Source organism: Paramormyrops kingsleyae, chromosome 24 (assembly GCF_048594095.1).
Source record: "Paramormyrops kingsleyae isolate MSU_618 chromosome 24, PKINGS_0.4, whole genome shotgun sequence".
NCBI lineage: Eukaryota > Metazoa > Chordata > Actinopteri > Osteoglossiformes > Mormyridae > Paramormyrops > Paramormyrops kingsleyae.
In genome coordinates this window covers 25,270,033-25,342,121 of record NC_132820.1, presented here as the reverse complement: position 1 = coordinate 25,342,121, position 72,089 = coordinate 25,270,033, and the positions used below count along the sequence as shown (strand labels likewise).

Here is a 72,089-nt window from a genome sequence, read left to right as displayed (position 1 = left end):
CCCCCCCCCCCCCCCAGGCGCAGACCGGGAGAGACCCACCCCACCACGCCCGATGAGACCCCAGCTAGCAGCCAAGGACGGGACAACCCCAGACCCCCCGGCAAACGGGGAGCCGGTCCAGCCAGGCGGGGTGACCCCCGCCCCCCGGCCACCCCTGGCCCCCCCCCAGGCGAGGCAGAGGCTCCCCCCACCGCCCCCCCCAAACCACCCCACAGTGTCCGAGGGCCCCGCACCGGAATCGCCAACGGCAGACAACGACCCACCCCCACCAGGCAACGGGCCCGGGCAGACCAAGCCCCCCAGCATGCGGGCGACCACCCGCCTGGGAGCCGGAGCAGCGGCCCCAGCAGATAGAGCCCACGCCCCCAAACCCACGCACCCCAGGCGGAACCCAGAGGCCCCACCCCCCGATCCCCCCCCAGCGCGCCACCCACCCCGGGGGGGCAGAACCTCCCATCCCCCGCTCCGCCCCCAACAGGCCAGGCCAGCGGCCACCCAGAGACACTGACCACGCGCCCTCAGCCAAGAGAAACACCAGAGGACCCCAACAACCCAGCCCCCAACCCGGGACGGTGACGGCAAGGCCCCACCACCCGTGACGACATTACATTAAAAAATTAATTATTGGAGTCCAACTGTCTTCAACTGTCTTCATCGATCAAATGATTTTTCTTACAGGCAGACATCCTCTCCATGGAAACATAATCCAAGAGTAGATTTTTGAACAGATTTATGTTTAAATTCTCTTTTGACTTCAGTTCAGAAGGATTGTTTTCTTAGCAACGGTTAGTACTGTGAGAAGCATGCAAGATTTATTCGTGTCCATATTAGTGTTAGTGAGGTCCCCAAGCAGGCAGAGTGAGGGGGAGGGTGGGATGGGATGCCCTAGGTGTGTAGATGAGTCTTCACAAATCCTTTGCCAGAATTCGTTGACCGGTGTGCAATACCAGAAAGCATGCAGGTAATTATCTGGTGCATCCTTCTTACAAGTTAGGCATATGTCAGTATCTCTGATACCCATCTGGAACATCCTCTGCCCTGTGTAGTGTGTTCTGTGTAAAATTTTGTACTGTAATAGCTGCAGGTTGGAGTTCTGATTCATTCAAAAGGTATTCAAGCAAATTTGCCTCCAGAAGTTAGTGTCTGGATTGATGAGCAAATCCCTTTCCCATTTGTGGGTAGGGAGTGAGAGCGTTGTATCAGATTCTGCTAGATGCACGTAAATCCTAGACAGTAGTTTTTTAGTTGGAGTTATTAAAAAGTTTGCTATTTTTGGTGAAAGCTCCAGATCTAATTGCTTACGGCACCATCTATTATGTATTATTGATTTAAGTTGAAGATATTCTAAGTATTTGTTTTTCTCAATGTTATAAGTTTCTGTAATTTTGTCAAATGATATCATGCAATTGTCTTGGATTATATGTTCGAGGCGCTTGATTCCTTTATTATGCCAAGCCAGGAAGTTTATCACTTTTTTTATTTAACAGGATGTCAGGGTTGTTCCAGATGGGTGTCAGTTTGCATGGGACCAGTGAAATTTGGTTCATTCTATTTGGTTCACTGAGAACTATTTATAAGCTATCATCAGTCCAAGGAGTGACGCCGATGTTTCCGTTCTGCCTTATTTGCTGTAACTGTAGTTCCGCTTTTTGCCAGCAGGCTGCGCACAGACAGCGTTTCTGTGGGCAGCACATTGTATGTTGTTAGATTAGTATTTCATAACAGGACTGCAGGACATTGCGTAAAATCATTTTCTGCAGTAAGTATTGGAGTGTTTATAAAGGATCTTTTTTAAAAAAATAAATAAATAAGTTTCTCACAAACACCTCCATTCATGACTGACTGAAATATCAAGGATGAAAGTGATTAGGATCAGCTCAGAGAGCGCATGCCGAGGTGTTGCTAAAGTAGCAGCAGTCAACTTTAAACCAATGTTAAACAAATACTAGTTAATACTGAAAACAATCAGTCATTAAAATTAAACAGCTTGCTAAGCTGTGTTTCCTTTAACAATATAAATGTTATAGAAAAATGGAAACCCCACGCTCTCCGCGAATATTAATCACCAAGATTTATAAAAACCGCAACTGTACTGAAAAATAACGTTGCTTATGAATGTTGGCAAGTAAAAAAGTATTTGTACTTTGTGATCAAGTGCCATTCTTGGCACATCACACAACGACGAAATGTGTCCTCTGCATTTTAACCCATATGTGACATATTAGTGGGCGGCTATATTATTTAGCTTCATTCTTAAAATAATAATACTAATACCAAAAATAATAATAACAAAACCATATGAAGCCAGGTCTATAAAGCTAAAGTACCATAATGATTTGAAGCTATTATAGAGCGTAATTTGTAAAGAGGGAGACATGAACCTTACAATAAGTGTGTGTATACCAAAGTGGGCAGCTGTCTCTTTAAGACGTTCCTGAGTGCCGAAAGGTAGGGTGGGAGTTTTTTTTCCGGCGGGTTTTTCTAGACGGAGGAAGGCGGGTAAAGAGAGCGGAAAGAAGAGTGAACGGCAACTTAGAGAAATAAACGTATATATCTACATATATGTATATATATTTGTGTAGATATCAACGTTTAGAGCACTGTTTATTTTTTTTGGCCGAAGCATACAATTGCAGCAATTAGTGGATAGAAAGATTTTGGTGCTTTTGCTCTCTTGGATATCCTGGTAGGTCAATTTACCTGTTTGGTTAAATGTTAAGGAAAATATAGATATAGGGATCATTAGTGTGAAGGAAAAACAGTCAGGATATGAATGTGAACCTTTGTTGATTGTGTGGTTGATTATTTTCTTTGCTAATGTATCATTCTTTGTAGTTGTATGTAAAATGCTAAAGCTACCTATAAGGCTACTTGCTAATTGATCGGAATACGTTGACTGTAATATGGTGTTATTCAGTTTAGCCACCCTGTTAGTACCATTGCAGGTTGAAATGTTTATAATGTGCATATTTAAATATATACATGTATATGTGTATATTAATGTTATTCAGGAAATCTGTATAGTATGGCCTAATGTGGATCTGAGATTGCGCTGTATGTTAATGGATGATGGAAAAAAATATAATTTTGTGTGATGTTTAAGTAAGACATCTAACTCTCTGTACTTTGTGTGCAGACTGTTTTTTTTGGATTTGATTCCCTTCCGAATTCAGTATTTTTTCGACCAAGGAAGATCTCTTGTTTCACAGAGTCGCCCCCTCTGCGTTGAACTGCGCAATGTAACAAGTTTTTTGCACCTGGAGATTTTTTTCTTTCCCAGCGCTTTGTGAAGACATCCTCAAGTGTTGCAACGGGGGTTACTATAAATGGCAACGCCCCTGCAAAGGTCGGGAGTGGCATCCACCTCCCCAGTGGACACGGGGATCACGGTGATCAGTGGGCGGCAGTTTGGGAGAAGATTGCAGCCCTCGAAGACGAGGTGGACCGTTTACGGTCCGAGATCTCCCAGCTTGCTGGTGCCCTGACTGACCCAAATATGCCCCGGAGCAATTCGGAGACCACTGGGACTCCTCTTATAGTCCCCACTTCAGCTCCAAGCTGTTTCCCTCCTCCTCCTCCACCGCCTCCTCCTCCTCCGCCTGCTAATATCCAGGGCCCGAAGCAGAAGACGAGTCATCGTCAGGGAAGTGGCGCAGGACCCACCAATGGCCCCAACATGGTGGATGTTCTGGCGGAGCTGCCGCACATTAAACTGCGCCCAGTGCTGAGGTCGCCAGGTGGGACGCCAGTGACGAGGAGGGGACTGACGCAGGGGACGCCCATGCCCTCAGAGGACATTGCTGCCATCTTAGCAGAGGCTCTGAAGAAGAAGTTCAAGCAAAAGATCCACTCTGATGTAGAGGTCGACCGATATATCGGCCGGCCGATATATCGGGCCGATATTTAGCATTTTTTAATGTATCGGCATCGGCCGATATCCGAGTGCACTACGCCGATTTTCAGACAGGCACGTCTGCGGGCAACCCAGTGTTATTGTTGCTGTGGAACACGTGACCCATGCTGCCTTGCGCAGGACCACAGCCAGAAGTTTTGGAAGAGTCCTGGGATAAAACGGTAAGGCTTAAATTCTGATCTTTCAATGACCTGTTTATTTAAGTAGTTTGCTATGAAATGTTCCTTTAAAAGAAATCGCGAATTACGCTATTGGGAACTGGGGTAATGATAATGAGCCTTCAACCAACTGTAGCTTACAGGTAACATTAAGGATCATTGATTCTAATAGAGTTCGTTTTGTGCGCTTATTGGTGGGCTCACAGACGTTTTTTAATCGTTAAAAATCATTTTAATTGTTAACATTTTAATTATTACCATATCAGCCCGATGTTATCAGTTATGTTTTTTTTCTTGTGTCGGAGAGTTTCACTCTGTGAGTGTGTGGGGCGGAGCAGGCAGCTCTCAAATACTGCAGCATGTGTGAGAGTTGCATTACTCTGCCCTGATCACAGACAGCGCCGTCCTCGGAGACACAGAGCTGCTAAGAACAATGCATGGCGGAGAAAAGTGTTTGTTCGAAAGCGTGGTTACCATTTACTTGAGCTGATGCTGACAATGGTCCTTCTGTGCAACTTTTTTTCATTTGAGACCGGAGAGTCAAACAATTTGTCAGACGTCTAGATAAAAAGTGCATGACTTTGCGCAGTTAGTTTCCTCATTAAACATGTCTATCCTTTATACGGGCTTATACGTAGACAACGTCACAATCACTAGGGGCTTATGTTGTCCTTGCATACAAGGCTGTGCAATACGACAGTTATTTTATTTTATTTTCCGGGATCACTAGATTCTGATTGTGAATTTGGCTTTAAGCTATGTTTGTTTTTTGTGTTTTTTTTTTTCTTCAAAATGTATTAGAGTGTAATTGTTTTAATGTGCATGGAATACTGGAATTGTAGAATTAATTGAAGATGAAGGTACTATAATAAAAATTCTAACCTTGCATTTATTCTTCTGTTTTAGTAATTGCTGTCTGATGGCTGAACAAAAATCTAATCCTGTATGGCAGCATTTCACAAAGCCAACACCAGGAAAAGCCAGGTGCAATATCTGCAGCAGACTGGTGAGCTTGGGAGCTGAAGAATGAGTTTGCTGCTAAAGAGATTCTAATGCTGCTATCTTTATTGTTTATAAGTTTAAGTTGTTTATAAGTTGTATTGTGTTTTTGTTATTTAAGTTTATATTTAAATTTACACAAGTCAGTATTCAATAAATGCTAAGTTGAGAAATTTTGTGTTTCGTTTGTTATTATTAATGTGATATTTTATCATGCAAATAGAGGGGAAAACGTCCAATTGTCGGCCAAAAAATATCGGCAGCATATATCGGCCATCGGCTGACCCTGACTCCTAAATATCGTCATCGGCATCGGCTATTGAAAAACCCATATCGGTCGACCTCTACTCTGATGAGTAGGAGCAGCAGGCCTCTGAGCCCTTAAACTTTTTTTACTTAAATTTTTTATACTTATAACATTTTTATACTTATATCATTTTTATACTTATATCATTTTTATACTTATATACTTTATATACTTAAACTTTATATACTTATACTTTGTGTACTGATTCTATATACTTATTAATAAATAATATATTTATATCACTATTATTTTTAAAAGAGTTGCTGATTTTGTAATACTGCTGCAGCATTCTCCACATGCTAATCACTGCCCCACATCGAATTGGCACTTTGATCTGCCACATATCACTTCCCTACCGCCTGTTGAATGTTGCATCGTATGTTGTTAGATATCTCGTAGTAGTAAGTACTTCATTATTAGGCTGCACAATATTGGAAAAGATGTATTTCTGCAATGAGTATTGCAGTATTTATTTACATTTAAAATGCTTAAAACAAACCAATTTCTCACAAACACATCTATTCATGAGTGATTTAAACGGCAAAGATGAAAATGATTAGGATTAGCTCTTATGATTAGCTCTTGCCAAAATAGGGCTTGTAAACTTTTGTGGTAGTCAGAATTAACCCAAACAACTATGACTCTATAATCCTCTATAATCACTCTCACTCTGTCACACTTGAATCAAACTCCAGACCTCGCATGTAATGTGTGGGGGAGGATTAGGTGGACTAATGAAATCGTGGTTCCGGATGAGGTAGTGTTCTCAGAAGAGTGCCGGTCAGAGCACTGGGATCACAGCCAAGGTGGGTTTAAGGTTTTTACTCGCAATTCTGTGGTTACAGCCCAGCAACTAACAATAGGCACCATCCAATCCAATATGTGGGCGTGGTTCTGAAATAAACCAATAAAGGGAATAACGACTGAACATTCTGGAAAAGGTAAGCGAATTATGGTAGTTTCAAATATGTCCACAAGATGGCACTGAAGGATTACCAGTAAACTATAATAAGTTGGAGGTGCTCCTTTAACTTGATTAATAGCAATAACAAATTATAATTACCACATACAAATGCTGACCCACGACAAATTGCTACATCAACGATAACAGGGCATGTAAATCCAACAAGCTGCCATATACGCAATCTAGTAACACTACACCGATACTGCGCATACAGAAAGAAATCAACTACATTAAAAGTATAGAAAACATTACTTACTGAACATCATACACGCACACCCGTAATCACGGACAGAAAATGAACTACCAAACAAGAGGGGCAGATAAGAAAATAACTATGAAATGTCTCTGGAGCGCAGGTGAACTTCTGGAACTCTTGCTCTTTGGAGGCTAAGACCAGGCAAGCAGTGTGCCGTAAAACGATCCAGCGCTGCTGCAGACTGACGTAACTCCCAATTCCGCTTCCGTCTTAACATAATGAGCAAAGTTTTCTTCTTTATTCAGCAATCCAGCAGAGTGTTCCAGCCACACTCGGGTACAATGCGCAATGCACCCCGCACCCAGAAATCAGCAGGTTAATATACTATAAGACGAATTCCCCTATATGGACTTCTAAGTCCCGATTGGTTACCAAACATCTGCAAACCAGGTTTCGACCATACAACAAACATAATACGCCACTATTGGTCTACTTCAAGGATGTTGAGCTTCCAATCCTCGTTAGGCCTAGGCCTCCTATGAGTCCCACACATAAGCCTGTCTATCCAGCCTAGGAAGGAGGGCAAAAACCCTAAACATTAGGGAAATTCCACTCCCAACCCAGCAAAAAGGTGCAACCCCCCCTTCGGTGTCCATGGCTGGCTTGGCTCACAATGCTATCAGTAAGGGAAACCCCAACCCTATATTACCTAAATAAAGACTTCCGCGTAAACATATACAACCCTTATGGATACATAACTTGCTTGTGTGTTCAAATGCTACCATACAACAAACTGCATCTAGCATAGTATAGCAGCTACATTTCAAGGCTTCCTGCAGGTCCCCTTTCTCCCCCCGGCGATGTTCCCTTCAGCCCAGTTCTCCAAGGTCTGTGGCCTGCAAAGCTGGTTCCGTGCAGGTGGCTGTGAGTCAAGGACACACGGCACCATCCCCAAAACAACAAAACCTGAGACACAAGAACAATCCTACAATGCCTCCCAACCCTGGCCTACCATCACTTTAAATTTCCCTTCCACACTTTGAACTAATGTTAAACATATACTACATAATCCTGAAAAGGAGCGGTCACTAAAATTAAACAGCTCGCAGATCTTCACACTGCAAGAAATGCAAAGATGGAGAAAGCGAAGAACAGTGAGAGTACGCCACTGCCTATGGTGTCCTCGTCGACCCTTATGAAATGCCAGCAAACACATGGACAAGGGATCCCGATGCGCTACCTTGGCTTTCTTATGGGGACACTGTCAACCACCTAGTGTCTGTCATTAGAGCGTACACTTTTAAAGAGTTTAAAAACTACAAATCTCTTGAAGCGCACGAACAGTTCACAGCTGGCTGGGCACATTGTCATCGTTAAGGATTTTAGGCATGTTTATTTATATAGCACAATTCAGGCACAAGGCAATTCAAAGTGCTTTACAAAGACAAGGATACAATCAAATTAAAACTTCAAAATCACATTTCAAAGATAAGTGAAAAAGAAATAATAATGAAAATAAATAATTTTATTAATCAATTACAATGAACGCATAGATAATAATAAGAAAAAGCCAAAACAAATAAATAGGTAACTGAAAAGACGTCACATTTTAATGACAGAAAATGACTGGTGCTGCACTAGGAAACTCTGACCATGCAATAATTTATCTAATTCCAGCATACAGACAAAATCTGAAAACTGCTAAACCTGTCATTACTAGAGTGAAACACTGGACATGTGGAGCTGTAGAGCAATTAAAATCATGCTTTGACTCGACAGACTGGAATGTTTTCAAAACTGCTACTAACAGCTTGGATGAATACACGGACACTGTAACATGGCACATAAGCTTCTGCGAGGACTCTCGCATTCCCGAAAAGTCTGTTGTCAGCTATAATAATGACGACCCATGGTTTACAACTGAACTTCATAAAACAAAAGATGTAGCCTACAAGAGTGGTGACAAAAACCTGTTCAAATTCTACTGCGGGTTTGAAAAGCCACATTCGCGCATCATACAGCCCTCACCTTTTCAATGGCCTTCTTCACACCTGGGTACCTTCACACCTGACTTACCTGAACGGAGATGTACGGAGCAGACTCTCATATGCGCGGGGATGCTCTGGAATGCAAGGTCTTTACGCCCCACCGCTAGAAGCTACGCCATCCGACGCCATTTCGTCAACTCTTCCACTTTTGCCTTTTGTTTTTTCCAATCCGGAAAGGAGAAGAAACGTATACCGGTCCTGAAGACCGAAGAGAGACCCGAGTCGATATGGGGCCGCCGCTTAGCGGGTCGCCGTTAGCCGGGCCTCCGTGACGCCCCCGCTCGGAGTAGAATGCCCAGGGGCGTCGCAGCCACCGGCGTCCTCCCTGTCCTCCTGTCCTCTCAAAAAACAGCAATCATTTAAAAAAACATGAGGGAAAATTCAAAAGGCAAAGATGACGTCATGCCTTACCTCAGCACAGCTGCCCACCGCACAAACGACAGCGTGTCACCTTACTTTAAAAAAAAAAAGAAAAACGGCGGGAAATGGGGGCCGCGCACGGACAGGGCCCCTCCCACACAGCACATGCGGCTAATTAGCTGGCCATCCAGAGGCACTCAGTCTATTAGTCACCCATTCAGTCAGTCAGTTCTGCCTTTCAACAACAGGGGGCACTGCAATACCGGGTCGGTGCCTGGAGCAGACCGGGCAAGCTCCCTGTTCCAAAAATCTGTTTAATATGTGGTCCCCTCCATGGGGGACGTATCAAAATGACCTTTTCATACCAAAACAAAATGTAAATCAGCTCAAATACATGAATAATAAATATTATGCTTGTACTACTTACATTAAGACATAATCACAATCTATAAGGCTGAAACATTCCCACACTATGCAAATCATGCCAACACAGTACAATAAGACTTTCAAAGATAATATTAAACAAATAGAACTACCTGCAGAACTATTACCCATAAAACAGGAAAAGGGCAATAAGACCAGCAAATACAATTATACACCATTTAAACCTAATTAAAACTATATGGTCAATAAAACAATTAAAATGTCACCTTATATGCATGCTATTAAAAAGTTAAGACCTTTAACCCTCTGGAGTCGACGGCATCGTCGGCAATGCCGTGTATCTTTCTCGTGTATTTCAGTTCATAACTCGCTGAAATCTTATTATAGAAACATGAAAAAAACGCTGACTAAATCCGTAATCTGCCTTCTTTTCAAAACGTCCATTGTCGGAAGTATTAAACTTTTAAAAATTAGGTTAAATCGGCAAAAGAGTAAACCATGTCACCTTACTTTGTTTTACCTGCATCGGGGGTGTGTAGTACCGCTGTCACCCGAAGATCGCTATTCACATTCTAAATAGCCACATTAGCGCATTCGCATGGTAATTTGATGAACAACGCAACGGTGGAACGCGATCCAGATACATCCCCTTCAGCGCCATAAAAGGGGGGTAGGGACGTGGCCAAGTGACAATGGCTCATTCATACACATGAAAGTTGCTACATATTCAATGAAAGGAGCCAGAAATAGTTACATGAGTTAGATTTTTCTTATTCATTTATCCAAATGAATATTGCAACTACACCATTTAGTCATCTTCATGTAGCCAAGACTTTGGTGATCAGATATCTGGGATCAAGACAAACTGCCAGCATTGCTTCCCAGATAGCAAAATCTTTCTGGCCCGGATGTGGCCCACATCACGCATAATCATCTGGCCCACATACCGCATGGAATGACGGCGATTGAGCGGACCGCTCTCGGTTGCCACATCAGGTTAACATCTGGGCCAGAGCAGGGCCTTATGTTAGCCACGAGTGGCCAGGCTCAAATTACTTTTTGTAGTTTTGTGAACAACATCATTTATTAAACAAACAAATCTGAATTGGCAGAATGAAAAATTAAAAATGAAAATAAACTATTATTTAATTCCTTGGAACAACAACCTGTGGAAAACTGTGAATTTTCAATATTTTCCTTGAGACTTGAATAATGTTAATATTGATGAATAAGTGCTACAGTGATCAACCAAAACAGTGCTCAGTAAAATCTTTACGTGCTATTAAATAAAATCCATACCAAATAAAACACACGGACAGAAAATCAAAGCACACTTACCTAAAACCCGAAGTGTCCTCTGTGTGCTTCAGGAAAATGCATCATGTCAACCCTGTAGGATGGAGTGTCACCACCTAGACGTACCGGGGCAGCTTTCGCCTAGGATCAAGGCAGTTGGATGGATGTCAACTTACCTCTGGGGGTAGGTCGTTTAAGTAGATGGCTGCTTCCTTCAGGGGGCTGGGGGTTTGGGTGAATGTCAGCTTACTTCTGTGACCAGGGTGTTTGGGTGGGAGCGAGCTTACCTCTGGGGTCAGGGGGTTGAGTTGAAAGCAGCTTGCCTCTGGGGTTGGAACATTTGGTTGGATGTGAGCTTACATGAGGGGCCTGCATTTTTGGGTGGACAGCAGCTTGCCTCTGAGATCGTCTGCCGCCGCCCCCCAACTTTCACAGCCAGGACCTCCTCCCTTCCTTAAGGTACAGTAGAATATTTCAGACATCCCAACCTGCAAAAACTCAATTCAGGGAGGTGCCCCCAACCGCCCGACAAGGAGTGAGATGTAACTTCAACAAACTTGATTTCAGTTTAATTTCTTCATTAATTTCCTCTAGTCAGCGCACTAAATTACGAAGGTCAATATTATGTATTATTTTGACAATAATATAAGTAGATTATTTTACCATTTATGCAAATTCCTTAATTATATTCCATTGCTATTTTACAAAAGTCTTCAAGGAGTCTGACAGCATTGGCAACTAACCAAGTGTCTAACTAGTGTAGACCTGAATAATACAGCACATGAAATGACACTTGTTAAACTGACCTCAACATGCATTTTACAGTCGTTTAAACCGTCATGAGCAATGCTGAAATCACTGTTGCTAACAGTACAGCACGCAACACTGTCATTATTTTCATCCTTATTAAACAAGGATACACTTTTGTGTAGTCTGAAGTGAAATACGTTTTATATTTCCGTTTTTTGGGGCACTCTCGCTCTGTCATGATGCTCCACTGAACCGATAACTTCGGTCCTCGAGAGGTTAAATAAAAGCCCGCCCGCATTGAAATCTGATTGGCTTATTTTGCTAAGTAAACCAATCAGGATGCTGTCTATCTAGCACGGGCTACAGGCACAAACGCAGGGATCCACACATATGCACGTTCTCTCTCTTTCTCTCTCTCTCTCATTCCGTCGTACGCGCGCGTCTCTCGAGTGCCCGATGCACACACTACTGTCTCGCATGCATGCTCTTGTTTACTTGCTCTTCTTTCCGGGATATTTTATTCAATTTGCGGGTATCAGGGAGTCGCTGTCAATATGTGGGAAACTCCCGGAACTTCCGGGAGAGTCGGGATGTCTGGATAACTGCTTATTTGTACTATAATGATAGCTGTTAATTTTCAGGGAGCTGTGATGATATTAGAAATTGTGCAGGGTTATATAAGTACTGTGAAGCTGTCGTTATCCAGTTAAATGTTTACAAATATTTATTATTTTATCATATTTTATGTATACTTTCAGCTTATTCACAGGTCTCTCCTACATTCATCTTACCGTCCGTCCATGCCTACTTTAATGTAAAATCAGACAGATTGCTTAACTTGCAGCTGTCCAATTACGCGTACATATTTTATTGTTGCAGATAATTAAGGTAGGTAATACAACGCTGAAGGTTAGATGTATAGTACGATTACATATGTACAACATGTGGTCATTTCAGTCAGACAAACGTTTAAAATGGAAAACGAGCTTTCCGTTTTTACCGGCAATTTCCATAGCACGTCTTAGTCGAAGTACTACACTGCCATCTATTGGACAAGTCAGGTTACTGAATCGTGAAATGTGTCTGTACTAAAATGGATAATATCTTCAGTCATGTTTTCTTTTAGGACCACTACAAGAGGATTATCAGTATGAAAGTTTATCAATACAAATCATTTATTAAACTAAATATTACAGGGCTCTCCCTGAAAATAAGATGCTCTTAGCTTCCAAAGCCAAGGACACATTCTAGTGATTTTCCAGGAGACTGGACCTAACTAACCTGGGGCCTTATGAAAAACAATCAATCAGTTCATGTTGAAGCTCACAAGGTGTGGAGAACAAGAAACACAAGTAAGGGAGAAAGGCAAGGTGCAAAGCATACACAAGCAGTGTAACGACATATCAGTTACAATGTATGATTAAACATACATCATTTCTCACAGTATGAATAGTGGCCCGTTGCTCCTACTATAGCCTCACGCCTCCAGGGTCATGGGTTCAATCTGCACCCCTGCTGTAATAAACAGTGAAGTTATTACAGTAACATGATGTTTATCAGTAAAACAGTACAATACTGTAGAAAAAATGATTTCTGGGCAATATTTATGAGAACCTTGCCGATAAAATACTGTAATGTACTGTAATTCTGTACATGAACTTCAAAAAAATAAACTGTAGAATTTACTCAGATTGAATGATGTAACAATTTGCACTCACTTTTTTGGGTTGACTTTAAACCAGGGGTGGCCAATCTTATCCGCAAAGGGCCGGTGTGTATGCAGGTTTTTTGGATAACCTGTAGGTCAGCTGTTCAAACCCAGGTGTGAGGACTCTTCAGCCAATCAGTCCTCTAATTAATGACCTAATTAGGGAGTTGCAGCAAAAACTTGCATACACACCGGCCCTTTGCGGATAAGATTGGCCACCTCTGCTTTAAACCCATTTTAAGTAAAGTATACCCAATTCTAGGAAATATTTTAAATAAATGAAGCTAAAGTCTACCTACTACCTGTCAGGGTCAGCCCCTGCTGTGGTCCTACCGTGTCCCTTCCCCGTTTGACCAGCAGGCGATGCTGGTCATCTTGTCCTTCATGTTTGTCTTTGAGTTTCCCCTGTGCTGTTGGTCTTGTGGCTCAACACCTTGAGCGTCCGGTTGTCTTTGTACCTTCTGTCCTGTGTTTGAATCCCACCTCCTGTTTTTGTATTTTGCTCCCTAGTGTTTCAGTTGAGTTTGTCTAGTTATTGTATTTGGTGATTTTGTATATGGGTTTTGGTTTTGTTCCTTCTGCCCCTGCTTGTGTCTTTACCTGTTTAAATTCCCTAGTGTTGGTTTCTGTTTCCCTGTGTCCTTGTTTAGTTCCTTTGAGTTTATTAGTTTCACCTGTGCCCTGTTTCCCTGGTCTTTGTTAATTAGTCTCACCTGTCCTGTGTTAGTCTCGTTACCCCTTTAGTATTTTAGTTCCTGCTTCTGTTTAGTTCCTAAGTGGTTCATTGTTTTTGTGTGATTTGTTGTTTGCGATGTTCAATGGTTTTGCTATTTTCAGTGTTTGATGTATATTTGGTTTTTGTGATTTAGTCTTAGTTTATTCCCTTTAGTTTTTGACCCCTCGTGGTCCTTTTTGGTTTGTTTGGTTTTGTAGTTTTTTCTGTTTTATTTAATAAACCCTGTTTGTTTTTCTTTGAGCCGCAAGTGGGTCGTCCACCCTTTTTTGTGCCTGCACCATGCCTCGCTCCCGTGCCCGAGCCGCCCGCAACCTTGACACTATCACAGTACCATCCTATAATATTTACTCAAATCAATTAATATTTCAATATTAATATTAATTAATTTCAATTTTAACAATTAATATTTCAAATCAAAATTTGTACTCACTCGTTTGGGTAAATTGGGGTATTATTTTTTATGAGTAAAATAAACCCAAGTTTATCAAATAACATACCTAATGTATTTAATGGGCCCTTTTCAGCATTAAACGCAAAGTGGTACCAGGTTTGAAACAAGGGTCTTTGCCAGCATGGCCTGATACAGTTTTCTGTCCCTTTGGGAGTAAAGGTCTTTGCTCAAGAGCTCATTAATGTGGCTATTCTGCCAAGACTGGGCTGTTCTGCAGCTGTGGTATATTTCACCCACCGTCATGAAGGAAACTCTCCCAAATACTGACCTTGCAAGATGTTCTCTGTTGAGATAAAAAAAAAATGGAATAGTTGTGATTGCTCATGTAATGCTTTTTACGGGTGATGTATTTGTTAATGTAAGGCCATTTTGATTACCCACACTTGGCCTTGTAGCCTTATATTTGCAGAAAAGAGCCTGAGCAGTGATATTCTTTGCTGTGTGGGTCTTTGAACTGCCCACTCCCCTGTAGACCAATAGTGTTGGATGTATATTTGCATAGCATAACATGGTACTGCCTTTGATTTAGTAGATTTTTAATTCACTGTTATGATGTTGAATAGGACAAGTGCATAAATCCCCAAATATATTGGCTACCACAGCTAAAATGGATCTTGGTGGGATGTGTTGGTTTGTGCTCCATGGAGTGATCTTGGGTGGGAGGCTAAGATTGGATGTAGATAGAATAAAAAACCTCAATGTCTTCTAACATCCCCACCGTAAGAACACATTAAGTCCTGCTCATACTAATTCTGGTATCTAAACCATCAGCTTTTCAGGACTCTTTGGCAATTATACATCTCAAAACACACAAAGCCAACTGATACAGTTTAAACAACCAAAGGAATGCTGAAATAAAACAAGCAATGATTTGTGGTAGAGACTAATATCTGTGGCATTCCATTCTCAATTGTGGTGGGATTCTAAATATTATATAAACATGGATATCCAAAAATTAAGCCTAATTAAAATCAAAATATTAAATGAGCAAAATTATTAAATTTGTTGTTCTATCCCAAGTCTTGATTAAAAAGCACTTCTAACCTGCCGCTGACAGGTTACTGTGAATTATTATTTCTGTTTTTACAATATAGATGTTAAAGCACTTGATTTTATTGGTAACGCAGCGGTAACGTAAAGTTACTTGAAATTGTAACAGTAATCTAATTATCAATTATCAAATGCGTTAAATTACTCCGTTATTAAAAAAGAATCAAATTCCAGTAACACGTTACTATAAGTGACAATGTAAGAGACAATAAAAAGCAAATGTAACCATTATGAAAATATTTCAGATATTTTACTAAAAGGTATATCACAGGGTACAAAAACAAACAGCACTGTTAACATGACAAAATACAAAACAGCATATGAAAGCTCACAGAGAAATGTCCAGTCAGGTGGCAGTCCAGGCTTTTGAGTTGAGTACAGACTTTCACTGTCCAGTTGCCCATGCCTTGACAAGCGACATTCTGTTGGTTTACCAGGAATTAACCCACACGGAACAACTGATCAATACTTCCACACACAGATAAGGGAATAACTTTCTCAAAAAGTTTGTTCTCCTTAACTCTCCGGATACACGTTTCGACATGAACCCGCAAACGGGCGATGGACTGTGTTTGTTCAACATCCTGTTTACTCATCTGAGTTTTCTTTGATAGGACAGCAGGCCGGTAAACCTTGCAGGGTACAAGAGTGTGCACAAGAAACCCCATGTCCACCATAATGCCCATGTCAGCTGTGCAGAACAAGAGATGATGGTGTTTGACAAAAGATTTCTGTACAGTCCAGCATCACTTGTGTGTTTGCATATGGGGAAAACTCTGGTGGTAATTGAGCTTGTATGGCTTCTTTTGGTAGCTACAGACAGATAGAACCAAGCAGGTGGTACCAAAAGTGTGTCCAGGTCGTTATAATTCTGCTGACAGTGGTGCGGTGGATACCAAAATGGTTGGCATGATCGCAGAGAGGCAGAGCCACGGAGAGATGCATTAGGAACAGAAGCAACTCGTCTATGGGCGCAAGTTTCTGTTAGAGATAAGAAAGAAAGTTAACTAAAATTAGCAAAAGTACTGCAAACATACAATTAGTTTTACTGCTTATATAAAAGTATATTTACCACCTAAATGAAATAGTTAAAGATGAAACTTAAATGGGTTGGGGCTATATAACATGATTAATTGCAGCCTTTGTGATCACCTTTTCATTAGTTCATATTTCCATTAAGCACCAATAGGCTAAGCTTTCAGGCTAAAGTCTTATTTAGTGTAGTATGCATTAATCCACGAGACCCTGATAACACAGCTTAGCTGCACTGGCCCTGGTGACCCGCACCATCTTGGTCTTCAAGGCTGGCTGCACAAGTTGCCAAAAGGCGTGGAAGTGATGATGATGATGATGACGATGATGATGATGACGATGATGATGATGACGAAACCCTTTATTGCTGTTGCAATACACCATGTTACTAGTCACAAGTACAAGTGAAAATAACTGCCCATCAACCCGACCATACATATACACAAACATCACATTATAGGGGGTAGACAGGTCAGGAAGACAGGGGATATAGGAAGAACAGAGAAAACAGAATTACATGAGAAGAGAGGAGGAGAATTAAAACAGCCCCCAGACTGTACTCCAGTAGGGAGGACATTGTAGGAACAGAAAAAACACATAGAGCATAAGAACATAAGAACTATACAAACGAGAGGAGGCCATTCGGCCCATCGAGCTCGCTTGGGGAGAACTTAACTAATAGCTCAGAGTTGTTAAATTCTTATCTAGCTCTGATTTAAAGGAACCCAAGGATTCAGCTTGCACTACGTTATAAGGAAGACTATTCCATACTCTGACTACACGCTGTGTAAAGAAGTGCTTCCTTAAATCCAGTTTGAAATGTTCTCCCGCTAATTTCCACCTATGGCCACGAGTTCTTGTACAGTATTTGAACTAATGCTGAGTTCTTGTATTTGAACAATAGTGGTCCTAAAATTGAACCCTGCGGTACCTCAGCAACATCGGCACATGGTCACTACACCTTACAACATAAAAAGTTGTGACTTGCAACAGGGGAGGGGAATGGGGAGGTGGAGGTAGTCCAGCATAGACAAACATCCATCCGGTCCTGCAGCCATAGAGGCTGGTCACAGACCCGCCTGTTCAGGCTGAGGGTATGAAGCGGCGAATGCATGGGATGGGGGGAGAGTGCGGTGAGTGCATATCTGTACGTATGTATACTGTATGTGTGTGTGTATCCAGGTGTCCTTGGGATTGGGGGAGAGGAATGCAAGAGAGTCTCACTGCCTTGTTCTTCCGGGGGAGTTGTTAATTCAGCAGCGGCTTTGGCCAAGGCCAATGCTGATTAGGGGGGAGCCAAAAGTAGATAGGATAGGGTTGTTTGGGTTTCCGGGCGAGAAGCTGTAATTTCAAAGCTCTTCTAATGTCCACACTGGTCTCCGCTATCCAAAATCCTTTGCAAAGTCGTGAGCTTCTCAGTGATGTTATCTACCTATTCGGAACCATGATTACAGGTCTGATGCTGATTGGATTAGGCATTGCCCTGGTTTATCGAAGATTCCTCTCCCCCAATCCCAAGGACACCTGGATACACACACACATACAGTATACATACGTACAGATATGCACTCACTGCACCCTCCCCCCATCCCATGCATTTGCCGCTTCATACCCTCAACCTGAACAGGCGGGTCTGTGACCAGCCTCTATGGCTGCAGGACCAGATGGCTGTTTGTCTATGCTGGACTACCTCCACCTCCCCATTCCCCTCCCCTGTTGCAAGTCACAACTTTTTATGTTGTAAGGTGTAGTGACCATGTGCTGATGTTGCTGAGGTACCGCAGGGTTCAATTTTAGGACCACTATTGTTCCTAATTTACATAAATGATATAGACACCAATGTATACAGTAAACTGGTGAAATTTGCAGATGACACCAAGGTGGGTGGTGTAGCAGATACTGAACTAGCGGCTCAGCAGCTACAGCGGGATTTTGATTTAATTAGTGACTGGGCCGACACCTGGCAGATGAAATTTAACATAGACAAATGTAAGATACTCCATGTAGGGAGCAGAAATATAAAGTACAGGTATTTTATGGGACCTACTGAAATAAAGGTAGCTGAATATGAGAAAGACGTTGGTGTGTATGTTGATGCTTCCATGTCTCATTCTCGCCAGTGCGGGGAAGCAATAAAAAAGGCCAATAGGATGTTGGGGTATATCTCCAGGTGTGTGGAGTTTAAGTCAAGGGAGGTAATGCTAAGATTATACAATTCCTTGGTGAGACCTCACCTAGAATATTGTGTGCAGGTTTGGTCACCATATCTTAAAAAGGACATTGCGGCCTTAGAAAAGGTGCAGCGTAGGGTCACAAGAATGATTCCTGGTCTTAGAGGAATGTCATAGGAGGAAAGGTTATTTGAGCTAAATCTGTTCAGCCTCAAGCAAAGGAGACTGAGGGGGGACATGATCCAGGTCTATAAGATTCTAACAGGTTTGGATGCTGTTCAACCGAATAGTTACTTCAGCATTAGTTCAAATACAAGAACTCGTGGCCATAGGTGGAAATTAGCGGGAGAACATTTCAAACTGGATTTAAGGAAGCACTTCTTTACACAGCGTGTAGTCAGAGTATGGAATAGTCTTCCTGATAACGTAGTGCAAGCTGAATCCTTGGGTTCCTTTAAATCAGAGCTAGATAAGATTTTAACAACTCTGAGCTATTAGTTAAGTTCTCCCCAAGCGAGCTCGATGGGCCGAATGGCCTCCTCTCTTTTGTATAGTTCTTATGTTCTTATGTTCTATGTGTTTTTTCTGTTCCTACAATGTCCTCCCTACTGGAGTACAGTCTGGGGGCTGTTTTAATTCTCCTCCTCTCTTCTCATGTAATTCTGTTTTCTCTGTTCTTCCTATATCCCCTGTCTTCCTGACCTGTCTACCCCCAATAATGTGATGTTTGTGTATATGTATGGTCGGGTTGATGGGCAGTTATTTTCACTTGTACTTGTGACTAGTAACATGGTGTATTGCAACAGCAATAAAGGGTTTCGTCATCATCATCATCGTCATCATCATCATCATCACTTCCACGCCTTTTGGCAACTTGTGCAGCCAGCCTTGAAGACCAAGATGGTGCGGGTCACCAGGGCCAGTGCAGCTAAGCTGTGTTATCAGGGTCTCGTGGATTAATGCATACTACACTAAATAAGACTTTAGCCTGAAAGCTTAGCCTATTGGTGCTTAATGGAAATATGAACTAATGCAAAGGTGATCACAAAGGCTGCAATTAATCATGTTATATAGCCCCAACCCATTTAAGTTTCATCTTTAACTATTTCATTTAGGTGGTAAATATACTTTTATATAAGCAGTAAAACGAATTGTACGTTTGCAGTACTTTTGCTAATTTTAGTTAACTTTCTTTCTTATCTCTAACAGAAACTTGCGCCCATAGACGAGTTGCTTCTGTTCCTAATGCATCTCTCCGTGGCTCTGCCTCTCTGCGATCATGCCAACCATTTTGTTATCCACCGCACCACTGTCAGCAGAATTATAACGACCTGGACACACTTTTGGTACCACCTGCTTGGTTCTATCTGTCTGTAGCTACCAAAAGAAGCCATACAAGCTCAATTACCACCAGAGTTTTCCCCATATGCAAACACACAAGTGATGCTGGACTGTACAGAAATCTTTTGTCAAACACCATCATCTCTTGTTCTGCACAGCTGACATGGGCATTATGGTGGACATGGGGTTTCTTGTGCACACTCTTGTACCCTGCAAGGTTTACCGGCCTGCTGTCCTGTCAAAGAAAACTCAGATGAGTAAACAGGATGTTGAACAAACACAGTCCATCGCCCATTTGCGGGTTCATGTCGAAACGTGTATCCGGAGAGTTAAGGAGAACAAACTTTTTGAGAAAGTTATTCCCTTATCTGTGTGTGGAAGTATTGATCAGTTGTTCCGTGTGGGTTAATTCTTGGTAAACCAACAGAATGTCGCTTGTCAAGGCATGGGCAACTGGACAGTGAAAGTCTGTACTCAACTCAAAAGCCTGGACTGCCACCTGACTGGACATTTCTCTGTGAGCTTTCATATGCTGTTTTGTATTTTGTCATGTTAACAGTGCTGTTTGTTTTTTGTACCCTGTGATATACCTTTCAGTAAAATATCTGAAATATTTACATAATGGTTACATTTGCTTTTTATTGTCTCTTACATTGTCACTTATAGTAACGTGTTGCTGGAATTTGATTCGGTTTTAGTAACGGAGTAATTTAACGCGTTATAATTTTAAAATTGATAATGAGATTACTGTTACAATTTCAAGTAACTTTATGTTACCGCTGCGTTACCAATAAAATCAAGTGCTTTAACATCTATATTGTAAAAACAGAAATAATAATTCACAGTAACCTGTCAGCGGCAGGCAGATGTCTGTCTGACAGTCGCACGCGCGACGTCATCTACGGGAGACCTACATGCATGAGAAACCAGCTCAAACAAAAACAAAGTGAGCATAGCGAGTGAGAAGTACGCCTTCAGGAGCTGGAAATATAGCCATTACTTTGAGTTCATCATTATTTGTTTTTATGTGTTATGTTTTTGTGTATTATGTGTTATTAAACATTCTAAATGATTTAAGCGGCTTTAGCTTAAGTTGTAACTTTTCATGTGGAATGAACTGCAATGTCTCTGAATTAATTTAATTAATACTCATTAAGGTCAGTTCATTTACAGTTCTTAATTTCAGGAGCCAGTTAATAAATCTAATTCATTTACAAGTATTTCTCCTATAATACGTAATACATGTTAACAATAATTCCCAGGGAAAGCATTTCCGGTAAGGCAGTGCTCATTGACACAAATTATAAAGCTTGTTAGACTATGCAACATTATTTAGCAGGGCTGAGAGAAGGTGAGAGCTCCCCTAGTGGCTGCAGAAGTGCATTTCCCTAGAGCAGATATAATGGGTGGCAGCCTCATTGCTTTTTAATCACAACTTGGGATAGAACAACAAATTTATTAATTTTGCTCATTTAATATTTCGATTTTAATTAGGCTTCATTTTTGGATATCCATGTTTACATAATATTTAGAATCTCACCGCAGTTGAGAATGGAATGCCACAGATATTAGTCTCCACCACATATCATTGCTTGTTTTATTTCAGGATTCCTTTGGTTGTTTAAATTGATTGCTCTGTATCAGTTGGCTTGGTGTGTTTTGAGATATATAATTGCTAAAGAGTCCTGAAAAGCTGATAGTTTAGATACCAGAATTAGTATGAGCAGGACTTAATGTGTGTTCTTATGGTGGGGATGTTAGAAGACATTGAGGTTTTTTATTCTATCTACATCCAATCTTAGCCTCCCACCCAAGATCACTCCATAGAGTACGAACCAACACATCCCACCAAGATCCATTTTAGCTGTGGTAGCCAATATATTTGGGGTTTTATGCGCTTGTCCTATTCAACATCATAACAGTGAATTAAAAATCTACTAAATCAAAGGCAGTACCATGTCATGCTATGCAAATATACATATACATACAGCTCAGGCTCTTTTCTGCAAATATAAGGCTACAAGGCCAAGTGTGGGTAATCAAAATGGCCTTACATTAACAAATACATCACCCGTAAAAAGCATTACATGAGCAATCACAACTATTCCATTTTTTTTTTATCTCAACAGAGAACATCTTGCAAGATCAGTATTTGGGAGAGTTTCCTTCATGACGGTGGGTGAAATATACCACAGCTGCAGAAAAGCCCAGTCTTGGCAGAATAGCCACATTAATGAGCTCTTGAGCAAAGACCTTTACTCCCAAAGGGACAGAAAACTCTATCAGGCCATGCTGGCAAAGACCCTTGTTTCAAACCTGGTACCACTTTGCGTTGAATGCTGAAAAGGGCCCTTTAAATACATTAGGTATGATATTTGATAAACTTGGGTTTACTTTACTCATAAAAAATAATACCCCAATTTACCCAAATGAGTGAGTACAAATATTGATTTGAAATATTAATTAATGTTAATATTCAAATTAATTAATATTAATATTGAAATATTAATTGATTTGAGTAAATCTTATAGGATGGTACTGTGACAGTAGGTAGATTATAGCTTTATTTATTTAAAATGTTTCCTAGAATTGGGTATACTTTACTTAAAAAGGGTTTAAAGTCAACCCAAAAAAGTGAGTGCAAATTGTTACATCATTCAATCTGAGTAAATTCTACAGTTTATTTTTTTGAAGTTCATGTACAGAATTACAGTACATTACAGTATTTTATCGGCAAGGTTCTCATAAATATTGCCCAGAAAGCATTTTTTCTACAGTATTGAACTATTTTACTGATGAACATCATGTTACTGTAATAACTTCACTGTTTATTACAGCAGGGGTGCAGATTGAACCCATGACCCTGGAGGCGTGAGGCTATAGTAGGAGCAACGGGCCACTATTCATACTGTGAGAAATGGTGCATTTTTAATCATACATTGTAACTGATATGTCGTTACACTGCTTGTGTATGCTTTGCACCTTGCCTTTCTCCCTTACTTGTGTTTCTTGTTCTCCACACCTTGTGAGCTTCAACATGAACTGATTGATTGTTTTTCATAAGGCCCCAGGTTAGTTAGGTCCAGTCTCCTGGAAAATCACTAGAATGTGTCCTTGGCTTTCGAAGCTAAGAGCATCTTATTTTCAGGGAGAGCCCTGTAATATTTATTTTAATAAATTATTTTTATTGATAAACCTTCATACTGATAATCCTCTTGTAGTGGTCCTAAAAGAAAACATGACTGAAGATATTATGTTTGTTTTATCCATTTCAGTAGACACATTTCACGATTCAGTAACCTGACTTGTCCAATAGATGGCAGTGTAGTACTTCGACTAGGACGTGCTATGGAAATTGCCGGTAAAAGCTGGTTTTCCATTTTAAACGTTTGTCTGACTGAAATGACCACATGTTGTACATATGTAATCGTACTATACCTCTAACCTTCAGCGTTGTATTACCTGCCTTAATTATCTGCAGCAATAAAATATGTACGTGTAATTGGGCAGCTGCAAGTTAAGCAATCTGTCTGATTTTACATTAAAGTAGGATGTACTGTTTGCAACAGTGATTTCAGCATTGCCCATGACGGTTTAAACGATTGTAAAAGGCATGTTGAGGTGAGTTTAACAAGTGTCATTTCATGTGCTGTATTATTCAGGTCTACACTAGTTAGACACTTGGTTAGTTGCTAATGCTGTCATGAAAGACTCCTTGAAGACTTTTGTAAAGTAGCAATGGAATAAAATTAAGGAATTTGCATAAATGATAAAATAATCTACTTATATTATTGTCAAAATACATAATTTTGACCTTCGTAATTTAGTGCGCTGACTAGAGGAAATTAATGAACAAATTAAACTTTGAAATCAAGTTTGTTGAAGTTATCTCCCTCCTTGTCGGGGGGTTGGGGGCACCTCCCTGAATTGAGTTTTTGCAGGTTGGGATGTCTGAATTATCCCACCTTAGGGAAGGGAGGGGGTGCTGGCTGTGGAAGTTGGGGGGCGGCGACAGACGATCCGTAGCCACGCCCAACATACGATCTGTAGGCACGTGGCCACTTCCCTGCGTTTGATTGCTTTTATTTCTGTGTGGACATATTTCCAGGATGCTGCACATTATTCGGGGGTGTGAGGGAGCTGTGGTGCATTTGCGGGAGTCTTCCGGGAGAGGTGTGATGTCTACATAAGATTATGTTTTAAAATGCGATCCAGTTGTTTAAATGTTCTGCCACTACACATTTCTATGCAGGACATAATTCATGGACTCAAACAGAGCAGTAGCACCAAAATTTATTGGTTATTTTAAGAAAGCAAGATAAATTACTGCGCATATGATACAGTAAAATGAGGTCAGTAAGAGCTTTTTTTAACGTTAGTACTGCTAAATCTCACTATTGCGGCGCGCGTCAGTCAGACGTAACACGCGAGAGTATGACAGACTGCGGTCAACGACGTTGTGTGGCGCGAGCGGCACATGGTTGTCAACGGCCAGAGTCCAAACCCTTTTACTAAGGGAGATGTCCGACGTTTGAGCTCCGGCAAGCAAAACCAAAACCGTATTTATTTTGATAATTTCTGCTTAGACTTTATTAAACTAATACATGTATGTTTCGTGGTAACTTATGTACTTATTGATGTAACTGAGTTTCGATAATTTAGAAGTTAATTGCGAATTTTTACCTGGTTAGCCAGTTCTTGCTAGTTGGCCCTAGCATTGCGTTGTGTTTTCGTTGGTGTGACTCTGGGTTTTTTTTTTTTTACTGAGCACTGTTTTGGTTGATCACTGTTAGCACTTATTCATCGATATTAACATTATTAATATTTATTAACATTTTGATCTGTTGTGCTGTTTATTGTGCGATTAACCTATTTTATTCCCAAGCTTACTGATTTTATGTGTTTTGGGAAGGTGTTTGATGCCGTTTTAGCCCGACCCTTGTGCAGAGCTTGGAAGTCATGCGGATGTGTTCCTTTTTTACCCTCTGGAGTCTAGGGGTAGGGGACACACTTTCACTAACTGGGGCATGGTCACACATTTCATTCAATATCAAAAACTTAATTCCTGGCAAATAAATTATTTCTTATATGTTTGGTTTGGCAACAAACTCATCTTAATCTTAGTGTACTTTGTAAATATGTTATGTGAAGTTTGTAATTTGACATTCAAAGTATAGACATGGCAAAATGCAGTTTGGAACACTTGCAGAAACATTATAAAACTACATTGTAAGCAATGATGGCAGTTTGTTTTGATCCCAGATATCTGATCACCAAAGTCTTGGCTACACGAAGATGACTAAATGGTGTAGTTGCAATATTCATTTGGATAAATAAATAAGAAAAATCTAACTCATGTAACTATTTCTGGCTCCTTTCATTGAATATATAGCAACTTTCATGTGAATGAATGAGCCATTGTCACCTGGCCACATCCCTCCCCCCTTTTATGGCGCTGAAGGGGATGTATCTGGATCGCGTTTCACCGTTGCGCTGTTCATCAAATTACCATGCGAATGCGATCTGAATACGCGCTAATGCGGCTATTTAGAATGTGAATAGCAATCTTCGGGTGACAGTGGTACTACACACCCCCGATGCAGGTAAAACAAAGTAAGGTGACATGGTTTACTTTTTTGCCGATTTAAAAAGTTTAATACTTGCGACAATGAACGTTTTGAAAAGAATGCAGATTACAGATTTAGTCAGCATTTTTTTTTCATGTTTCTATAATAAGATTTCAGCGAGTCATGAACTGAAATACACAAGAAAGATCGCGGCATTGCCGACGATGCCGTCGACTCCAGAGGGTTAGAGGTCTTAACTTTTTAATAGCATGCATATAAGGTGACATTTTAATTGTTTTATTGACCATATAATTGTAATTAGGTTTAAATGGTGTATAATTGTATTTGCTGGTCTTATTGCCCTTTTCCTGTTTTATTGGTAATAGTTCTGCAGGTAGTTCTGTTTGTTTAATATTATCTTTGAAAGTCTTATTGTACTGTGTTGGCATGATTTGCATAGTGTAGGAATGTTTCAACCTCATAGATTGTGATTATGTGTTAATATAAGTAGTACAAGCATAATATTTATGATTTATGAATACAAATATGTATTTGAGCTGATTTACATTTTGTTTTGGTATGAAAAGGTTATTTTGATACGTCCCCCATGGAGGGGACCACATATTAAACAGATTTTTGAAACAGGGACCCGGAAGTGGGGCTTGTCCCGTCCGCTCCACGCATCGACCCGGTATTGCAGTGCTTCCAGGAACGGTGCACCTCTACTGCCCCCTGTTGTTGAAAGGCAGAACTGACTGAGTGGGTGACTAATAGACTGAGTGCCTCTGGATGGCCAGCTAATTAGCTGCATGTGCTGTGAGGGAGGGGCCCTGTCCATGCGTGGCCCCCGTTTCCTGCCGGTTTTCTTTTTCTTTTTTTTTTTTTAAAGTAAGGTGACACGCTGTTTGTGTGGTGGACAGCTGTGCTGAGGTAAGGCATGACGTCATCTTTGCCTTTTGAATTTTCCCTCATGTTTGTTTAAATGATTGCTGTTTCTTGAGAGGACAGGAGGACAGGGAGGAGTCGTGGCCCCGACACCGACGGCTGCGACGCCCCTGGGCATTCTACTCCGAGCGGGGGCGTCACGGAGACCCGGCTAACGGCGACCCGCTAAGCGGCAGCCCCATATCGACTTGGGTCTCTCTTCATCCCGCATAAATCTTTCGGTTTTTACTAAAGATTTCCGTGGGGTATAGTCATAGTTGTTTGGGTTAATTCTGACTACCACAAAAGTTTACAAGCCCTATTTTGGCAAGAGCTAATCCTAATCATTTTCATCCTTGCCGTTTAAATCACTCATGAATAGATGTGTTTGTGAGAACTTGGTTTTGTCACGCCCCGCTCCGTCTGCTCCCGATGTGTGCCCCGCCCACCTCGTTACCTCGTGTTCAGCCCTAAGTGTGATTGCCTGTGTCCTGTTAAGTCTAGCTTGTCTTGGGTATTTAGTCCTCGTCTGAGTCAGTCTTCCCCAGACTTGTCATTGTATTGTCCTTCGATGTCCGTACCTGTCCGTCTGCCTCCAAATAAACCCCGTTTCCCTGACGACCTGGCTGCTCTCGCCTGCTTCCCTTCTCGCCTCCCCGACGATCGTGACAGAATGACAAGTCTGTCGAACAACGCAACGCAGCAGGGCGAGGACCTCTGGCTCGTCCTGCTGCATGAAGTCGCGTTTTGGGGTGAGCAGCCGGAGATCAAGGAAGACCCCACGCTTTTCGGCTTGGTCCAACGAAGCCAGGAGCTCCTCCAGGGAGTAAACCCTAGGACAGAGGAGCGCAACATGGCGGAAGTACGCTCCCTCCTGAAGCAGCTCGTCCGCCGGGTTAGGGAGAAGCGGCTCCAGCCGCTCGTTAGCACAGAGGTAACTCCGCCCCCACCTACCGGTCCCGGAAGGAAGAAGAAGAAGAGGCGCAGGGGAAAAGGGGAAGAAGCCGCCCCGACTCTCTTCTTGGGGGCTTGCTCACTGCACCCCGCCTGGGAGGACACCGCTGCTATCCGCCTGGCGAGCTTCCACGTGGAGAAACCACCTCTGCTGGAGGCTTATTTTTATCGGCCGGAGCACCTGGGTCTAGGCGGGATACGTGCTGTGCGGGACGGCATTCCACGGGTCCCGAGAGCCCTTAAAGGGGCAGCGCTTAGTCGCTCGGCGCCCCTCCTGCCGCCCGTGCCGGACCCGCCTGCTGCTGCTGCCGCCGCTCTGCCCGCGGCACCGCCTGTTGCTGCTGCTGCCGCCGCTCTGCCCGCGGCACCGCCTGTTGCTGCGGATGCCGCCGCTCTGCCCGCGGCACCGCCTGCTGCTGCTGCCACGCTGCCAGCAGCTCTGCTTGACCCGCCTGTCCTGCCTGCTGCAGCTGCCGCCGCTCTGCCCGCGGCACCGCCTGCTGCAGCTTCCGCCGCTTTGCCAGCGGACCCGCCTGTCCTGCCTGACCCGCTTGTCCCACCTGACCCGCCTGTCCTGCCAGCTCTGCCTGCAGTCCCTGCAGCTGCCACCACTCTGGCTGCAGCACCCGCCGCGGCGCCCCCTGCTGGCCGCGTGATGGCGGCGCCCCCTGCTGGCCGCGTGATGGCGGCGCCCCCTGCTGGCCAAGTGACTGCGGTGCCCGCCGAGGCGCCCCTTGCTGGCCATGTGACGGCGGCGCCTGTCCTGCCGGCACCTGAACTGCCCGTCTCGCCTGTCCTGCCGGCTCTTGACCTGCCCGTCTCGCCTGTCCTGCCGGCTCTTGACCTGCCCGTCTCGCCTGTCCTGCCGGCTCTTGAACTGCCTGTCTCGCCTGTTCTGCCGGCACCCGAACTGCCTGAGGTGGCTGCGGTTGCGCCCCCTGTTGGCCGTGTGATGGCGGCGCCCGCTGTGGCGCTCCCTGCTGGTCGCGTGCTGGCGGCGCCCACCGAGGCGCCCCCTGCTGACCGGACGCCCGAGGCGCCTGTCCAGGCGGCCCCTGCTGGTCGCACGCCTGCAGCTGCCTCCGCTCTTCCTGAGGTGCCCACCGAGGCGCCTCCTGCTGGCTACACGCCCGCGGCCCCATCCGAGGCCGCCTCTCCCGTCATGCCCGCGGCCCTGCCTGAGGCCGCCTCTCCCGTCATGCCCGCGGCCCTGCCTGAGGCCGCCTCTCCCGTCCTGCCCGCGGCCCTGACTCCCTCGCCATTACCCCGGCAAGGCCGACGCCCCCCAGGACCCCGCCTCTCCGTCTCCAGCAAGGGACGGGGACATAGGCGTAGGGCCCTCGGTCCCGCCTCCGGGTCCTTGTCGGTCGCCTCCGGGCCCCCCTGCTCCGGCTGGGCGTTGGACGCCGCCTTCGCCGGCTCCGGCTGCGCCTCCGCCTGCCGCGGCTTCCCCCTCCTGCCTGCCTTCACTGGTGTTCCCTCCTGCTCCCTCCGTGTCCCCTCCGTCACTCCCTCGTCCCGTTCCCTTGGCCCCTGGGTGGTCCCCTCCTGCTCCCTCCTCCCTCTCCCCTGCAGCCCCTCCGGCCGCTGCCCGTCGCCCGCCTGGGTTCCCTCGTGCTCCCCTTGCTCCTCCTCCCTTTCCCTTTCTGCCTCCTGTCTCTGCTCCTCTGCCCTCTGTGTCTCCTCTGTTCACTCCTGGCCCCTCCGTGTCGCCTGTGGGTGTTCCCTCCGTGTCGCCCTTTTCTGTCTGTCTGTCCGCTTTCCCTGTTCTTTGTCGGGTTCTGTCCTTCGTCTCGTCCCTGTTCCTGTTTTGTGTCTCTGTCTTGTTCCCTGTTTTTGGTTGATGTTTTGCTTTGTCTTCCAGGTCCTGTTCCCCGGTTCCGTCTCGTCCGTCGCCTCCTCTTGGGCGCGCCCGGTGTGCGCGCCTTTGGGGGGGGGTTATGTCACGCCCCGCTCCGTCCGCTCCCGATGTATGCCCCGCCCACCTCGTTACCTCGTGTTCAGCCCTAAGTGTGATTGCCTGTGTCCTGTTAAGTCTAGCTTGTCTTGGGTATTTAGTCCTCGTCTGAGTCAGTCTTCCCCAGACTTGTCATTGTATTGTCCTTCGATGTCCGTACCTGTCCGTCTGCCTCCAAATAAACCCCGTTTCCCTGACGACCTGGCTGCTCTCGCCTGCTTCCCTTCTCGCCTCCCCGACGATCGTGACAGGTTTGTTTTAAGCATTTTAAATTTAAATAAATACTGCAATACTCATTGCAGAAATACATCTTTTCCAATATTGTGCAGCCTAATAATGAAGTACTTACTACTAGGAGATATCTAACAACATACGATGCAACATTCAACAGGGGGTAGTGAAGTGATATGTGGCAGATCAAAGTGCCAATTCGATGTGGGGCAGTGATTAGCATGTGGAGAATGCTGCAGCAGTATTACAAAATCAGCAACTCTTTTAAAAATAATAGTGATACAAATATATTATTTATTAATAAGTATATAGAATCAGTACACAAAGTATAAGTATATAAATATAAGCATATAAAGTATATAAGTACATAAAGTGTAAGTATATAAAGTTTAAGTATATAAAGTATATAAGTATAAAAATCTTAAGTATAAAAATGATATAAGTATAAAAATGTTATAAGTTTAAAAATGTTATGAGTATAAAAATGTTATAAGTATAAAAAATTTATGTAAAAAAAGTTTAAGGGCTCAGAGGCCTGCTGCTCCTACTCATCAGAGTGGATCTGTTGCTTGAACTTCTTCAGAGCCTCTGCTAAGATGGCAGCAATGTCCTCTGAGGGCATGGGCGTCCCCTGCGTCAGTCCCCTCCTCGTCACTGGCGTCCCACCTGGCGACCTCAGCACTGGGCACAGTTTAATGTGCGGCAGCTCCGCCAGAACATCCACCATGTTGGGGCCATTGGTGGGTCCTGCGCCACTTCCCTGACGATGACTCGTCTTCTGCTTCGGGCCCTGGATATTAGCAGGCGGAGGAGGAGGAGGAGGAGGAGGAGGGGGCGGGAAACAGCTTGGAGCTGAAGTGGGGACTATAAGAGGAGTCCCAGTGGTCTCCGAACTGCTCCGGGGCATATTTGGGTCAGTCAGGGCACCAGCAAGCTGGGAGATCTCGGACCGTAAACGGTCCACCTCGTCTTCGAGGGCTGCAATCTTCTCCCAAACTGCCGCCCACTGATCCCCGTGATCCCCGTGTCCACTGGGGAGGTGGATGCCACTCCCGACATTTGCAGGGGCGTTGCCATTTATAGCAACCCCCGTTGCAACACTTGAGGATGTCTTCACAAAGCGCTGGGAAAGAAAAAAATCTCCAGTTGCAAAAAACTTGTTACATTGTGCAGTTCAACGCAGAGGGGGCGACTCTGTGAAACAAGCGATCTTCCTTGGTCGAAAAAATACTGAATTCGGAACGGAATCAAATTAAAAAAAAACAGTCTGCAGGTCCCAGGCACAGCCCCCGCAGCCAAAAGGGCACGAGCCCCAGAGAACCAGAGGCAACAGGCAGCCGACCCCGCGAGGGTGACGGCCGCTCCTGCACGGGCCAGGGCCCCAGGACCCCAAGCGGCCGGGAGACGACCGGCCCCCAGCAGAGAGCCCCACCTGCGCCGGAGAGGCCCGAGCCCCCCCCAGGCCACCACCCGGGGAGGAGGGCCAGCAACCATGCCAAGGAGGCAGCCGCGCCCAGGAAGGAGCAGCTAGCCCTGGACCCAGGCCCACACAGACACACCCCTCAGCCATACACATAGACCATACACCCACTCACACAACATACACAGATACATACACAGAGACAAAAAGACATAAGCCCATCCACTCCGGACCGCCCTCCACCATGCGGGGGAACGGACGCCACCCCCAGCGCCAACCGCAACCCCAGGGCGCCGCCAGCCGGACGACTACTCGAGTGCCCCCCCACCATCGCGGGCAGGCAGCAGGGGTGTAGGAAGACCTGCCCACTCTCCTCCCACACGCACCTGTGTGAGAGGTGGAGTGTTGGATGCATGTGTTGGTGCATGTGAGTGTATGTGGTGTAAGGGATGAGTATGACTGTTGAGAAACTTAAGATGGATTTAGAATTGACGGGGGAAGTGCGGAGGAGCGCTGCTTCCGAACAGCTCTCCTCCCCATCACCCCCCCACCCCCCCAAGACCCTCAATGTATATGGTGTGAGTAAAATTGAGGGGCGGGCAGCACCTCAGCGGCCCCACCCACCAACCTCTGAGTAGTGCCCCCACCCCCCAAGGCCCTGTGTGTATACTGATATGTGATGACTAAAATGCAATTAAAACAAGGGGAGGCAGAGGGCTGCGCCGCACAGCGAGTAAGGCCATGTGAATGGCCCCCTCACTGCGTGCACGGCACATTCCCACCCCGAGATCCTACATGTGTGCGTGGCATGTTGTGTGAGTGAGGGAGGAGAGGGGCTGGGATTCATCATAGCAGGGGGGAGATTACTACCCCCCGGCAGAAGAGAGCCAGCTGGCTCAGTAGGCACCCCAGCCCCCCACCGTTACATGGGAAGGAGCGGACCCGAGACCCCCGGCGACAACATCCCGGAACAGTGCCGACGCCAAGAGCTAGCCCTCCTCCCCCCCCACCCCGAAGGGCAGCCCGTACTCAGTCACCCACTCATTCGACGACAAATAGTGGCAGACCAGCCCGGGCTCGAGACATGCCACCCCCCACACAGCACAGGCTGGACCTCCTGACACGGACTGACCCACCCCCCCGGCAGTGCCCCGGAGGGAGCACAGGCCACCCCCGCGCAGGAAGGCACCCACCGAGGAAATGGCCAGGCCCCGGGCACCAGAGCCCCAGACCCCCCACCCAAGCCTGCACCGAAGAGGCCAACCACCCATCCCAGGGCCCAGCCCCCGTCACCACCGGTACCCCAGACCCCACGCCCCATGACTGCCAGGCAGCACCCGCCCAAGCCCCCCCACCACCAGCCAGGGCAGACACCCAGACATCACAGGATGGCAGCCACAGCCCCCCCAGCTCCAAGAAGCCACTAGCCGCCCATAGCCCGGGGGCCCAACCCCGCCACCCGCCAGAATCACGAGGAGACAAGACCACAGCCGACCACCCCCCCTACATAATGGAATTGGCCAGAATGGACCAGAGAGAATCCAATTCGCCCAATTGTTTTTTTTTTGGAGGGAATTAGACATTCTCTCCAAACTTATGTGGTCTAGAATTAAATTTCTATACTGAGTAACACATAAATTATTTTTTGATTTCCAGTTCATGAAGATAGTTTTCTTTGCAATGCCTAAGGCAGTAAGGATCATGTGCACTTTATTTTCTTCCATATCTAATACACTTGCATCACTTAAAATGCACAATGTAGGTGAGGTTGGGATATAGCAATTAAACAAAATTCATAGATCTTCACATATCCTTTGCCAGAACTTCTGCACCGGTGTGCAGGACCATATGGCATGCATGTAGTTCTCCACAAAGTTACCTGAGCAGTGGGTGCATAGGTTTGAGTGTATAAGGCCCATTTGGAACATCCTTTGTCCTGTATAATGAGCTCTATGCAGAGTTTTGTATGGTATAAGCTGTAAGTTGGGGTTTTTAGTCATTTTGAAGGTGTTTAAACATATTTCTTTCCAAACGTTTTGATCTGGATCGATGGATAGATCTTGCTCCCATTTTGAGGTTGGGAGGGAAATTGAGTCATCCATTTTTGACAATAACTTATACATTTTTTGCAATAATTTGGGGCTAGAAAGATTAAAAAATTCTAGCACCCATGGAGGTATTTCTAAGTTAAACTGATTAAGATTGAACCTTGCCTGAATTGCTGGTACTCAAGAAATTTACTGTTGCTAATTCCGTATTTTGAGACTAGTTCGTCGAATGAAATAAATTTTCCGTTTTGCATAACATGTTCAAGATTTCTAATCCCTTTATCATGCCATAAGGGAAAGCTCAATTTTATCTTTTTTCGGCAAATATCTGGATTGTTCCAAATGGGTGTTAGTTTGCAGGGGATAAGTGGAGACCTAGTTATTTTTAAAAAGTCCCACCAGGCTGTTAATGAGGTGTTAATACTAAGGCTCTTAAAACACTTATAACACTTAATGGTAGGACTTATAAAAGGCAGATCAGACAATTTTACTTCTCTGCAGATTGCTTGTTCTAAGTCCAGCCATGGACTATCTACCGGGCTTGATTTGATCCAATTTGTTATATACTGCAGTCTGTTGGCTAAGAAGTAGTGATAGAAACTTGGTAGTTCTAGACCACCATTACCTTTGGCTTTTTGCAGAGTTTTCAAGCTGATTCGTGATGGTTTGTTCTTCAATAAAAATGACAAGATGCTTGAGTCTAGTGATTTAAACCAAGCCATAGAGGGTTTATTATTGATCATTGAGAACAAGTAATTGATTTTAGGCAGGACCATCATTTTAATGGTGGCAACTCTTCCAATGAGTGATATAGGTAGAGATTTCCACTGCACAAGATCCTCTTCCACCTTTTTTAACAAAGGAATATGATTCATCTGTACTAGATCTGAGAGTCTGGTGGAAAATTTTATGCCTAAGTATCTAAGGTTACCTGACTAAAGGAGTAGTAGTTGTGTTTTGGAAACTACAATTCAAAGGCAAAACTGTTGATTTGCTCCAGTTGACGGAGTAGTCTGATATAGATGAGAACTTATCTATAAGTGATATTGTCTTCAGAAGAGAGGTTGGAGAATTCCTAAAAAAAAGTAATACGTCATCTGCATAAAGGCTTATCTTGTGGTCTGTTTTTTCTGTTTGAATTCCTTTAATATCTACATTTTGTCTAATTAGTTTGTTGTTTTTAATTGTATTTGATCATTTTAATATTTCATGGCCAATTTTAATATTGTCACTTTGAATGTCAGGGGTTTGAGGAACGTTTTAAAACGCACGTTGGTTTTTAATCAGCTGGCATCTTCCCCTTCAGCATTTGTTTTCTGCAGGAAGTCCACCTCCGGGACCAGCGGGACGAGGCTCTCTTTTCACGACAATGGAAGAGGGGTAGATCCTACTGGAGCGTAGGTGGTGTCCACTCCTCAGGCGTCGGGATTCTTTTTGGCGACCGCGCCTTTGAGGAAGTAAGTTCATTTACCGTTCTTCAAGGCAGGGTTTTGGGAGTGGACGCCACATGGAGGGGACAGCGTCTCCGGGCCATATGCATCTACGCTCCAGTGGAGGCCTCGTCCCGTATAACTCTCTCTGAGGAGTTGTCCCCGTTCTGTGTCACAGATCGACACTTGATTTTAGGAGGGGACTTTCACATCGCGTTGGAGGAACTTGTGGATGGTTTTAAAACATGCAACCCCAGCATGCTGGGCTTCACCTGGCATAATAGTCGCGGAGCCAGCAGTCGCATCGACTACATTTTAGCTTCTCCCCCCGTTGTTTTTGAAAAGGTGTCCTTCTCCCCACAGTGGCCCACTTGGCAGTGGAGGCCACTGCCTCCATAGACGCCCCTGTATATGGGGGCGGCTATTGGAAAATTAACCTGCAGATTCTGGAGGAGAGCGATTTTAGACACCTTTTTTTAGATCACTTCTCCGAGTGGCAGAAGGACAAGCCTACCTTCCCCTCTGTGGCCGAATGGTGGGAGAGTGTGAAGGACAGGATCCAAACCTTCTCCATGCAGTATAGCAAGCAGCACAGGATGGAGAAGAAATTCTCCATTCTGCAGCTGGTGAGAAGGTTGCGGGATGAATACGCCACTTACAACAATGGGGGCATGTATTAGGATGAATTCACGGACGATTACGTCACCCACGTGGCATGGAATTAATCCTTTTACTATAATATTCTGAGAAGTTGTAATTGTGGATTAATTCTGATCGTGTGTGGACTGATCGTCCTGAAATTCAGATCAATTGTCCATGATTCACCCCGAATGTTACTAGACTGCACAAACATGTTATTTACCGATCCCCTGTAAAACCTAATTTTGCCATAAATAACTTGGGCTCGTAAAAAGAAGCCAGGATGCTCATCTTGCATCAAAAGCATGCATTTGAGATGACATTTTAATTGCATAAATGGCCATATGTGTTTACTTAGATTTTAATGGTGTGTAAATATATTGGTTGCTTTTTTTTTTTGCTTATTTTATGGTGAATGGTTCTGCAGATAGTTTGTTTAATACTATTTTTAAATATTTTTAGTAATGTCTTATTGTATTGGCATTCACTTGTATGATATGGGAAAATTTCAGCCTGTTATATTATGACTATTTCTGAATATCATTGTTTTAGTAGGAAAATGTTGTTTTTAATTCCCTTGTTGACAGTGCCAATTTTTTAAGTGCAGTTTCTATTATATGTTTTAATGTGTTTGTGTCGATGTAAATAATTGTGCAGAACTGTTTAATAAAGTATTTGGATCTGAAAAAAAAATCTGTTTTATCAGTTTAATATCTGATACGTCCCCTATGGAGGGGACCACATATTACACAGATTTTTGGAACAGGGAGCCGGAAGTGGGGCTTGCCCCGTCCGCTCCACGCATCGACCCGGTATTGCTGTGCTTCCGGGAACAGTGCACCTCTACTGCCCCCTGTTGTTGAAAGGCAGAACTGACTGACTGACTGACTATATAAAGTACATGATCTTACCACACTGACATTTCTGATTTTGCTAACAATCATGTACAGTAAATTTAAAAGCTTTTTGTTTTGTCATAAATTATTTATGCTATTTTACAATGCAGATAAAGTATTCCTGTCGATACAAGGAGGATATATTTCTTTTCTCGATGGATGTCGTTTTGAACCTAAAGGTTGTTTTTTTGGAAGAGCAGTATATAGTTACTGCCTACATTTTTTGCTGTGCATGTGATTTTGATGAGAAGATTACATTTTTATATCTCTGCGTAGATTTTTTCAGCAATAATTGAGTCTATCCTTGTGTATTTAAGGTTTTGGTAATTCATGATTACCAAATAAGATTTGGTGTCATTGTACAAATATAATAAGATTCAGTGTGCAGTTACCAGGTTACAAATAAACAAACAAATAAATAAAATGGCATCAGAAGAGAAGTATGATGACAGTAAAATGTGTGAAACTAGTGGAATGTGAAAAATGTGTGTGCATATAAGTCTCCACATGTATAAAGCGGCTGTATAGCATAACGAAAAGGAGCAATGGATAACTGACATAAAGTGCTTACTGTCCATAACGACAATGAGTCATGTACGGCGTAAGATAAACACAACATGCGTTAACTTTGGATATGCATAATGCACACACAAGAATCATATGTCTTTGGAATCGAGAGAACTATCAGATAACTTCAACAAGTTACCAAATGGATGCAAAATCAAAGATAGGCTATTAATTTCTGCCTGGCACTAACCTTGTATTCCTCTGTCACATGACCGGTGGGAAGTAGGACCCGAATGCAAGCTGTAGGGCAGAACCCCCTTTGCGGGGAGCTTTTCTGGCAGGCAGGCTTGGGCACAGAGACGCAAACAGACAAGGACAGAACTGGAGAACATTGGCCTGGGCACTTTACCAAACTAAGGAATGGGAAAACACAAGGCAGCTGGTAGTGACTGACAGAAGGACAGGAACATGAGGTGAGACTAATAAAGACCAAGCGTGGCTCATTAGGGCCACGTCAGGGAGGAGAACTGGAGAGTAAGGTTGACAGGACGGGCAGGCCATGACAGTAACACCCCCCCACCCCCCAATCCTGTGCCCTCCTGGTGCAAAGGCATCATTAAGGGGACACACTGACCAGGGCAAAACCAAGGACAGCAGGGGAGACAAACCGCCAGGACACAACTCATGACAGGCCAGGTAACCCGACAGGGATGCAGACTAGGGACCAAAAGACAAACAGCGGGTGCCAGTGGGCAAGTGGCAACAAAGGAAACAGAAGAAGGAGACAAAGGGAGGGATTGGGCACCAAAAGGACCAAAGGTGGCACAGGACAGACAGGGCAGGACACAACCAGACAAACAATGTGCAACAAGAATAGGGCCAGGAGAGGGAGCCAGGGGGAACCTAAAGTGGGAAGCAAGAGTGACTGGAGTGGGGGCTGGAAGAGTGAAATCGGGCTAAGAGGTGAAACCAGGGAGAACCACGGGGAAGCAAGACTACAGATCAAGCTCCGAGGTGCCGCAGAAGGGTCGCGGCCAGGGAGGCCTTCGGAGTCCTGTCTGGGCCTGTAGAAGGATGAGCTCCTCTCGTCTGCGCCAGCCGAGGGAAGAACAGCATCGGTAGACGGCGAGGGGTGGGCAGAGCCGGAGGGCATCGAGGAGCAGGCAGGACAGGAACTGGACCACACCGTGGACCCTGCAGAACAAAAGCAAAGGCCAGTACCAGTGCCGGAGGAAACCGCAGGTGGTTCCTTTCGGGAACCAATGGATGGGGTCCCCCGAAAAGACCCCCTTGGACCGAGCCGGGATCAGGCGGTAAGTCTGGGTAGCATACCCCAGATCTTTCCTCCTGGAGCCGAACCCCCGACCAGTTTTCCGTTGACCCTGCCGTTGTCACGGCGATAACCTCCTCGGCTGGGGAAACTCTGGTCACGGGGCTGACACCACGGACTGGGACTCAGGGCAAGAACTGGAGGGTCCCACTCCATGTCCTCCGGGGGAATGTCCTCCGGGCCTGTGCCTTAATCCATACTAAATGTAATTAAACAGAATGAAGCTTAAAAGAATAAAATGGTAAAGAGAGGAAAATTTAATGTGTAAGTTTCAAAAAACGGGCTCTTGCTTTTATCCAGATGTTTGCAGGCGTTGTGACTCTGTGATGAATGGTGACGTATGAGATCCTGAGAATGGGCTACGCCTCCAAGGGTGAGTGGCAGGTGGCATTTCCCAGGAATTACAGGCTGGAGATGTCTGAGGAGCTCTCCTGGAGTGAAGACGGAAAGAGAAGAAGGGAACAAGCAGAGGGTGTGGGGAGAAAAAGACTGCAGATCCAGTTACAGGTGAATTGTACAAATGCCCTTGAAGTCTTGGTCCATTAGGGATCCTATTTTTAATAAAAAAAAAAAAAAAGACAATAAATTATTTAAAAATAGAGTTTTCATTTACATCTGTCTAGCAGTTAAAACACATAAAATCAATTAACTTACCTGGTGATTTTGGAACTTCTGACCCCAAATCAAAATAATATAGATTATAACTAAATGCATCGTTTTATTTGGGAAAAAGGGATAAATTAAATAAAAGGTTAAATTCGGAATCTAAAACAAAAACAGCAATTTCACATCAGGAATAAATATCATTTCAAGGGTCTTCAGTACATTTTTCCTGTGTCTGCTCCCTTTACACGTAGAGAGTGATATAGACATGTACCAATATGTTAGACTGACTGAAATAAAACAGAGAAAACGTAAAATAAAGAAGTAAGGAAAATAGAGGTTAAAATGCACGGTAATTTGTTGTCATATTGGCGCAAATGCACATAAAAAATGTACAACCGATTGCTGCATGTATCGCTTTTAAAGGTTAATGCGTACTTGCGAACCAGTTATGTCCATCACTGCATACATAGCTAACAGAAAGTCAAAACGCATTGCTGTGCTCTAGAACTTGTGAAGTAACTTGCGTGCCTGCTAGCGGCATTCCAGTTCATTTCAAAAGGCATGCACAAGCAGTGCCATCTTGTGGTTTGTCATATATGGCAGATAGGCATGTTGCTGGCCACCCTAAACGAGGACCCAGCATGATGTTGGCCACTGCTGCTGGGCTGCTGTCACAGTTGGTGATTTTTGCTACCTGACTCGACGGTGATCTCAGCCATGGTCCATCTCCTGACCCCCATTATATTTTGTGAATGTAAACCCGTTTAAGTTCACTGCTGCACAGTGGGAAGCAAGTGATCAACTCTGGCGTGTACTGACAACGTAAAATTCGAATAATACTTATCGATGTCAAATATGTGTATCTACATGCAACTAACCAACTATTCAATCAGACTCAGGATGTGCAACAATACCATGCCCATTTACAAAACAATACTCATATACTTTAGTTTGTGTTCACTAAAGGGGGGGGCGAGGCCATTGAAGCACCATGCTTGCATTAGTTATAGGACAGACATGTGATCGTGTTAAATCCCCAAAACACAAAAATAACATAACACTACAGTCACCACATCCTGTCAGCTGGATGGAAGGATACTTTTTTTTTTCAAACACTGGGAAAGTTGGCCGGTGAAACAAAACTGGACACAGACAGAAAAGAACCCCACAACTCTCCTCACTGATCTGTCACTCAAAGGTCAACCCCCCCCCCCCCCCACAGGACCATAGCTCAGCCAAGGCTGGTGATGTTGGAACGGCCACCGGGGGGCGCCACTATGCAGTGGCCAGGGCGCCTAGGGACATTGTCGTCAGCTTGGGGACCTGAAAGGCAGCAACAGACTAATTTCAGAAAGGGCTTCGACTGGATGTGTGCAGTGATCATTTTCCATATAGAATTTAAATGTTTTAAGGTCCTTCCAGCAAAAATGAGCTACAAATAAACTACAAATTTACCTCAAAATGGCAATTCCATGGCAATTATGGATGTTCAGTTGTTAATAATAAAAATATATGTTTATTTATACTCAAAGCTTCATAAAACCACACAGGCAAGATTATATGCTGATCCTGGCTCTACAGAGGACGGCAAAATTGCGCATTGATATTTGTACTCATGCACCAAATTTATCGACCCATGAAATGAAAGAAGAGTTAATCATGTGGAAGAGAAGAGAAGAAGAGACAGGTAGATTGTAGAAGACGTCATGCAGAGAACCACTGACACGTATGGGTATGAACTTGAAGAGGAGCCCCAGGTTTGGGATGAGAAACAGACACGAAACACCGGAAGGGAAAAAGAGGATGGCCACCAGGTACAGGATGGCCTGCACAATGCAGGAAATATTCAATTCAATTCAATTCAATTTTATTTATATAGCGCATTATCACAACATTATATTGTCTCAATGCGCTTTACATTTCTGCCTCGTAAGGACCCCTCATTGAGTAAGCCAAAGGCAACGGTGGCAAGGAAAAACTCCCTAAGAGGAAGAAACCTTGGGAGGAACCAGACCCAAAGGGGGAGCCCATCCTCCAGGGGCCGGCAGATGAGTCAAACAAACAAGATGAAATGACTAAGCTAATACAGACAAGATGAAATGACTAAGCTAATACAGGGGTTGAAATATATGTCTCAATGCAGCGGCCGACCGGTGCAGGCACGGGGTGCTTGATGCACGATGGCAGGATTAATAGACACACAGCCGCAGGATGGATGGCGAGGCATCGTGTTGAGCCAAGGGCAGGCAGGTTGGAGGGTAGTTGCCGGAGGTGGAGGTAGTTGTCTTGCAGGCCGCAGAAGCATAAACTCTTCAACGACATTGTGCTCCATGGAGCACACCCCAGAAGGGGTGAGGGAGGAAGTAAGAATAATTGTGTATTAGCCAGAGTTGAGGAAACCAGAGGCAGTGCAAGCAAAATGATCGAGTGCAATATTCGTCTAGGCTCCGGCAGATCTGAGTATAGCAGCATGAGAAAGAGGGAGAGACAGGCGGGAACACAGGCATGGGGACTCCCTGAACATCAGCACTCTAGTGTAGAGCTAGAGTGACAGCACTGATGCCTCAGTTTATCCAAAGTCAATGACACCAATCCCCACCCAGCTCATCACCTCATACTGTTAGTCTGACTGGGAGTGAGGGACTAGCTGGAACCAGAACTAGGTTTCCTATATGCTAAGCTATACAAGTGCGTTTTTAATCTAGACTTGAAAAGCGAGAGTGTGCCTGAATCCCGCACATCCGCCGGGAGACCATTCCACAGCTGTGGAGCTCTGTAAGAGAATGCTCTGCAGCCTGCCGTAGACCTGTCTACTTTAGGAACTAATAGATATCCTGCTCCTTGTGAACGAAGCAGGCGAGAAGGGTTGTAAGGGACCAGAAGATCATTGAGATATTGTGGTGCAAGGCCATTCAGAGTTTTGTAAGTCAATAGTAATAATTTGTAGTCAATCCTAAACTTGACCGGTAGCCAGTGCAGGGAAGACAGGATAGGGCTAATGTGATCAAATTTTTTAGTTTTTGTTAGAACTCTGGCAGCTGCATTTTGTACTAACTGAAGTTTATGTAGGGATCCAGATGGACAACCCGAAAGGAGGGCATTGCAGTAGTCCAATCTAGAAGTTATAAAGGCATGTATTAGTTTTTCTGCATCTTGAAAGGACAGCAACTTCCGAAGCTTGGCTATGTTCCGTAGATGATAAAATGCCGTACTGGTAATGCTATTTATGTGAGTACTGAAGCAGAGGTCGGAGTCTACCAGGACACCAAGATTTCTGACCACTGTTTTAAATTGAGTAGGGAGGCCGCTAGGGTTGGGGTTTACAAACTTATTGCGGGCCTCCTTAGGACCGATTAAAAGAACCTCAGTTTTTTCAGTATGTTAAATTATGTTACCAATTATGTTACCAAGCGGTAGCATATATAGATTGAACAGTAGGGGGCCCAGCACTGATCCCTGCGGGACACCATATCTTACTTTAGTACTTTAGAAATACCCCAAGAAGCCATGCAAAGGATCCACTCCTTACTCAGAAGTCAACTTGGCCAATACCCAATCAAACCCATACCCAAAATTTTCAGCATCAAAGAACTGTTAATTCTCCTTCACTGTCTTTTAGCCCTCAGTCTCTCCCTGGCTCTTTCCTGCCCTGGTACCTCATCTATCACCAAGGAGTTTACAGCTTACAGGAATGTCCATCATCATGACACATCGAAGCAATAGCGGTTAACCTCACAAACCTATAGCTGATGTGTGCTTGTTATGTTTGCTTGTATTTGTGTTACCCTCCAACTGCTGAGAGTCCGGCCCTGGAAATATATAAGATGATGCAGGTGAAGTCAGGGCAAGGTGCTAGGAGACATCAGTGTCAATACAAGTACAGACAATCGTCATTGTGGGGTCCCTTGCTCCCCAACATGCTGGGGAACCAATAAAAAGGAAGAAGGCATGGACTCTGCCCAATTAAAGACCTTATTGCATGTGTGTAGGAAACCAAATTTCTCTGGGCTCCGCGTGTATCACGGTTACATATGAAGCACACATGTGTTTAAACTTAAAAAAATTCAGGATGAAAGGTGCCTTATTCCCTTTTGCACAGTCATGATACATTTCTGTAATCACATCTCGTCAGCAAGGGGGTATCTCACGCCCCGAAAATTAATATGAATAATTTCTGTTTTTCACCATTTTACTTCAGGTGCTCCGGTTCGATAAGCAGACCCTGTCTCACTCAGTCACCCACTCAGTCAGTCAGTCTGAGTCAGTCTGTTTAATATGTGGTCCCCTCCATGGGGGACGTATCAGATATTAAACTGATACTACACTTGATCTTAGCCAAAAGGCCGAGAAGCCTTTTATTAGATGGATTTTTGGAACAGGGAGCCGGAAGTGGGGCTTGTCCCGTCCGCTCCACGCATCGACCCGGTATTGCAGTGCTTCCGGGAACGGTGCACCTCTACTGCCCCCTGTTGTTGAAAGGCAGAACTGACTGAGTGGGTGACTAATAGACTGAGTGCCTCTGGATGGCCAGCTAATTAGCTGCATGTGCTGTGAGGGAGGGGCCCTGTCCGTGCACAGCCCCCGTTTCCTGCTGTTTTTCTCTTTTTTTTTTTTTTTAAAGGAAGGTGACACGCTGTCGTTTGTGCGGTGGGCAGCTGTGCTGAGGTAAGGAATGACGTCATCTTTGCCTTTTGAATTTTCCCTCATGTTTGTTTAAATGATTGCTGTTTTTTGAGAGGACAGGAGGACAGGGAGGAGTCTGGGCCCCGAGGCTGGCGGCTGCGACATCCCTGGGCATTCTACTCCGAGCGGGGGGCGTCACGGAGGCCCGGCTAACGGCGACCCGCTAAGCGGCGGCCCCATATCGACTCGGGTCTCTCTTCGGTCTTCAGGACCGGTATACGTTTCTTCTCCTTTCCAGATTGGAAAAGACAGGAAGGAGCAAAAGTGGAAGAGTTGACGAAATGGCGACGGATGGCATAGCTTCCAGCGGTGGGGCGTAAGACCTTGCATTCCAGAACATCCCCGCGCATATGAGAGTCTGCTCCGTACATCTCCGTTCAGGTAAGTCAGCTTCCGGTGTGATCACTAGACTCCATTCTTGTGTTTGTCCCTAAAGAGAACAGCCAGGATAGGAAATGCTGGAAACCCATCCCGACCGGAGTCCATCCCTTCCCGGTGACACAGTAACCCGAAAGTGTTTGTGAGTGTGGTTTATGTCAGATTAGGAGAGCTGAAATGAACCTTTTGTTGGATGATAGTCGGCGACCAAAACAAGAGCTAGATCACAGAAAAGTGTTTCAAAAACGACAGCGTCAAAATGAAATGCAACGCTGGATGGAAGTTTTCTAGTCCTGATGAAGGATGTAGAATCAGAATCCAGATATGTTTCCATACAAGGAATTTGCCTTGGTGGTGCTTTTACATGACATTACAAAGAACATACCACATTTAGCAAAGACATATGCAGAAAGGTAATAGACAATAGACTGGCAATTGGGTAATATGATAATTATATGATAATTAAGTTTATTAATGGCAGTAATGATGGTATTATGATATTTATATATGTGTGTACATAGTAATCATTGTAGTATGAATATAAACTATATAAATGGTATAAGAATTTAAAGGGCTCTTAAATGGTGCCGTTATTAAGTAGCAGCCAAGTCAACTATATGTGCAAGAGTGCAATATGTATACAGAGTTTGCAGTATGTGTGCATAATGTGCAAGAGTGCAGAATATAATCATAGAGGAAGTTTATCAGTTGTTTACTGGTTATGCTGGTGGATATTTCACTGCAGCTGATGATTAATTGAACGTCCAGTCAGAGACTGGCTTGGTTAATGAGAGAGACTGCCTAAGGGAAGAAGCTCTTGGCGTGCCTTGTGGTCTTGGTTCTGATTGCCATGAGTCTACTCCTGGAGGGTAAGGCTTGAAAGATGTGGTGAGCAGGGTGAGATGGGTCCTCAAAGATTTTGTATGCCCGTTTCCTGGTTCTGGTGATGTACAGTGTCTGGAGGGTAGGCAGGTTACTGCCGATTATTCGCTCTGCTGAGTGGATGATGTGTTGCAGTCTGGCCTTGTCTCGTTCAGTGGCTGATCCAAACCAGGCTGTGATGGAGGAGCTAAGGATGGACTCAATGATTGTAGCGTAAAACTGGGCCATCGTGGTTATAACATATTATTTTGGATCAGGCACGGACAGTTGTGAGAGTTCAGTCCGCATTAGCTCTGATAGAATAGTATTAAATGCAAAGCTAAAGTCCACAAACAGAATCCTAACATATGTCTCAGGGCACTCCAAGTGTCGGAGCAAGAAATGTAGTCCAGTGTTAACTGCATCGTCCACAGGTCTGTTGGTTCTGTAGGCAGACTATAGAGCAGGGGTGTCAAACTGCAGTCCTGGGGGGCCAGAGCCCTGTATAGCTTAGTTCTTTCCCTGTTCCACCACTAATGATTCAGCTCAAGAGCTGTGTGGTAATTAGCACAAGGAGTTGAATCAGGTATGTTAAATGAGGGGAAACCCAAAAATGTGCAGGGCTCTTGCTCTCCAGGACTGGAGTTTGACACCTGTGCTATAGAGGGTCAAGCGATGGGTCTGTGATGGTTTTAAGGTATGACAGCACAAGTCTCTCAAAAGCCTTCATTACCACTGATGTGAGAGCCACTGGTCTGTAGTCACTGAAGCAAGAGACTCTGGGTTTCTTTGGAAAAGGTGTTATTGTGGATGACTTAAGATACAAAGATCCAGTGACTAATTGAAAATATCTGTGAAGACAGGTGATGGTTGATCTGCACAGTGCTTCAGAGTGGCTGGGGAGACCAGGAGCTTTCCCTGTATTCTGACTCCTAAAGATCTTGTTTACATCTCTGTCGTTGATTCTCCTGGGAAGGTGGCTGGACGTGGTGGGCGAGGTGTGAAGGTACCCAGGTGTGAAGAAGGCCATTGAAAAGGTGAGGGCTGTATGATGCGCGAATGTGGCTTTTCAAACCCTGTTGGGGAGCAGTAGGAAAGCGCCGTAGCTTTGAGCTTTCCTCCTCTCACCGTTACCTGTGTGGAGGAAGCGCTGTCGCTTGCCACTCCACACATGCACTTCTTGGACTCAGGACTAAAGAGACAGCACACTTCTTATCTTTTACTTGCGCAAGGGTGCCCACTCACTTAGATGCAACAGACAGTATCTGCGCCTCAGTTCAGTGTCACACCGGGCAGTCCCTTGGCTTCTTTATTTATACTTGGCGGGAGGGGCTTACATGGGGCGTAGTTTAAACTGTTAATACTGCTAGTACCTTTACAGACAAAGGTTTATCAGGAAACGCTACACAACCCAGGGTAGGCCTCCTTGGCCATGTTGACAAGCCTATCCCCCACCCAGAGTTATAGTTCCTGTTCTCTCATCCCTCGGCGTCTAGGGACCACTTTGTTCTGCCCTGTCTCTAGACGCAGGGGCTGATACATATATATTACATATTGCTAACACACATACTTAATATGATAAAAGTAATACATTTTCCACTCTAACAGTCCCTCCTGTTTATCATGTTAATTGTAAGAAAGCAGAATCACACTGAGGGTCTCCTCGAGCTTCAGGAGTGGTCCACGCCCTTTAGGTTTTCGGACCGTCCGTCATTGTGAGTTACACCTCTCCGGGCTCTTCTTCCATCTCCATATTGTCGGTAAGGGACAACAACATATTGTCTTGAGCTCGAAACGCGGAATGTAGAGCAGAATTAATCAGCATTTTCAAACATGGAATCACAGTGATACAACAGCAGAAAAATAATATAAAAAACATCAGAAATGGTGCACATATTCTCATCAGAATGGTCCACCATGCTCCGGTGGTGAACCAGGACAACCACGAGAACCCTTGCTGGCTCTTTTCTTCGGTCATCACCGTCCGTAGATCTTTCAGCTTTTGCAAGGCATTCGTCATGTTGGAAGAATGTACATTGTCAGGAATATAAGTACAGCAGGTTTGATTCAGTAATACACACACCCCTCCCTGCGCCGCAGTGAGGAGATCTAGTGCCATTCTATTCTGTATCACCATCTGCCGGGTTATATCCAATTCTTTATTTTGTTGCTGCTCTATTGTTATGGAAGCATTCATGAACAAACCTAATCTGTAGGTCAGAGTTTCTACGCGGAGCAGTAGTTTTCCTACTCCTACTTGTGGAAACAAGGCAAGTATTACTTTCTTCCCTTCGGACCACAACTTTTGATCGTCGGGGACATCTGTTCCCCACACGCTATCATGTTGTTTCACGGTTTCTTCCGTGCTGCGTTTACGTCGTTTAGTTGTGTCCTCAGTACTTATTACATAGGTGTGATCTGAAACATAAATGGGTGCACAAACTCCGTACCAGCCGGGTGGTAACACAAAATAAGCACGGCTACCACACAACCAGGCTACGCCTTGCACCCAATAGGACCCATTGCTGGGGCCTGACATGTTGACTGGTGCTCCTTCACCTGAAACAACAATTTGATCACAGTTTGTAGTGTTACCTAGGGGGTTTGTGCCATTCATTTGGTCATAGCACATAGTATGGTTGAATGTTCTCGGGTCTTTATTCATAAGGACCGGGAACGGGAATGAACTATTAGACTTGGTGACCTTGAAGTCAATCCAAAATAGTCGATCACAAGTGTTATTGTCGATCCCTGGGGCATATGGGTTTGTGTCATTTATTTTAATACCTATGTGCTGGTATCCGACGCCTCCGAATGAGGAAGCACATTTAGCCTGGGATCTGTTCATAGGTTTCCCGGTTAAAGTTGGGCCTTCACTATGGTGTGGCATGACAGAGCAAACATAACAGTTAGACAGATTCTTTTGTTTCACAGCGTCATGTACATATCTGTACCAGTAATTCTGTAGGAACGGATGTTGTGCATCTCCGTTTATACGGGTGAGGTGAATCCCATCCGGGGTCCACTTTTTCCCTACATCCACATTCTCATCTCCAAATTGTAATATCAGTGTAATTAGTATAACGAAAAGACCTGCAGTCAGACCTTTAGCCCACCAAGAACACCCTGTCAGAGCCATCCTAAAGGAGTGCAGTTCAGTTGGTTTCTTCACCGGGTTGAGACTGTGAAAACCTATTGTATTTCGTGCCTTTGTAGCGGACTTCCACTGCTACTCCGCGAGTGAGGCGTCTGGCAAGGGCTTTATGAGCTTACAGTGACTTTTGTGAATCCACGACGGTCTTTCCGCAATCTTCAGTGCGGTGGGTGTTGTCAGGAGTACTTGATATGGTCCGTCCCACCGGGGCGTAGTCCAATCCTTACGCTGTAGGACTTTAATCAGTATCCAATCTCCAGGCTTCACAGAATCCTGTAACACAGACACAGATGCTTCTGGCAAATTACTAGGATGTTGAGCGCTTTGTTTAGCGAGCAGTCTGCTCATCCAATCCGCAAGCGTTTGCTCATGTCCTGCCTTCCCTACGTCAGTAGTTTCCCCTATCAACGGAAACGGTCTCCCGTATACTATTTCAAAGGGGGTCAGTCCACTGACCGCAGGCGTGATACGCATCCATAGTTTCACTAGTGACAAACATTCTGGCCATGGTCTGCCTGTTTCTTCCATGGTTTTCTTTAGCCTATTTTTTATTGTTCCATTAGTTCGCTCCACTAGACCTGCACTCTGGGGGTGGTATGCGCAATGATTTTTTAGTGTAAATCCTAGTGCTTGTGAGCATAAGTCTAGTACTTTATTTACAAAATGTGAGCCGTTGTCTGATCGTATTATTTCGGGGATTCCATATGTCGGAAAGAATTGTCCCACTAAGCATTTAGCTACTGTGATTGCATCACAGTGTTTTGCTGGGTATATTTCTACCCACTTTGAAAAGGTGTCTATTATTACCAAACAGTACTTTGCACCTTGTGACCACGTCAATTCTATGAAATCCATGTGTATTGCTTGAAACGGCTGCTCCGGCATGGGGAACTGGCCTCGCTTAGGTCTCATGTTCCCTTGTGCATTATGTTTACAGCAAATCATGCACGCTCTGCAATAGTTTTTTGCAAAATCAGAAAAATTTATTGTGTAAAAGTGTTGTTGTATTATATGTACCATCCCTCCTGTTGAGACATGGGTCTTCCCATGACTCACTAAAGCTGCTGTTTTATACAGACTCCGCGGAAGGACTGGCTTCCCGTCCACTTCATACACATTATCTTTTTCTTGTGCCCCCCTTTTTGTCCATCTCTGCTTTTCTGCCTTTGGGGCATTCTGCTGCGCGTCTCGTAGTACATTAGTTTCTATGAGGAAGAGCCCATCGCTCTCTTCGAGCGGTGCGCGTTGGGCTGCTTCCTTAGCTGTTTGATCAGCGAAAGCATTCCCTTTCGCTTCCTCAGTTTCATTGGCCTGATGCGCTTTGCATTTGCAGAGTGCTAGTAGTTTTGGTTTCTGCACGACTTCTAACAGTTTTAGTAGTAACGCCGAATGAGTTAATGTGGTCCCTTGGGACGTCTTGAATCCTCTCGTTTTCCACACAGCTGCATGATGATGCACTGCTGAGAAAACGTACTGACTGTCTGTGTATATCGTAATTTCTTTCCCCTCATGTATTTCACAGGCTCGGATGACGGCATACAGTTCTGCAGCTTGTGCTGAACATGTCGGCGGCAACGCCTTTGCTTCTATCACTTTGTCTTGGGTTACTACCGCATACCCTACTCTGTTTTTGCCATACTGATCTTTAGATGCAGACCCGTCCACGAATAGGACTGTAGTCTGGGGTATGGGCGTTTGAGAGATGTCAGCTCGGGGTTTTGTTTGTTCTTCTATTATGGTTTTACATGAATGCGCGTCTCCCTCTGCCTGAGACGGCAGGAGGGTGCTGGGGTTTAATGGTCCACACCTCTGCAAGGTTATATTGGGCTGTGAAAGCAGAAGTGAGACCAGGGTCAGGTGTCTAGCGTGCGTTAAGAAGGGTAGTGGTGTCTGGAGCAATATCAGCGATACGGCATGTGGTACTTTCAGGGTCAGGGGGTGGCATAACACTAGCTCTGCTGATATTTTCACTGCTTCCGCTGCTGCTGCACATGCCTGCAGGCAGCTTGGAAACCCTGCTGCCACAGCGTCTAGTCTTTTAGAGTAGAACGCTAATGGTCTGTGTTTAGTTCCAAACGGTTGTGTTAAAACAGCTTTCATATACCCTTCTTGTGCATCTACGCATAGCATGAAAGGCAATTCATAGTTTGGTAAGGCCAAGACTACATCTGTCTGCAGCATGTGTTTCAGTTTCTCAAATGCTGCTTCTCCCTTGCCGGTCCATTGTATTTGGTCTTTTAGTGTCATCTCCTTCCCATATATTAACTCCTGCAAAGGCTGTGCTAAGGTTGCATAGTCTGGTAACCATTCCCTACAGTAATTGCACAGTCCCAGGAAGGACATCATCTGTTGCTTTGTCCTTGGTTTAGGCGCCTCTCTAATCGCTTGCTTACGAGTTTCTAGGAGCGCCTTCCCTTCCCCCGTAAGATAATGACCTAAATATATGACCTTCTTCTGGCAATATTGTAGCTTTTCTTTCGAGGCCTTATGTCCTGTCTTGTACAAATGTTGGAGCACAGCCAAGGTCGTCTGCCGGCAATGTTCCTTAGTATCAGCTGCAACTAGGATATCATCCACGTACAACAATACTTGGCTGTGTTCCAGCACTGGGCACGTTTGCATAGAGAAGCGGAGGGCCATTGTGTACACATGTGGGCTTTCAGAAAAACCTTGCGGTAATCTAGTGTAAGTATATTTCTTCCCTTTGTAGGTGAACCCGAATAAATGTTGCGAGTCCTCATGTAGTGGCACTGAGAAAAAGGCATTACTCAAATCTATCACTGAGAACCACTTCTTGTCTCCCGTAAGGGAGTTAAGCAGTAAATGTGGATTAGGCACATCTGGTGCCGCATGCTGAACTATGTTATTTATTGGCCTTAAATCTTGCACCATCCTCCACTTTCCCGTTTGACCTTTCTGCACTGGGAATATGGGGGTGTTGCAAGTAGCCTCAGGTGCCTCTCTCAAGATCCCTGACCTCAACATGTCCTGTATCACCGGTGCTATTCCGGCTTCAGCTTCGGGTTTCAATGGATATTGTCTCACTATCGGTTCTTGTTGTGTTCGTATCTGTACCTTATATGGTGGGAAGTCTTTTACTAGCCCTACATCAGTGGGGGAGGAAGACCACAGCCCTTTAGGTATTACTGACAGCTCTGGGCTCTCAACCGTAGCTATCAATCAGGCCGGGTCCTCCATGTGTGGGACAGGGGTCACAGGCACTCGCCATCCCAAAGGGAATCTCCATATGTTTTGTGTTTCGTTATAGCTCCACTCTGTCCCTGGCTGCGTCGTATATTTAAGTTTTGGGTGTGATGCGCAGCTCACAAACTGTCCCAAATCTTTCCATCTATGCTTTTTCCCTTTTGAAAGAGAAATGTGTGGTGTGTCTTCTAGAAGCAATTTCCATTGCCTATTCGTCAGGGTGACGGATGCTGCTGCTAGCCCATTTACTGTGTCCACATACAGATATGGGACCGTAATGCATTTATCAGTTTGTGCATGGAACAAGGCGTCATATGCTGGGTCTGGCCCTGGTACTGTTTTGTACCTTATTGTGACGTGCAGCGCATCACTCAGCATATATTGCGTTTGTGGTGCTTTCTGCTGCTGCCTAGTTTTCCTCAACATTTCTCTAGTTTGGTTCGTGTCTCCTAAATCTAAGGACCAATAATAGGTTGGGGTGTTATGTCCTTGTATCACACAAACATCCTCCTCTATTATGGCCTTCATTCCATTTGGGGTTGGCACCACGCCTATTCCTAATGCTTGCATTACATCTCTCCCTACCAGATTTACGGGGCAAGCAGGGCTTATGAGTACTTGTGCTTCGCACTCTTTTCTGGTCTCGACATCTATTATCAGCAGGGGGTTGGTAAGTTTATGGCTATCTGTTTGGCCTCCTGCTGTTTTCATATTCACTGTAGCCGTTGAAAAGGTAGTTTTAGGAGGTGCTGCTGTCAGCACCGTCCTGCAGGCTCCAGTGTCGCACAAACACTCATAAGTTTCCCCATTTATAGACAATTGTCTGCTTGGTAATTCACACCATTGTTTTGACACTAACAGTTGTTGCACTGCTAGCAGGTCTACTTCCTCTTCTCCCTCTATTCGCACTGTTTCAACTTTACAGCGTCTTAGGGTCACGGGGGCACATTCCTCTGTTTCAGTATTTGAAATAGAGTCCCCCGTGGCTGGGAGTCACTGGGGTGGCTCACCGGAGGTGGACCTTCTATCGGGATTGGTTGTGGGGTCCCTTTTTTGTCTTAGTCTGCAATCCCTTGCCATGTGTCCTATCTTCCCACAATTCCAGCAGTCTATTACTCCTGGTTGGCCTCTTCCCAATCCCCCTCTACCTCTTCCTCTGTTTCTACCCCTGAAACCTCCTCTACCCCTTCCTTGGATCTGCGTATAGGCCACTAACTGATCGCTTTGATCTAAGAAAACAGTTTCTGGTTTTGTCTTCTGGGCTTTTTGAGCGTGTTGTGCATATTCTATTGCTTGTTGCACAGTTCCTGTATTCTGGTGCACCCAGTGTTTATCAATGTATCGCTTTAATTCTGGTCGCAACCCAGTTAGGAAGGCTCTTTTTAATTGTTGCTGATATACCCCGTTCTCATCTTCCGCATGAGGAATTCCTGAGTTCGTCCTGAACATAGGCCGTAATCTGTCCAGGAAATCCTCTGGCTCCTCTCCTTCTTTCTGCTTACACTGCGCTATTTTCCCATAATCAGCTCGTCTTGTGAATGTGGCCTCTAACCTTCCTCTCAACTGGTCTAGAGCCTGCTGTAATTCCATGGAGTCATGTGCTAGGGGCTGGTTTCTTGCTCCCTGACCCGTAAAGTCACCAGCTACCCGTCCCCATTTGTGACTTAGGACCTGTCTAAAACAGCGGAATAATTCTCTCCCATTAAGGTGAAAGCTGGTCTGTAGTTCCGTCATAGCTGTCCAGAACTCAGGCACACCGTCCTCTACGGCAGGGATGCCTTTCAGGGCGGCTGCTCTATCTTCTGCTGTCCATGGGCGGTAAACTAATATGGTGGCTGGTGGGGCTATGCCATCATCATCCAGGGCTATTCTTGGATTAGCCACTTCCACCATCGGGGCGAGGAACTCATCTTCCTCATCTAATTCTATTGCATGCCACTGAACTCTCCGATTTTCAGGGTTTATACGTTTTTGCAATTGTGGATCTGTCGCCCTGGTCTGATGTAACCTTGGTCTCTCTCCCTCCGCTCCCTGAGCCGCTTGCAAAGGTGCAGGCTCATTTTGATTATGATAAGGTGGTGGCTGTGGCCCTAGTGGCGCAGCCACAGGCACATGCGGGGGAGCAGTGGGCGATGTCTCCTCATCTATTTTAACCAATGCTGCTTGTAACTTCTCTTTTTTATTTTTCTGTTTCTCCTTCCTCGCTTTATCTCGGAGTTTGCTTTGCTCTAACCAAGCTTCAGACAGCATGTATTCTCTCTTTTTCTGTATTTTATCTTTCTCTGAACGGCAACTAGCCAGTATATCTAATTTTAACTCGGTCTGCAGTTTTAGAATGTCCCCTGTATTCAGATTTCCAGGAAATTTATATCTTTTCTGCCATTTCCGATTACTCACAACTCCTGCTCCTACTTTGTATGCTTCCATAAATTTCTCGTCTCCCGCCAATTCTACTTTGCTCTGACTCTGTCCCATTTTTTTCTACAAAAAACAACAACCCCTAGGTGCAAGTCCCTGGCATGAGACCTCAGGAGGACACTGACACGGCCTTCTACTGTCTCCTATGGAGACAGCGGTATCAGTTTTCAGGGGTGAAACCCGTCCTTTCTCCCTTGGTCACCAGTATGTTGTTGCACCCAGGCCAGACGTGCAGACCTTCTACTAGTCTCTTAATACACGTCTGTTCTCATTCACGCTGCAGCGTCGTGCTTCTCACCTGATCCTTTCGCGAAGTGCTTCTAGTTCTTGTCCGGAGGCCCATCAGACGTCGCCCCAGCCGTCGGGAACGGTCCTAACCACCGGCCTGTAGACGAATTCACGTCACAGGTCTTTCACACACTCTCTGTGAGTGAGACTGTCGACAGTTTTCGGTGTTGTTCGTCGGCGGACTGGTCGGCGTCTTCTGGTTTCCTCTCGGATCCGGCTCGAAGGACCAAGTTTTATGTTGGGGAGCAGTAGGAAAGCGCCGTAGCTTTGAGCTTTCCTCCTCTCACCGTTACCTGTGTGGAGGAAGCGCTGTCGCTTGCCACTCCACACATGCACTTCTTGGACTCAGGACTAAAGAGACAGCACACTTCTTATCTTTTACTTGCGCAAGGGTGCCCACTCACTTAGATGCAACAGACAGTATCTGCGCCTCAGTTCAGTGTCACACCGGGCAGTCCCTTGGCTTCTTTATTTATACTTGGCGGGAGGGGCTTACATGGGGCGTAGTTTAAACTGTTAATACTGCTAGTACCTTTACAGACAAAGGTTTATCAGGAAACGCTACACAACCCAGGGTAGGCCTCCTTGGCCATGTTGACAAGCCTATCCCCCACCCAGAGTTATAGTTCCTGTTCTCTCATCCCTCGGCGTCTAGGGACCACTTTGTTCTGCCCTGTCTCTAGACGCAGGGGCTGATACATATATATTACATATTGCTAACACACATACTTAATATGATAAAAGTAATACATTTTCCACTCTAACAAACCCGCAGTAGAATTTTAACAGGTTTTTGTCACCACTCCTGTAAGCTTCATCTTTTGTTTTATGAAGCTGCCTGAGTTCAGTTGTAAACCATGGGTCGTCATTATTATAGCTGACAACAGACTTTTTGGGAATGCGAGAGTCCTCGCAGAAGCTTATGTGCCATGTTACAGTGTCCGTGTATTCATCCAAGCTGTTAGTAGCAGTTTTGAAAACATTCCAGTCTGTCGAGTCAAAGCATGATTTTAATTGCTCTACAGCTCCACATGTCCAGTGTTTCACTCTAGTAACGACAGGTTTAGCAGTTTTCAGATTTTGTCTGTATGCTGGAATTAGATAAATTGTTGCATGGTCAGAGTTTCCTAGTGCAGCACCAGTCATTTTCTGTCATTAAAATGTGACATCTTTTCAGTTACCTATTTATTTGTTTTGGCTTTTTCTTATTATTATCTATGTGTTCATTGTAATTGATTAATAAAATTATTTATTTTCATTATTATTTCTTTTTCACTTATCTTTGAAATGTGATTTTGAAGTTTTAATGTGATTGTATCCTTGTCTTTGTAAAGCACTTTGAATTGCCTTGTGCCTGAATTGTGCTATATAAATAAACATGCCTAAAATCCTTGACGATGACAATGTGCCCAGCCAGCTGTGAACTGTTCGTGCGCTTCAAGAGATTTGTAGTTTTTAAACTCTTTAAAAGTGTACGCACTAATGACAGACACTAGGTGGTTGACAGTGTCCCCATAAGAAAGCCAAGGTAGCGCATCGGGATCCCTTGTCCATGTGTTTGCTGGCATTTCATAAGGGTCGACGAGGACACCATAGACAGTGGCGTACTCTCACTGTTCTTCGCTTTCTCCATCTTTGCATTTCTTGCAGTGTGAAGATCTGCGAGCTGTTTAATTTTAGTGACCGCTCCTTTTCAGGATTATGTAGTATATGTTTAACATTAGTTCAAAGTGTGGAAGGGAAATTTAAAGTGATGGTAGGCCAGGGTTGGGAGGCATTGTGGGATTGTTCTTGTGTCTCAGGTTTTGTTGTTTTGGGGATGGTGCCGTGTGTCCTTGCCTCACAGCCACCTGCACGGAACCAGCTTTGCAGGCCACAGACCTTGTAGAACTGGGCTGAAGGGAACATCGCCGGGGGGAGAAAGGGGACCTGCAGGAAGCCTTGAAATGTAGCTGCTATACTATGCTAGACGCAGTTTGTTGTATGGTAGCATTTGAACACACAAGCAAGTTATGTATCCATAAGGGTTGTATATGTTTACGCTGAAGTCTTTATTTAGGTAATATAGGGTTGGGGTTTCCCTTACTGATAGCATTGTGAGCCATGCCAGCCATGGACACCGAAGGGGGGGTTGCACCTTTTTGCTGGGTTGGGAGTGGAATTTCCCTAATGTTTAGGGTTTTTGCCCTCCTTCCTAGGCTGGATAGACAGGCTTATGTGTGGGACTCATAGGAGGCCTAGGCCTAACGAGGATTGGAAGCTCAACATCCTTGAAGTAGACCAATAGTGGCGTATTATGTTTGTTGTATGGTCGAAACCTGGTTTGCAGATGTTTGGTAACCAATCGGGACTTAGAAGTCCATATAGGGGAATTCGTCTTATAGTATATTAACCTGCTGATTTCTGGGTGCGGGGTGCATTGCGCATTGTACCCGAGTGTGGCTGGAACACTGTTCTGGATTGCTGAATAAAGAAGAAAACTTTGCTCATTATGTTAAGACGGAAGCGGAATTGGGAGTTACGTCAGTCTGCAGCAGCGCTGGATCGTTTTACGGCACACTGCTTGCCTGGTCGCAGCCTCCAAAGAGCAAGAGTTCCAGAAGTTCACCTGCGCTCCAGAGACATTTCATAGTTATTATCTTATGTGCCCCTCTCGTTTGGTAGTTCATTTTCTGTCCGTGATTACGGGTGTGCGTGTATGATGTTCAGTAAGTAATGTTTTCTATACTTTTAATGTAGTTGATTTCTTTCTGTATGCGCAGTATCGGTGTAGTGTTACTAGATTGCGTATATGGCAGCTTGTTGGATTTACATGCCCTGTTATCGTTGATGTAGCACTTTGTCGTGGGTCAGCATTTGTATGTGGTAATTATAATTTCTTATTGCTATTAATCAAGTTAAAGGAGCACCTCCAACTTATTATAGTTTACTGGTAATCCTTCAGTGCCATCTTGTGGACATATTTGAAACTACCATAATTCGCTTACCTTTTCCAGAATGTTCAGTCGTTATTCCCTTTATTGGTTTATTTCAGAACCACGCCCACATATTGGATTGGATGGTGCCTATTGTTAGTTGCTGGGCTGTAACCACAGAATTGCGAGTAAAAACCTTAAACCCACCTTGGCTGTGATCCCAGTGCTCTGACCGGCACTCTTCTGAGAACACTACCTCATCCGGAACCACGATTTCATTAGTCCACCTAATCCTCCCCCACACATTACATGCGAGGTCTGGAGTTTGATTCAAGTGTGACAGAGTGAGAGTGATTATAGAGGATTATAGAGTCATAATTCTTTGGGTTAATTCTGACTACCACAAAAGTTTACAAGCCCTATTTTGGCAAGAGCTAATCCTAATCATTTTCATCCTTGCCGTTTAAATCACTCATGAATAGATGTGTTTGTGAGAATTTGGTTTGTTTTAAGCATTTTAAATTTAAATAAATACTGCAATACTCATTGCAGAAATACATCTTTTCCAATATTGTGCAGCCTAATAATGAAGTACTTACTACTAGGAGATATCTAACAACATACGATGCAACATTCAACAGGGGATAGTGAAGTGATATGTGGCAGATCAAAGTGCCAATTCGATGTGGGGCAGTGATTAGCATGTGGAGAATGCTGCAGCAGTATTACAAAATCAGCAACTCTTTTAAAAATAATAGTGATATAAATATATTATTTATTAATAAGTATATAGAATCAGTACACAAAGTATAAGTATATAAAGTTTAAGAATATAAAGTATATAAGTATAAAAATGTTATGTTTAAAAATGTTACAAGTATAAAAATGTTATAAGTAAAAAAAGTTTAAGTAAAAAAAGTTTAAGGGCTCAGGCCTGCTGCTCCTACTCATCAGAGTGGATCTGATACTTGAACTTCTTCTTCAGAGCCTCTGCTAAGATGGCAGCAATGTCCTCTGAGGGCATGGGCGTCCCCTGCGTCAGTCCCCTCCTCGTCACTGGCGTCCCACCTGGCGACCTCAGCACTGGGCGCAGTTTAATGTGCGGCAGCTCCGCCAGAACATCCACCATGTTGGGGCCATTGGTGGGTCCTGCGCCACTTCCCTGACGATGACTCGTCTTCTGCTTCGGGCCCTGGATATTAGCAGGCGGAGGCGGTGGAGGAGGAGGGGGCGGGAAACAGCTTGGAGCTGAAGTGGGGACTATAAGAGTCCCAGTGGTCTCCGAACTGCTCCGGGGCATATTTGGGTCAGTCAGGGCACCAGCAAGCTGGGAGATCTCGGACCGTAAACGGTCCACCTCGTCTTCGAGGGCTGCAATCTTCTCCCAAACTGCCGCCCACTGATCCCGGTGTCCACTGGGGAGGTGGATGCCACTCCCGACCTTTGCAGGGGCGTTGCCATTTATAGCAACCCCCGTTGCAACACTTGAGGATGTCTTCACAAAGCGCTGGGAAAGAAAAAAATCTCCAGTTGCAAAAAACTTGTTACATTGCGCAGTTCAACGCAGAGGGGGCGACTCTGTGAAACAAGCGATCTTCCTTGGTCGAAAAAATACTGAATTCGGAACGGAATCAAATCCAAAAAAAAACAGTCTGCACACAAAGTACAGAGAGTTAGATGTCTTACTTAAACATCACACAAAATTATATTTTTCTCCATCATCCATTAACATACAGCGCAATCTCAGATCCACATTAGGCCATACTATACAGATTTCCTGTATAACATTAATATACACATATACATGTATATATTTATATATGCACATTATAAACATTTCAACCTGCAATGGTACTAACAGGGTGGCTAAACTGAATAACACCATATCACAGTCAACGTATTCCGATCAATTAGCAAGTAGCCTTATAGGTAGCTTTAGCATTTTACATACAACTATAAAAAATACATTAGCAAAGAAAATAATCAACAAAGGTTCACATTCATATCCTGACTGTTTTTCCTTCACACTAATGATCCCTATATCTATATTTTCCTTAACATTTAACCAAACAGGTAAATTGACCTACCAGGATATCCAAAAGAGAGCAATTGCACCAAAATCTTTCTATCCACTAATCGCTGCAATTGTATGCTTCGGCCAAAAAAAATAAACAGTGCTCTAAACGTTGATATCTACACAAATATATATATATATGTAGCTATATACGTTTATTTCCCTAAGTTGCCGTTCACTCTTCTTTCCGCTCTCTTTACCCGCCTTCCTCCGTCTAGAAAAGCCCGCCGGAAAAAAAACTCCCACCCTACCTTTCGGCACTCAGGAACGTCTTAAAGAGACAGCTGCCCACTTTGGTATACACACACTTATTGTAAGGTTCATGTCTCCCTCTTTACAAATTACGCTCTATAATAGCTTCAAATCATTATGGTACTTTAGCTTTATAGACCTGGCTTCATATGGTTTTGTTATTATTATTTTTGGTATTAGTATTATTATTTTAAGAATGAAGCTAAATAATATAGCCGCCCACTAATATGTCACATATGGGTTAAAATGCAGAGGACACATTTCGTCGTTGTGTGATGTGCCAAGAATGGCACTTGATTACAAAGTACAAATACTTTTTTACTTGCCAACATTCATAAGCAACTTTATTTTTCAGTACAGTTGCGGTTTTTATAAATCTTGGTGATTAATATTCGCGGAGAGCGTGGGGTTTCCATTTTTCTATAACATTTATATTGTTAAAGGAAACACAGCTTAGCAAGCTGTTTAATTTTAATGACTGATTGTTTTCAGTATTAACTAGTATTTGTTTAACATTGGTTTAAAGTTGACTGCTGCTACTTTAGCAACAGCTCGGCATGCGCTCTCTGAGCTGATCCTAATCACTTTCATCCTTGATATTTCAGTCAGTCATGAATGGAGGTGTTTGTGAGAAACTTATTTATTTTTTTTTAAAAAAAGATCCTTTATAAACACTCCAATACTTACTGCAGAAAATGATTTTACGCAATGTCCTGCAGTCCAGTTATGAAATACTAATCTAACAACATACAATGTGCTGCCCACAGAAACGCTGTCTGTGCGCAGCCTGCTGGCAAAAAGCGGAACTACAGATACAGCAAATAAGGCAGAACGGAAACATCGGCGTCACTCCTTGGACTGATGATAGCTTTTAAATAGTTCTCAGTGAACCAAATAGAATGAACCAAATTTCACTGGTCCCATGCAAACTGACACCCATCTGGAACAACCCTGACATCCTGTTAAATAAAAAAAGTGATAAACTTCCTGGCTTGGCATAATAAAGGAATCAAGCGCCTCGAACATATAATCCAAGACAATTGCATGATATCATTTGACAAAATTACAGAAACTTATAACATTGAGAAAAACAAATACTTTGAATATCTTCAACTTAAATCAATAATACATAATAGATGGTGCCGTAAGCAATTAGATCTGGAGCTTTCACCAAAAATAGCAAACTTTTTAATAACTCCAACTAAAAAACTACTGTCTAGGATTTACGTGCATCTAGCAGAATCTGATACAATGCTCTCACTCCCTACCCACAAATGGGAAAGGGATTTGCTCATCAATCCAGACACTAACTTCTGTAGGCAAATTTGCTTGAATACCTTTCGAATGAATCAGAACTCCAACCTGCAGCTATTACAGTACAAAATTTTACACAGAACACACTACACAGGGCAGAGGATGTTCCAGATGGGTATCAGAGATACTGACATATGCCTAACTTGTAAGAAGGATGCACCAGATAATTACCTGCATGCTTTCTGGTATTGCACACCGGTCAACGAATTCTGGCAAAGGATTTGTGAAGACTCATCTACACACCTAGGGCATCCCATCCCACCCTCCCCCTCATTCTGCCTGCTTGGGGACCTCACTAACACTAATATGGACACGAATAAATCTTGCATGCTTCTCACAGTTGCTAAGAAAACAATCCTTCTGAACTGGAAGTCAAAAGAGAATTTAAACATAAATCTGTTCAAAAATCTACTCTTGGATGATGTTTCCATGGAGAGGATGTCTGCCTGTAAGAAAAATCATTTGATCGATGAAGACAGTTGAAGACAGTTGGACTCCAATAATTAATTTTTTAATGTAATGTCGTCACGGGTGGTGAGGCCTTGCCGTCACCGTCCCGGGTTGGGGGCTGGGTTGTTGGGGTCCTCTGGTGTTTCTCTTGGCTGAGGGCGCGTGGTCAGTGTCTCTGGGTGGCCGCTGGCCTGGCCTGTTGGGGGCGGAGCGGGGGATGGGAGGTTCTGCCCCCCCGGGGTGGGTGGCGCGCTGGGGGGGGATCGGGGGGTGGGGCCTCTGGGTTCCACCTGGGCCGCTGCGCTGGGGTGCGTGGGTTTGGGGGCGTGGGCTCTATCTGCTGGGGCCGCTGCTCCGGCTCCCGGGCGGGTGGTCGCCCGCATGCTGGGGGGCCTGGTCTGCCCGGGCCCGTTGCCTGGTGGGGGTGAGTCGTTGTCTGCCGTTGGCGATTCCGGTGCGGGGCCCTCGGACACTGTGGGGTGGTTTGGGGGGGGCGGTGGGGGGAGCCTCTGCCTCGCCTGGGGGGGGGGCTGGGGTGGCCGGGGGGCGGGGGTCACCCCGCCTGGCTGGACCGGCTCACCGGGGGGTCTGGGTTTGTCCCGTCCTTGGCTGCTAGCTGGGGTCTCATCGGGCGTGGTGGGGTGGGTCTCTCCCGGTCTGCGCCTGGGGGGGGGGCGGTTCCCTGCTGCCGGGCTGCTTGTGGCGCCCCTGAACACCTCGGTTGGCCATCCCTGCCGGCTGTGCGGGGTCGGGGATGGGGACTAATTGGGGCCAGTCGGGGATCTGACCCCGGTGCCGGGGGGTGCCCACTCCTGGCACACCCTTATTGCTCCCCTGGGCCCAACATCACATTTTACACAACACTAGGGCCTTGAGGGGTGGTGGGGAGGTGCGCCGAGACACTGCCCCTCAATTTTTACTTGCATGTTAGACACCACATGACACTAGGGCTGAGGAGGTGGGTTGAGGCAGGTGGGGCTCTGCCGTCTGCCAGCGGTGGGGCCCTCATACCCGAACTGCACCCACTAATTTTAATGCATTGTAGACATAAACACACAACTCTCTCACACATGTACATGCACACTTCACACCAGCATGGGCTGAGGAGCCCCCCCTAACTCTCTGTCTCTGGCCCTGTGCGGGGGGGGTGGCCTGCTGGGTGGAAGACCCATCATGGGGGGGTTCGGGCGGCCCTGGCGGGTGTGGGCGGCCTCCTCTCTTGGGCTGCGGGCCGGGTGGTGCTTGGCTCTGCTGCGCCGTGGTGGGGCCCTGGCGGGCGGTCCGGGGAATCTTGGGACGCTCTGGGCCCTGCTCGGCGGATTGGGGGGGTTCGGTTTGGGCTGGGCGGGGGGTCTGCCGCTCCCGGGTGGGGGGGCTCTTTGTATGGGCCCCCCTTGGATCGTCCTGCAGTGTTGGGTGGGCGGTGGCCCGTCCTGCTGGGGGACGGGCTGGGGGGGCTGGGGCCCCTCCGGTGTGTGGGGGGCCGTCCGCCGGGGGGGGGGGGGGGGTGGTCCTGGTTGGTGGGGCCTTTGGCCCTGGACCCGCCTGCCTCGGTGGGGGGGTTGCGGGTGGGGCTGGGGGGCTCCCAAACATGCTACAATAACATCAGAACAGAAAGTCATGGTGCCTTGGAAAAAAAATTAATAATGTGTATGACTCCCATGAGCTTGGAGGACCACATCCATACGTCTTGGCAATGACTGAAATAACTTGTTGATGAAGTCTTCAGGAATGGCAAAGAAAGCAGTTTTGCAGGACTCCCAGGGTTCGTCTAGATTCTTTGGTTTCGTCTTCCAAGCCTCCTCCTTCATCTTACCCCAGACATGCTCAATAATGTTCATGTCTGGTGACTGGGCAGGCCAATCCTGGAGCACCTTGATCCTCTTCAGTTTCAGGAACTTCAATGTGGAGGCTGAAGTATGAGAAGGAGCGCCATCCTTCTGCAGAATTTGCCCTCTCTTATGGTTTGGAATGTAATGGGCAGCAAGAATATCTTGATACTTCAGGCTGTTGATGTTGCCATCCACTCTGCAGATCTCTCGAACACCCCCATGGATGAAACCCCAATCCATGATTTTTCCTCCACCAAACTTGACTGTTTTCTGGGTGAATTTTGAGTTCATGTGGGTTCCAACAGGTCTTCTGCAGTATTTGCGGCATTTGGTATGTAGTTCAATGGATGATTCGTCAGAAAAATCAACCTTCTGCCACTTTGCCTCTGTCCATCCTTGCTGCAAGCTGTGGGCCTTGGCAAATTCAACATGCTTTTTTTGTTGTGTTCTTGTTAATGCTGGTTTCTGAGCACTAATTTGACCATGGAGACCACTGCGTGCGAGAATTCGAGAAACTGTTCTTGTAGACACAGCGGTTTCTGGTGACCAGTTCTGATGTAGCTCTGCTGCAGTTGAAAAAGGGTTGGCCCTGGACTTTCGAAGCAACAAACGGTCCTCTCAAAGAGTTGTCTTACGGGGTCTGCCTGACCTGGGCTTGTCATGAACATCACCAGTTTCTTCATATCTTTTTTTAATCCTCTCCACTTGACGTTTGGATACATTAACGATGTCTGTCACCTCAGCAGCAGACTTGGTCTGTGGTTGAATCTTTGGCATGTTGTCAGAAGTTAGGTTGCGCTTCAAGTGAAGGTCTGGTGTGCTGGGGTTCTTTTTATACACACCTGGGATTATGTTAATTACAATATTTGTCACAGGTGAACCTCTAATTTGTGATTGGTTGAATAATTAAAAGACATGACAAGACTTTTGTCCTTGCAAAAACAGGTGTTATGGACTTTAACAAGCTGTGAACATCAGGACACTTTTTGACTGTTTCATTTTGTACCCAGTTATTAATGTGAAAGCCCTTGGCATTAAATTGATCCATTCATTGTAACAATTGATTGATTAGAAATAAAGTTATATGCCTTTTTAAGTTACTATGTCCTTATGTGACAAGACTTTTGTCAATGACTGTACAGTATATAATGCCGATTTGTCACATTATTAATTATTATTATTACCACTGATGTTGTTATAATTTTCGTTGTTTGATGAGTGTTATGTTTCTTATGCTTGTTTGTATTCTGTATTCCCCTACACTTAATTTTTTTCCATCCCACCTACATTATTAGTGTTATTATTTCTGTATACCTTTTTTTTTTCTCCCCCTCTCCCCATAGTGATTGATGTCTGTTGTTATTGTTACGCTTGTTGTTTCTGTATCCCCCCCTGTTTTTCTTTTTTTCTTTTTTCTCTTCCTTTTTCCACGGTACCGGTGAGTTCGGAGCGGCCACACTCTTTGCTCTTGAATGTAATGTAAAATAAAGTTGTCCTCCGAAGAGGGGGGGTGGTGGTGGGCAATAAAAAAATTAAAAAATTAAAAATAAATAAATAAATAAATAAATATTTCTAAGTAATCGCTTTTGTGATTATAAATGTGCTGTGTGTTATGTCATGTATAGTGGTTAACAGGGGTTAAAGTAAAAAAAAATCCTGAGCCTGAACTTTTTTTGGGGAGGACTTTTTTATTGAAGGACATACTTCAAATATTGACAATAATAACAAAAATAAAGTAAAAAAAAAAAAACTGCTAAACAATAGCAAGTGCTTAAAGTGCATAAATAACAAGTGCTCAAAGTGCTAAAGAACTGAACTGCTAAACTAAAGATTAGAAGTGAAATCAAGGCCATTATCACTTATTTTTTCTTTTTTTCTGGGTTGTAAGCAAAGTCCTGCAAACTCTTTCTTTTTAAGACATTTGGACCAGAAGATGGAGCTGGTCCAGATGATGAGGATGAGGCTTTGGCTGGTCCAGAGGGAGGGAGAAAGAGTTTGCCTAGTCCAGAAGAGTCTGGTCCAGAAGATAAGGATGAGGCTTTGGCTGGTCCAGAGGATGAAGATGATGCTTTGGCTGGTCCTGAGGATGAAGATGAGGCTTTGGCTGGTCCAGAGGATGAAGATGAGCCTTTGGCTGGTCCAGAGGGAGAGAGAAAGAGTTTGGCTGGTCCATAGGAGGTTGAAAATGGTCTGAATGGTCCAGAGGAGGAGGCTGAGGGTCTGGCTGGTCCAGAGGAGGTTGAAAAAGGTCTGGATGGTCCAGTGGAGGTTGGTGAGGGTCTGGATCGTACAGTGGAGGTTGCTGAGGGTCTGGCTGGTCCAGAGGAGGTTGGTGAGGGTTTGGATGGTCCAGTGGAGGAGGATGAGTGTTTGGCTCGTCTAGAGGAGGCTTTGGCTGATCCAGCGATATTCCTGGCCTGCCGTATGAGTTTGTTTGCCATCTGTGATGGCCGAATCCTTGCTGCCTCACTCACCCTTTTCTTCTTTTGTGCCTGTTGTGCCTCTTTCTTTTTCTGCAGATGTTTTTGATATGTTTGATACGATGACAGGCAAGACCACCTTAATGGCTGGTCTATTGTCATTGTCGATGCTGTCCACTCCCTTGCTTTAATCGTGGATTTTACAATTGCAAGGCTCTCATAAGTTTCCACATTCATGGAGCATCTGTCTGCTTCAAGAATATCATCCATGAGATTAAATGATCCCTCAACCAGTGGGCCTGTGAAAATGCTAAGTAGTGCTTTGACCAGCTGACCCAGAATGGGAAATCTCACACCTCTCTCTGGATTTTTCATGGATACAACTCTGCTCCACCAATCTACATCACCTCGGCCTTCTTCTTCAATGTAGTTCTGGGCACACGTTACCAGGTCCACCTCTATTTGGTACGCCCGTATCTCTTCCTCCACCTGACCAATCTCTTCTGGTGCGACCACATTAGGCAAGGCCTCTCCTGATGTGATAAAAGCCCCACAGATGGAGTCATCTTGAATTAGAGAGGGAGTGAGTGCAGAAAGTGAGGTGATTATCTTGTTGTCCAGAGGAAGGTTTTTGAGAAGGAACTCTGATGACTTCATGTACCCTTCTCTGAGAGAGTTGTAAATGTTTCTCACCCATATCTTCCTCTCCACACGGGCCTTGTTTAGTGCAGAGTAGCAGTATCTTCCAACAGACAACCTTTTGTCTGATAGTTGCAAATCTTTACTCTGGACATCAACCTTGATGATATCCTTTGCACTCAGTGGGATGGCTTCCGGCTTCATAAATTTGCTGAGGAGCTCTCGAACTAGGGCCACCATCTCCACGTGCAGCAAGCGCGCCATTGGTTTTTCATGTTGCATTTTTTTTAAAAATCCCTGAAATGTTGAAAGTCTTTTTTTCAAGATTTAACTTAACTTTAAATTACTGAAGTAATATTTTGGTGCATAATCATTGTTTTTGTCAGATGTTAATCAGATCATAATCAGATGTTATCATCAGTTAAATCTTTAAAATGTTTTAAGTGTATGTCAATGTTTGTGGCTGAAGAGACAAGAAAAAATTCGCAACACTGCTATATTTTTTTCTTAAGATAAATATTCCTTTTCTTCATTTCCTGTAAAAAAAAATGCAGACTTAATAAAGTATTTTACATTTTTTTGCCTTGGAATTGAATGTCTAATCTTTCCATTACATTTGAAATATGGAAATAACATACTGATTAAAAATAATTTCACTTTATTCACTTTTTTTTAACTATAAACTGCTATTTATTTGAACACTTCTATATAACTCTGCATAACTTCTAAAGCTGGTTATGATTGCTGTAGTAGAGACCTGGCTGTTCCCTTTGTAAAAAACAACAACTGTTATTAACTTTCATTACATTTAGCCTAAAGTTTTTGCCTACACAAGTTAGCCTGCTACAAGATACCTCTGAACATGTCGACCGTGACTTTGAATCGGTCAAACTCAAACACAGAGATTCGTGCCTTCCGGTCAAGGTTGGCTTGTGTTCCCATTCGGGATGTTGTGGCTTGTTCTTGTTGAAGAATTTCTATTCTGGTCTTTTCCTCAACTGTTAGTGCATATCTCGTCAGCACTTCGTTAAGAAGCCTTCTGTATCACACAAACACACACACACACCACTGTGGCTATTTTCATTGCTTATTCCTACATAAAACCTAACAACACTAAACTAGCACATCACTCTACATGCAATATAATACAATAAAAATAGTTAACTGCAGAGACAGCACATTAAAAAATACTTAATTTATACTACAAAATGATTAGCATTACCTGTATTTGTGTTCTTCATTTGGATCCAGCACATAGTAATAATGCACCACCAGTACATCCATGAGTTCATTCAGCCTGGTGCACACCTCCAGCATCTGAAGAAATCTGTTGCTAATAGGTCTTATCAAGCTCTTGGAAGGAAGATGGAGCAGACTCTGAAACTCTGAGAAAATGTTTTGGTGACTTCTCAATATCATAATAGACATCGGAGCAGAAATTTTCCACTTCTGTGCTGAACGGACTCATGAGGGCCTTGGCAGCATTGGAAACCATGTGCACGGTGTCTCCAGATACATCAAGGAGGTATGGGTTCTCCTTCCTTGCTTGAGTTTCAAGGCCAGACTTTTTTCCTCTCATGACTGCACAGTTGTCAAGGAGGATGCTGGTAACTTGTCTCCACTCAAGACCATAAGTCTGCATGACATCTTTAAGTTCCAGCATAAGGTTTGGGGCATTTGCAATGTTGACTTTTCTGCTTGCCAGATGTTGTGTTATTACTCTGTTGCTTTCATTATCAAAAAAGCGAACCAACTGCCAAAAGGCTCGCCATCTCTACTTTCTTCAATCCACGCCCAGCGCCATTTATTTTTGAGTCCTTTATAAATTGCTAGGACATCATCCCCAGGCTTCATAAACTTGCGCTCCATTTTTTTTTCTCCGACAACGCTAACGTGACATTGACGTATGGGTGTCAATCATACCGTGTTGCAAGGACCCGCCCTTCTCTACTTCTGATAGGCTTGTAACGTTAGTTAAAGCTGCGTTCCTCTCATATGATTGGTAGGTGAAATAAATTGGCTCGAAAATATTAAACCGCATGCGCAGGCTCTAAAATATTATTATTTTTTTCCTCACGGCCGCACGCCGGAGATCCGGCACGGTGCCGGAATACTTTAAGCCCTGCACTAAGGATCTGGTCTCAATTTCGTAAACATTATGGCCTAGCCTCCATGTCTGTTTACGTCCCTGTCATGGCCAACCTGCTATTTCCAGCTTCTCTATTAGATAATGCATTCAGACAATGGTTTAAAAATGGAGTGTTGAATATTAAGACGTTATATAAGGATGGCGTCTTCATGTCATTTGATCAGGTTAGACAGGAGTTTGCTCTGCCAGCAAATCACTTTTTCAGATACCTACAAGTTAGACATTTCACACAGAATAACGTCAGTCATTTTCCTTCACTACTGTACCTCAGACATCATTTCTTGATTCAATCATAGAAACTCAGCCAGAGGTTAGGGGAACCGTCTCAAAGCTGTACACAAATATATTTGACATGGAAGGTTCTTCACTGACAATAGTAAAAGTAAATTGGGAGAAGGATATGGGTACAACTATTAATGATGGTCAATGGTCTAACATACTTCAAAGAATCCACTCCTCCTCTATTTGTGCGAGGCACTGCCTCATTCAGTTCAAGATTGTACATAGACTTCACATGTCTGGGGTTTAGTTATCCAAGATTTACCCGGGGGTTAATCCTATTTGTGACAGATGTAGACAAGCACCTGCTACTCTCTTTCACACTTTTTGGTCATGTCCAAGTATGACTGCATTGTGGTCTTCAATATTTGAGGTGTATTCTGTGATTTCGGGGGTAACCTTTCAAGGGAGGTAATGCTAAGATTATACAATTCCTTGGTCAGACCTCACCTAGAATATTGTGTGCAGATTTGGTCACCATATCTTAAAAAGGACATTGCGGCCTTAGAAAAGGTGCAGCATAGGGCCACAAGAATGATTCCTGGTCTTAGAGGAATGTCATACGAGGAAAGGTTATTTGAGCTAAATCTGTTCAGCCTCAAGCAAAGGAGACATGATCCATGTCTATAAGATTCTAACAGGTTTGGATGCTGTTCAACCGAATAGTTACTTCAGCATTAGTTCAAATACAAGAACTCGTGGCCATAGGTGGAAATTAGCGGGAGAACATTTCAAACTGGATTTAAGGAAGCACTTCTTTACACAGCGTGTAGTCAGAGTATGGAATAGTCTTCCTGATAACGTAGTGCAAGCTGAATCCTTGGGTTCCTTTAAATAAGAGCTAGATAAGATTTTAACAACTCTGAGCTATTAGTTAAGTTCTCCCCAAGCGAGCTCGATGGGCCGAATGGCCTCCTCTCTTTTGTATAGTTCTTATGTTCTTATGTTCTATGTGTTTTTTCTGTTCCTACAATGTCCTCCCTACTGGAGTACAGTCTGGGGGCTGTTTTAATTCTCCTCCTCTCTTCTCATGTAATTCTGCTTTCTCTGTTCTTCCTATATCCCCTGTCTTCCTGACCTGTCTACCCCCTATAATATGATGTTTGTGTATATGTATGGTCGGGTTGATGGGCAGTTATTTTCACTTGTACTTGTGACTAGTAACATGGTGTATTGCAACAGCAATAAAGGGTTTCGTCATCATCATCATCGTCATCATCATCATCATCACTTCCAGGCCTTTTGGCAACTTGTGCAGCCAGCCTTGAAGACCAAGATGGTGCGGGTCACCAGGGCCAGTGCAGCTAAGCTGTGTTATCAGGGTCTCGTGGATTAATGCATACTACACTAAATAAGACTTTAGCCTGAAAGCTTAGCCTATTGGTGCTTAATGGAAATATGAACTAATGCAAAGGTGATCACAAAGGCTGCAATTAATCATGTTATATAGCCCCAACCCATTTAAGTTTCATCTTTAACTATTTCATTTAGGTGGTAAATATACTTTTATATAAGCAGTAAAACTAATTGTACGTTTGCAGTACTTTTGCTAATTTTAGTTCACTTTCTTTCTTATCGCTAACAGAAACTTGCGCCCATAGACGAGTTGCTTCTGTTCCTAATGCATCTCTCCGTGGCTCTGCCTCTCTGCGATCATGCCAACCATTTTGGTATCCACCGCACCACTGTCAGCAGAATTATAACGACCTGGACACACTTTTGGTACCACCTGCTTGGTTCTATCTGTCTGTAGCTACCAAAAGAAGCCATACAAGCTCAATTACCACCAGAGTTTTCCCCATATGCAAACACACAAGTGATGCTGGACTGTACAGAAATCTTTTGTCAAACACCATCATCTCTTGTTCTGCACAGCTGACATGGGCATTATGGTGGACATGGGGTTTCTTGTGCACACTCTTGTACCCTGCAAGGTTTACCGGCCTGCTGTCCTGTCAAAGAAAACTCAGATGAGTAAACAGGATGTTGAACAAACACAGTCCATCGCCCGTTTGCGGGTTCATGTCGAAAAGTGTATCCGGAGAGTTAAGGAGAACAAACTTTTTGAGAAAGTTATTCCCTTATCTGTGTGTGGAAGTATTGATCAGTTGTTCCGTGTGGGTTAATTCTTGGTAAACCAACAGAATGTCGCTTGTCAAGGCATGGGCAACTGGACAATGAAAGTCTGTACTCAACTCAAAAGCCTGGACTGCCACCTGACTGGACATTTCTCTGTGAGCTTTCATATGCTGTTTTGTATTTTGTCATGTTAACAGTGCTGTTTGTTTTTTGTACCCTGTGATATACCTTTCAGTAAAATATCTGAAATATTTACATAATGGTTACATTTGCTTTTTATTGTCTCTTACATTGTCACTTATAGTAACGTGTTGCTGGAATTTGATTCGTTTTTAGTAACGGAGTAATTTAACGCGTTATAATTTAAAAATTGATAATGAGATTACTGTTACAATTTCAAGTAACTTTATGTTACCGCTGCGTTACCAATAAAATCAAGTGCTTTAACATCTATATTGTAAAAACAGAAATAATAATTCACAGTAACCTGTCAGCGGCAGGCAGATGTCTGTCTGACAGTCGCACGCGGGACGTCATCTACGGGAGACCTACATGCATGAGAAACCAGCTCAAACAAAAACAAAGTGAGCATAGCGAGTGAGAAGTACGCCTTCAGGAGCTGGAAATATAGCCATTACTTTGAGTTCATCATTATTTGTTTTTATGTGTTATGTTTTTGTGTATTATGTGTTATTAAACATTCTAAATGATTTAAGCGGCTTTAGCTTAAGTTGTAACTTTTCATGTGGAATGAACTGCAATGTCTCTGAATTAATTTAATTAATACTCATTAAGGTCAGTTCATTTACAGTTCTTAATTTCAGGAGCCAGTTAATAAATCTAATTCATTTACAAGTATTTCTCCTATAATACGTAATACATGTTTACAATAATTCCCAGGGAAAGCATTTCCGGTAAGGCAGTGCTCATTGACACAAATTATAAAGCTTGTTAGACTATGCGACATTATTTAGCAGGGCCGAGAGAAGGTGAGAGCTCCCCTAGTGGCTGCAGAAGTGCATTTCCCTAGAGCAGATATAATGGGTGGCAGCCTCATTGCTTTTTAATCACAACTTGGGATAGAACAACAAATTTATTAATTTTGCTCATTTAATATTTCGATTTTAATTAGGCTTCATTTTTGGATATCCATGTTTACATAATATTTAGAATCCCACCGCAGTTGAGAATGGAATGCCACAGATATTAGTCTCCACCACATATCATTGCTTGTTTTATTTCAGGATTCCATTGATTGCTCTGTATCAGTTGGCTTGGTGTGTTTTGAGATATATAATTGCTAAAGAGTCCTGAAAAGCTGATGGTTTAGATACCAGAATTAGTATGAGCAGGACTTAATGTGTGTTCTTATGGTGGGGATGTTAGAAGACATTGAGGTTTTTTATTCTATCTACATCCAATCTTAGCCTCCCACCCAAGATCACTCCATAGAGTACGAACCAACACATCCCACCAAGATCCATTTTAGCTGTGATAGCCAATATATTTGGGGTTTTATGCGCTTGTCCTATTCAACATCATAACAGTGAATTAAAAATCTACTAAATCAAAGGCAGTACCATGTCATGCTATGCAAATATACATATACATACAGCTCAGGCTCTTTTCTGCAAATATAAGGCTACAAGGCCAAGTGTGGGTAATCAAAATGGCCTTACATTAACAAATACATCACCCGTAAAAAGCATTACATGAGCAATCACAACTATTCCATTTTTTTTTTATCTCAACAGAGAACATCTTGCAAGGTCAGTATTTGGGAGAGTTTCCTTCATGATGGTGGGTGAAATATACCACAGCTGCAGAAAAGCCCAGTCTTGGCAGAATAGCCACATTAATGAGCTCTTGAGCAAAGACCTTTACTCCCAAAGGGACAGAAAACTCTATCAGGCCATGCTGGCAAAGACCCTTGTTTCAAACCTGGTACCACTTTGCGTTGAATGCTGAAAAGGGCCCTTTAAATACATTAGGTATGATATTTGATAAACTTGGGTTTACTTTACTCATAAAAAATAATACCCCAATTTACCCAAATGAGTGAGTACAAATATTGATTTGAAATATTAATTAATGTTAATATTCAAATTAATTAATATTAATATTGAAATATTAATTGATTTGAGTAAATCTTATAGGATGGTACTGTGACAGTAGGTAGATTATAGCTTTATTTATTTAAAATGTTTCCTAGAATTGGGTATACTTTACTTAAAAAGGGTTTAAAGTCAACCCAAAAAAGTGAGTGCAAATTGTTACATCATTCAATCTGAGTAAATTCTACAGTTTATTTTTTTGAAGTTCATGTA

The 72,089-nt window shown here is 44.2% G+C and overlaps 2 protein-coding genes, 2 long non-coding RNA genes and 4 pseudogenes across 4 annotated transcripts in view; 6 read left to right on the top strand and 2 right to left on the bottom strand.

The window, feature by feature from the left end:
- Positions 1-1,535, top strand: part of LOC140582237 (uncharacterized) — a 5,448-nt gene extending 3,913 nt beyond the window's left edge. Inside the window, exon 3 of the mRNA XM_072706462.1 lies at positions 1,518-1,535. Coding sequence (XP_072562563.1) covers positions 1,518-1,535 — 18 coding nt within the window. The remainder of the gene's footprint in view (positions 1-1,517) is intronic.
- A 652-nt stretch (positions 1,536-2,187) lies between these two features.
- Positions 2,188-5,243, top strand: LOC140582403 (uncharacterized). Its single transcript, XR_011985359.1, has 3 exons — positions 2,188-2,686; positions 3,137-4,074; positions 4,978-5,243. It is a non-coding gene; the product is annotated as an uncharacterized lncRNA (long non-coding RNA).
- An 18,719-nt stretch (positions 5,244-23,962) lies between these two features.
- On the top strand, positions 23,963-35,831 carry LOC140582333 (uncharacterized). Its single transcript, XM_072706695.1, has 2 exons — positions 23,963-29,517; positions 30,081-35,831. Exons 1-2 carry the CDS (start codon positions 26,927-26,929, stop codon positions 30,259-30,261), a joined length of 2,772 nt encoding a protein of 923 aa, XP_072562796.1. The 5' UTR covers positions 23,963-26,926; the 3' UTR covers positions 30,262-35,831.
- Positions 26,028-26,156, top strand: LOC140582584 (U2 spliceosomal RNA; annotated as a pseudogene).
- Positions 35,703-35,880, top strand: LOC140582501 (U2 spliceosomal RNA; annotated as a pseudogene).
- Positions 35,881-42,622: 6,742 nt separating this feature from the next.
- Positions 42,623-42,728, bottom strand: LOC140582647 (U2 spliceosomal RNA; annotated as a pseudogene).
- On the top strand, positions 42,695-42,832 carry LOC140582639 (U2 spliceosomal RNA; annotated as a pseudogene).
- A 2,672-nt stretch (positions 42,833-45,504) lies between these two features.
- On the bottom strand, positions 45,505-54,124 carry LOC140582296 (uncharacterized). Its single transcript, XR_011985224.1, has 2 exons — positions 53,370-54,124; positions 45,505-47,722 (listed from the first exon to the last, which is right to left on the bottom strand). It is a non-coding gene; the product is annotated as an uncharacterized lncRNA (long non-coding RNA).
- Positions 54,125-72,089: the final 17,965 nt, after the last annotated feature.

Coding starts and splice junctions, on each gene's coding strand:
- LOC140582333 (XM_072706695.1), top strand. CDS start 26,927: ATGTCCGTACCTGTCCGTCTGCCTCCAAATAAACCCCGTTTCCCTGAC. Junction 29,518..30,080: donor CTCCCCGACGATCGTGACAG/GTTTGTTTTAAG, acceptor GAACTTCTTCAG/AGCCTCTGCTAAGATGGCAG.